The sequence below is a fragment of the Oncorhynchus mykiss genome, chromosome 21 (assembly GCF_057628025.1).
Source record: "Oncorhynchus mykiss isolate SJ-2025 chromosome 21, ASM5762802v1, whole genome shotgun sequence".
Classification (NCBI taxonomy): Eukaryota; Metazoa; Chordata; class Actinopteri; order Salmoniformes; family Salmonidae; genus Oncorhynchus; species Oncorhynchus mykiss.
This window is the reverse complement of record NC_143042.1, coordinates 35688071-35760159: the sequence shown is the minus strand read 5'-3', so window position 1 is coordinate 35760159 and position 72089 is coordinate 35688071. Positions and strand designations below refer to the sequence as shown.

At 43.1% G+C, this 72089-nt stretch overlaps 3 protein-coding genes, 1 long non-coding RNA gene and 1 pseudogene across 5 annotated transcripts in view; 4 read left to right on the top strand and 1 right to left on the bottom strand.

Moving 5' to 3' along the window:
• The window catches only part of LOC149973170 (uncharacterized), a 6175-nt gene extending 930 nt beyond the window's left edge, over window positions 1–5245 (top strand). The window contains exon 2 of the long non-coding RNA XR_016490291.1: window positions 1–5245. This exon is cut by the window's left edge and continues 140 nt beyond it. This is a non-coding gene — a long non-coding RNA (uncharacterized LOC149973170).
• An 8645-nt stretch (window positions 5246–13890) lies between these two features.
• LOC110500937 (SLAM family member 8-like) lies at window positions 13891–21537 on the bottom strand. The gene is made up of 7 exons (XM_021578441.3): window positions 21177–21537; window positions 17687–17989; window positions 17190–17459; window positions 16904–17011; window positions 16641–16699; window positions 16479–16556; window positions 13891–16349 (listed from the first exon to the last, which is right to left on the bottom strand). Exons 1-7 carry the CDS (start codon window positions 21247–21249, stop codon window positions 16275–16277), a joined length of 966 nt encoding a protein of 321 aa, XP_021434116.2. The 5' UTR covers window positions 21250–21537; the 3' UTR covers window positions 13891–16274.
• Window positions 21538–34370: 12833 nt separating this feature from the next.
• On the top strand, window positions 34371–45709 carry LOC149973169 (uncharacterized; annotated as a pseudogene).
• Window positions 45710–52921: 7212 nt separating this feature from the next.
• LOC110500841 (SLAM family member 8-like) lies at window positions 52922–59669 on the top strand. Of its 2 annotated transcripts, none has more exons than XM_090214527.1 (7): window positions 52922–53076; window positions 58028–58268; window positions 58508–58777; window positions 58942–59049; window positions 59246–59304; window positions 59388–59465; window positions 59595–59669. In XM_090214527.1, the coding sequence occupies exons 1-7, from the start codon at window positions 53005–53007 to the stop codon at window positions 59667–59669; spliced, it is 903 nt and encodes a 300-aa protein (XP_090070653.1). In that variant the 5' UTR covers window positions 52922–53004. The 2 variants fall into 2 exon arrangements, with proteins under 2 accessions (XP_090070653.1, XP_090070652.1); XM_090214526.1 differs by having other exon boundaries at window positions 52922–53077; window positions 58008–58268.
• Window positions 59670–66808: 7139 nt separating this feature from the next.
• LOC110500437 (CD48 antigen) lies at window positions 66809–70907 on the top strand. The gene is given in 8 exon segments (XM_021577814.3): window positions 66809–66995; window positions 68056–68180; window positions 68182–68365; window positions 68485–68754; window positions 69772–69879; window positions 70105–70163; window positions 70247–70324; window positions 70454–70907. Coding segments are annotated over 8 exon segments (972 nt in total). The 5' UTR covers window positions 66809–66922; the 3' UTR covers window positions 70529–70907.
• The last annotated feature ends 1182 nt before the right edge of the window (window positions 70908–72089 follow it).

Here is a 72089-nt window from a genome sequence, read left to right as displayed (position 1 = left end):
ATCCAAATGTTTCCTTCATCCCCTTCTTGTTTGACCTGACTGTGCCACAGGCCCCTGTGCTGTTGGAGAGCAGATGCTGGAAGAGTGTGGGACTCCTGTAACAATTGTCCACATACATAGTGTGTCCCTTGCTGAGATGAGGAGCCAGCATGGTCATCACCATGGACCCAGACACTCCAAGCCCCTCATACTCATCAATGCCATTGTGTTAGCGTGCTAAACGCTAATTCTCCTCAGCCTTTTCACTCCTGTTTTAGGATCCCCTTTAGTCACTGTGTTGCTAATTAAGCAGGGCCTTTCAGTATGCTATTGCAGTGTGCTAATATACTAACACAGCCAGGTTATGCAGGGTAGCTCCAAATGCTATTGTCAGGCTGGTAAGAACATTTCTTATTTCGTATAACGGGTCATTTAGGATGGCAGTAGCATTGTAGACGAAATGCAGGCATCGCAGCAGAACTAGGAAGCTGTCTTGGGAAAAGAGGGTGGCAAAGAAGGGAGTTTCAAACAGGATCTGTGCTCCAGTATTCTCTTAGGGAGTTCTTCTTTACTATCCCCATGAGAAGGACTGTCACCAGTAGGGTATACATTTCACTAATTGTGGTTGTCCTCCCCACTCCTGGCTCTCTCTTGTCCTGTAGCTCCATGGCATAGTGATTGGTCTCTACTATGTATACCCACCAGCTCCTCTGTCAGAAACAACTTGAAGAACTCTGCCTCAGATGGAAATGGCAAGGGGCGTTACACTCCAGACTGGGACTCATCAAAGCAAACAGCAGGGCCAGGAGGGGTGAAATGGCTGCCAGCCTTCCAGCTACCACAGAACTCCTGTACTTTATCCACTGTCGGTCTGCCTCCACCACCACCAGCATATTCAAAGGGACTTGGGACTTTGTCAGTGGACAAGATGTCCTCAGATTCAGGGTTCTCAATGGCTGGGGGGCAGCGCCTCACTGTCACTGTCAGAATCTGTTTGCTGACTTTCAGACTCAATGTCAGAACACAAAATCTCCAGAATTTCCTCATTTGTGAGTTGTTTCCTTTTGAAAGACATTGCTAATGTTACAGCTTAGCTCACTAGCTACATACATACCCCGATCAGAGACTATGTCCTCAGGCACCCCGTAGTGCCAGAAGACGTGAGTGAACAGGGCCTCCCGCAGTCTGTAGGGCCGTAGGGAGACCGGGCAGAGGGAGGAGACGGCAGGACTTAGAAAACCGATCCACAACGACCAGGATCGTGGTGTTTCCCTGTGAGGGAGGAAGATCCTTGAGGATGTCCACCGAAAGGTGCGACCACAGCCTTTGTGGATTGGGGACGGGTTCTAACTTCCCTCTGGGCAGGTGCCTGGGAGCATTGCACTGGGCGCACACCGAGCAGGAAGAAACATAAACCCTCACGTCCTTGGCCAAGGTGGGCCACCAGTATTTCTCACAAAGGCAACGCACCGTCCGGCCGATTATACCGGTGCCACCAGGCAAGAGGCCGTGTGGGCCCAATAGATTAAACGGTTGCAGACAGCAGACGGAACGTACAGATGCCCAGCTGGACACTGGGGAGGAGTGGGCTTTGTGCGTAACTTGTGTAGAGGAGTCAGGCGCAGGACAGCAGATATGAGTAAGTAAACGTAATTTACTCAAAAATAGGCAAATACAATACAAATAAGCAAGCCCATATAACGGACCAAATAACATACAAACAATCACTCACAAAAAAACATGGGGGAACAGAGGGTTAAATTATGAACAAGTAATTGGGGAAGTGAAACCAGGTGTGTAAAACGAAGACAAAACAAATGGAAAATGAAAAGTCGATCGGCGATAGCTAGAAGGCTGGTGACGTTGACCACCGAACGCCGCCCGAACAAGGAGAGGGACCGACCTCGGCGGAAGTCGTGACACCTGTGTACATAAGTGGACATTATAAAAGGTCATATTTATTTATGATAAAACAATAGGCAGTTTGGATTGCAGATGTATGTTTTTTTCTAAAAACAAACAGAATAGCCCGCAAATTTGTTGTGTTTTTTCAACATGGCCCCTGATTGAGTTTGATACCCCTGATGTAAAGCAACACTTTCTCACAAAATATCTATGCACCATACTGCTGTCAGTCTTCTGTAAACCACATTCAAAGCTTTTTGAACCCATAGAGAAGTGGTCCATGTCTGTACTAATATGATGACATAGATAGAGGGAGGAATAAGAGGGCAGACCAAGTAGACTGAGGAGTTATGTTGTTGCTATGTGACCAGTAACCATATTAGTTTCTACATTGTGATCCACAAGAATGTGAAGTAGTTACAGGCCTGTCCTGACGGGGGTGACAGCAAATCCAAGATGTTTACCTTAGTAATCCCAATAATAGTTAAGTGTGTAACTGATTTCCCCTGTAACCTTTCTCTCCCCATGTTGGTTTCTTCACACATGTTGTACATGTGTCCCACACTCTACGCTCTACAACAAGCCACTTAGACATATTTAGAGGTAAATAGTTGATAAAAATTGATTCATGATTTCCACGTGTTTGTGTATGAAGACTAATTACCAGATTTAATACGCCTTTGAGGGAAAAAGGAATAAGATATTCATGGAAATGTGTAGTGGTCTGGGTGTAGCTGGTGCAGAGGAGTCAGGCACAGAACAGAAGAGAGTAACACAATTCACTTTACTCAAATATTCCAATAACATGTCGTGCTAACTGAGCCCACAATAATGGACCGAACATACATAAAACAATCGAGCCCGAAAACCATGGGGAAAACAGAGGGTTAAATAATTGAATGTAATTGGGGAATTGAAACCAGGTGTGTAAAACAAAGACAAAACAAATGGAAAATGAAAACTGGATCAGCGATGGCTAGAAGGCCGGTGACGTCGACCGCCGAACGCCACGCGAACAAGGAGAGGGACCGACTTCAGCGGAAGTCGTGACAGGCAGTTTCATGCTTTACTTTTGTTTTTGGTGTTTTATCCCTTATTGACAAAACAGCGCAAAAGCTTAGAAAATGGCACTAAAAGGAAATTGTAGCACATATGGTCTGCAGATAGAATGTGGCCACACTACATTGATGTTGCATCTCTGTGAGAACCTGGGCTTGTATAGCCGATGCCATGCAGACCTGGTTCGTGTGGTGGTGTGCACTTAACCAGGTCATCACTCAGGAACTAATGATTGATTCTAACTCAGTAGTTGGATGTGTTGTATTATCAAGTTGTGATTATTGTAAATGGTTGAGGGTTCCTTCGCTACAGTTATAGTAAACTGTATTAAGAGATTAATGACGGGTGTTTTAGTGTTTTTGGTCTTTGTACTCTCTCTGTGTGCAGAACATGGGAAGTCAGTGGCCTTTTAAAGCTGCAGTCATCTCTTCAAACAACCACAAAAATAACACCCTTCCACTTGTTGTGGTATATGCGGCTGAGGGATGGGGCTAAGGATATTCATTCATCTACATTATTTACAATAATTGTCATAAAATAATCATATATTTTGGGTTATGATGGGATAAGACTTGAATTTCTATGATTTATTTAAAAGTGAAGAAATCAATGCAGAAATCTTAGATTGCACCTGTACAATAAAGTACAGGGTGGATTTAGTAATCAGAAACATGAATATGGCATGTTGTTTATTTCAAGTTTATATTGGTGCAATGTGAATTTCTGTGTTGTAGTGCTTAGTACACACATCTACTCTGGACACTCTGAAGACGATGGTGGTAGATATTTGTACACTTGATCAAGCCTTGATCTCATAATGCTTGTGTTTTGATCGTCTCAAAATAACATGTGTTAAGCAACTGAATCATGCTGGTTTTATTTTTTGCAGGACAGGCAATGGCTGTTCTGACCAAACACCCCAAATCCTCCCAGATATTCAGTGGAGAATCTGTCACTCTCAGATGTAACATACAGACTGGAAAAGTCACAGACTGAAAATACACATGGAGCAAGGATGATGTGGACTCAATCAGTAGGAAGCATGAATATGAGATCAGTGAGATTAAGACTTCAGACAATGGTGAAGCATTCTGAGTGGAGTGATGCAGTCAGACATACAGTGACATCATGCATTATTACATCATGTATTATTACATTTTAGCGCATTTATTATTGAGTAGGCTTTTAAGGACTTACAGTTGGCCTTTGATGTTATTCAAAGGCAGCATTCCAATTAAAACGTGTGCTTTATGAAAGGAAAACAAAGATGATGGTTTTCTCTTCCCTGAAAGTGAGGACGTGTAGTCACTTGCAGATTTGAACTTCAACAGGCCATAAAATTGATAGGGTCACCTCCTATAAGTATCTTGGGGTTTGGCTAGATGAAAAGTTTAATTTTAAACAGCACATTGATAACTTGACCAAGGAACTGAAGTTGAAATTGGGTTTCTATTTCAGGAACAAATCTTGCTCTTCAATGTTAGTCAGAAAATATCTTGTTCAAAATACTTTTTTAATCAATGCTGGATTATGGTGATATTGTCTATATGCAGGCCTCTGGCCACTGTGTATCATGGTGCTTTAAGATTAATTACAAATGCTCGACCACTTATCCATCACTGTGATTTGTATGCCATGGTGCAATGGACCTCTCTCTCCACTAGGAGGCTAAAGCATTGGTACACTTTAGTGTACACAGCATTGATGGGACAACTCCCTTTGTTCTTTACTGACCAGATCAGTCACTCAATATTGTCTTCATTCAAAGTCGCTGCTGTCCTTGTCTGTTCCTAAGGCCAAAACTGAGATGGGAAAAAATATTTTTCCCATACTGCCCCTTCTTGGAACATGCTTCAGAAGATTTTAAAGTTAGGGGAGTTAGTGTCCTTGTCTGTTTTAAAGACTCTGATCGACAACACTGTTTGTGACAACTGCAGTTGTTTCTAATCTTCAGTTGTTTCTTCAACTTGTGACGTTTTGTCTTATGTGTGTATTCTGTTTTTATCTGTAATGTTTAATGGAAACGCTGCTTTTTCCCAGTTTTGCCTTCTTGGCAGGTCGCCCTCGCAAAATAGGATTTTACTGGATTAAATAAAGGTAATTAAAAATAAATAAAAAATTCATCATCTTTTCACCTCCATGCCCATAACAACTTGACATTGGGCCCCATTTTAAGAAGGCTGCCTACCATTGCTGTTCAGATTCCTCCATTCTTTAAATCTCATTTCATGTAATAATTGAAGGTGACCAAATACTTATTTTCCACCATAATTTGTAAATAAATTCATAAAAAATCCTACAATGTGATTTTCTGGATTTGTTTTCTCATTTTGTCTGTCATAGTTGAAGTGTACCTATGATGAACAGGCCTCTCTCATCTTTCTAAGTGGGAGAACTTGCACAATTGGTGGCTGACTAAATACTTTTTTGCCCCACTGTAAGTCATGTTGAGCGGGACTGGGGGGGATCTACAGTGAAATAAAACAATAAGAACTAACGGAAACAGCAGTAGACAAGGCATATTGACATTAGAGAGAGGCATAAAGCAATCACAGGTGTTGGTCGGGAGATCTAAGATAACAACGGGTAAATTACGATGAATGGGCAGAGAGGGTCAGTTAGGTACACACAGGACCTGAGTTCAAGGCTGACAAACAAAATTAGGTACTGTGTTAATGAACAGTTCAGCAGGCATCAGCTGTGTAGCCGAGTGATCATAGGGTCAAATGAGCAGCAATAGGTGAGTCAGGGAGCTGTTCGGTAGCCGCTATTACGCTAGGTGAGCGGGAGACACGGCGTTCAGAAAGCTAGTGGGCCGGGGATAGCAGATGGGTCTTTTGCGACATGGCAATGGAAAAGCCTGTTGAAACCACATCGGCAGACACATTACCTCGGCAAACCAGTCGTGATGGATCGGCGGGGCTCTGTGTCAACAATAAAGGGTCAAATTGGCAAAAGAGGTTTTGTAGCCCAAGAATTAGCTGGTATACTCCGTCGGCTGGCCGGGAGATTGGCCTAGCTCGAGGCTAGCTCAAGGCTAACTGGTGTTTACTTCAGGACAGAGGCGTTAGCCAACAATGGCCACTCAGTTGCAGCTAGCTAGCTGCGATGATCCAGTGTAATGGTCCAGAGCTTGCGGCAGGAATCTGGTGATGTGGCGGAGAAAAGCGGTCCAATATGTTCTGGGTTGATAGCGCGCTTTGCAGACTGGCAGGTAATTGTCCGAGCTAAAGCTGGCTGGTGTCCGAGCTAAAGGTGAAGACCGCTAGCAGTGGCTAACAAAGACTAGTAGCTAGTTTGCTGGCTAGCTGCTGATGGAGGTTCCAGTTATAAAGGTATAAAAAATAGCAGATCCGTACCACATTGGGTGAGGCGGGATGCAGGAAAGTATATTTCATTTGTAGATGGAAAGTGAGATTAAAATATACATGAAAAAAAACAAAAAACAGACTATTTACAGACTATTCATTTCTTATGGACCCCTTCGCGCTCCAATCCCTTAAGCAGGATCGATTTGACAACACCCAGTGAAATAGCAGCGCGCCAAATTCAGAAACAGAAATACTCATAATAAGAATTCACAAAACATAGAATACATCAGTTTAAAGATGAATTTCTTGTTAATCCAGCTGCAGTGTTAGATTTCAAAAAGGCTTTACGGCGAAAGCAGGCCATGCGGTAATCTGAGGACAGCGGTTCCAACTCGCCCAACATGCCTACAAAGTATCTAATAAGTTACCTGTAAACTTAGTCCAAACATTTCAAACAACGTTCCTAATCCAAATGTATGTATCCTAAAACATAAATAATCTATCAAATTTAAGACGGGAAATACTGTGCTCAATACCAGACGAAAACAAAGTGAAGCACGTTCCAGGTTGCGCGCACCAAAACATTAGAGTGCACCTGGAGTGACACATGGAAATAACAGGGCTACTTCTTCATTTCTCAAAGGAAAAACATCAACTAATTTCTAAAGACTGTTGACATCTAGTGGAAGCCATAGGAACTGCAAGCATATTTCTATTAAAAAGGGATTGCCATAGAAACCTAATGGAAAACAGATTGAGCTCAAAAATGGTTTTCCCTGGATGGATTGTGCTCGGGGTTTTGCCTGTCAAATCAATTCTATTATACTCACAGACATTGTTCAAACAATCAGTTTTAGAAATTTCAGAGTGTTTTCTATCCAAATCTACAAATAAAATATGCATATCCTAGCTTTTGGGCCAGAGTAGCAGGCAGTTTACTTTTGGGCACGCTTTTCATCTGGACGTGAAAATACTGCCCCCTAGCCCAAAGAGGTTTTAACACGGGACAAGACAAACACACGTCTGACAGCTACACTATCTTGGAATAAGCCATCTCCATGTCTCTCTCCCAGGTGTAGGTAAGGTTGGGGTAGCAGGACACGTTGCACACCAGCCGTACCGTACAGGAGTGGTTGGCCAATAGCTTGATGTCTGTCTGGATAGCCACTGTGGATATAGGCTCTGGCCAACCAGGAGAGAGATAGAGACTTGTAATGAGTCTTCTAAATGAACACTACCATAGCCATACCACCAGGAGAAAGACGACTTGAAAATGTGATGGATATTTAACAACGCTTGGTGAGTAAGGTCAGTATGAAACCAAAAAATCTGTGTTATAATTTAAAGATCATCAGCCATGGTTATGGATATAAATAAGAATGATATCAAAATAGGATAAAAAAATGGTGATAACAGCCTGCCGTGGACCTTCAGAGTGATGGTCTTACTGCCAATCTGACCTTTGTCCCCTTCACCTGTAAGTAGAAAATCCCCAGAGTCTTGCAGTGTCAGCTCTCTGACTGTTAACTTGTTATGGCTGCAATCCCGATATTGGGATAAGTGTCATCAACAACCGCTGAATAGCATAGCGCTACATACAACAAATATTACTATAAATATTTATATTAATGAAATCACAAGTGCAATATAGGAAAACACAGCTTAGCCTTTTGTTAATACACCTGTCGTGTCAGATTTTGAAATTATGCTTTACTGCGAAAGCAATCCAAGCGTTTGTGTAAGTTTATCGATCGCATGATAAAGCATTAAGTACATTTACCATCAGGTAGCTCGGTCACGAAAATCAGAAAAGCAATCAAATTAATCGTTTACCTTGGATGATCTTCGGATGTTTTCACTCACGAGACTCCCATTTACACAACTAATGTTCCTTTTGTTCCATAAAGATTATTTTTATACCCAAAATACCTCATTTTGTTTGTCGCGTTATGTTCAGAAATCCACAGGAAAGAGCGGTCACGACAACGTAGACAAATTCCAAATATTTTCCATAATGTCCACAGAAACATGTCAAATGTTTTTTATAATCAATCCTCAGGTTGTTTTTCAAATATATAATCGAAAATATATCAACCGCAAATGTCTTTCACAGTAAGAGAGGGAAAAGCAATACCTATCCAAACTCTGTTGCGCGAGCAAAACTCATGTGACCACTTGACGCGATGTTATCGTTCTGGCTCATTTTTCAAAATAAAAGCCTGAAACTGTCTGAAGACTGTTGACACCTTGGGGAAGCGATAGGAAAAGGAATCTGGTTGATATCCTTTTAAATGGAGCAAAGGGAGGCTATGGAACATGGAGTCTTCAAAATAGAGGCCACTTCCTGTTTTGATTTTCCTCAGGGTTTCGCCTGCAATATCGGTTCTGTTGTACACACAGACAATATTTTGACAGTTTTGGAAACTTGAGTGTTTTCTATCCAATACTAATAATAATATGCATATATTAGCAACTGAGACTGAGGTGCTGGCCATTTACAATGGGCACCTTTTCATCCAAGCTACTCAATAATGCCCCTGCAGCCATAAAAAGTTAAACTGAAGTTTTTGGTGTTCATCTTTAGTCTCCCCACAAACTAGGATCCAGGTGAATATACAACTTTTTAAGTTGACTTCTGAAATATCCTTTCCTCTATACTTCCAATCCAATGATTTGAAATGTCCCGTCTCTAAGCCCGCCAGCAGCTCCACAGCTCCTCTAAGCCTGCCAGAGTCCCCCACTCTCTTGTTGATGAACAGAGGAATGTGAAACACACATATTCTGACATCAATTGTTGCAAGCTATATTACAATGATCTGATTACTGTGTAATTGTTCATATAAGTACGATTTAGCAAGTATCTGAGTGTGTGGGTCCTATTTTACGTCATTAAAGTCCACTCCTCCCTCACACTCAGCAAAACAGGATGAAATGACAGGAAAAGATGAGTGGGGGTGGATCTGATAATCCCTCCTCAGCACACAAGTACAAATACCACTGTGTTTACTGTGTAATGTGAGCGGACCAAGTAATTGGGCGTCACTCTAAAGCGGAAAGGTGGAATAAACAAGTCAGGAGTAGGTTTTCTTGATTGAACACAGTTCTCTATTGAGGGCATTTGGTCAACACAAACACTCCAACATAATCAATGAAAATCTCCCAAGGAAAAAACGTACATCTTCTTCTCCAAATCAAACAGGAACAATATACGATTATCTTTAAACTACAACGAAAGTCACGGGATTGTCACCGCCTTAGTGTTTCTTCATGGATAGCTCCTCTAATAAAACAAAGTGTGCAGCGTATCAACTTCATTTAACGGATTACAGTTTGAATCGGACAGCAGCCAATAAAATTGTGCCAGTTGAGAAAATGTTGTGCGTGGCAGTGCAGAGGAACGTCAGCGGATGAATTCAGATGGAGCCCTTGGAAAGATGATACCACCCCCCAAAAAAATGTGGATTTAAAGACGACGCTGTTTCAACAAAAAACGGATTGCAACTTGCAAAACAGATAATTACAGACAATTTCCAACTGTGTTCAACATTTGAAGCTGCACAAAGAACTGTAAGTCGTGGCTAAAATAGTCGACAGCTATATAATTTATAACTTTGCTTGTGTAGCATGTAGGCTAACCTAACGTTAAATCAATGAGCCTCCACACAGTCAGTCAGTGCGGGAACGTGATCATTGCACCCAGGATTGAGCTACAACTAGTTAAGCAGTTGGTAGCAGGACGTGCTACCTGTCCCAGACCTGCTGTTTTTAACTCTCTAGAGACAGCAGGAGTTGTAGCAATACTCTGAATGATCGGCTATGAAAAGCCAACTGACATTTACTCCTGAGGTGCATATTAAAAATATGAAATGGTATTACATTTGGTGAAGAGCACATTATGACTTGTTTAGGACTCAAAAATCAAAGTTTAGGACTTGAGACTTGACTTGATACTTCTCGGGTCTTGACTTGAGACTTGACTCGGACTTGCCTGTCTTGACTTGGGACTTGAGTGCTAAGACTTGAGACTTAGTTGTGACTTCTGAAACAATGACTTGGTCCCACCTCTGCATAACACCACAGCCAGTGTTGCCAATATGAGACCAATGCTCTATAGGTGTCACGCCTGCTCTCGCTTCCCCTCCCTGGAACTCGAATGTGCCAGGCTCCCCAGCATTACGCACTCCCGCCACCATCATTACACAACCTGCCTTTCCCCCATCACGTGCATCAGCAATTATTGGACTCAGCTGGACTCAATCACCTCCGTCATTACCTCCCCTGTATCTGTCTGGTTCCCCGCTCTATTCCCTGCTGCAGCATTGATTGTCATGTCCTTGTTTTCCCGTGTGCTGACGCTGTGCCTGTCTTGTTTCTTGTTCTTTGTTAAATGTCGAACTCCCCGTACCTGCTTCTCGACTCCAGCGTCAGTTGTTACAGAATGCTGCAGCCACCACACGAAGCATCGGGGAGTGCTGGCTTTCCGGTTGGTGGCGACGTCTGGTCCAGGGGCTGCCACCAATGGAACCGGGGATGCCTAAGCCTTGTGTATATTTTTGTTTTCAAGAGGACCACAATGGCGATACATTTTTAAACTTGTCTGTGTCATCCTCGTTGATGGTTGTATTGCGGTTTTATTGTGTTTAAAATGTTCAAATAAATAAAAATAGTTACACAACTTACCATACTGGAAGTTAGAGAATAGGATAAGTAGTATTCCCTGTCTTGAGAATCAGGAGAAGGGACCACCAGACATCTCTTTAAGGTGTTGTATGACAGTTTCCTCTTGCTGTATGTCATTATCTATCACTGTCACTGATAGCTAGCAGTTGACTATCCAAAACACACAGAGAAGAAAGAGTAGAGAAAGAGCAGAGACTTCATTTTGATGAGGGCTGCTGTTCTATAAAATAATTCCTGTATGTTAGTTGAAAAATAAGTCACTTTCTATTGTTGCTCTCTGAAAATACCCCTTCACTCAGCTTGAGAGTTAGACGATGAGACGTGGGTGTGTTTGGGGTCTGTCACTGTGTTGATCAGTCTGATGGTGGTGGTTTTGAAGCATGTGTTTCCTACTGCTGCTGGTTGTGTGGATAATGGTCATGGTGTTTCACAGATACCGGTAGCTTTGTTACTTTATGAGCTGACCACTCAATGTTGCAGAGAAAGAGAAAGTAGGTAGATAGAGGGCTCGGGGAAAGAGAGAGACAGAGTGAGACAGAGACAGAGCGAGAAAGTCATAGAGAAAGTCATAGAGAAATAGAAAGACAGAGAGAACAAAAGAGAACAAAAGAGAGGGGGGGTTAGAGAGAACGAGAGAGAGCAAAAATATCATAACAGTGTGTGTGTGTTTTCCTCTAGCCTTCATATAACTGCAGACGTGTTTGCATGACTTCTACTTCATGCTCATAAGTCAGTGGGGCTGAAGGACATGAAAAAACCTGTCAACTTTTTCGGAAGGTAGTAGGTCCCAGGTTACTGACAAAGGCCCCCCTTCTATGTTTCAGGTAACATCTTGTGGTGATGTCACTTCCTGTGACTTGTGGTCTCCCTCGCGACCTGTCTTATTTTATCAGGAGCAGTGACAATGACCTGGCTGCCGGTTGTCTGTCTGACCACATAAACATAAACACATACACACAGAAACCCTCTAACTGGAACAGTGACCTTCCAGACCATGCAGGGACACTGGAAATAGCAGTAAGAGTCACACACCACTAATGTCATTAATCGTCATGATCTGTCTGTAGGATGAGGAGGCAATATAGGAGAACTGGTTGCCATTCATACGTAGGTTACTAGATCCTCAGAACTCCTGCAGAGTATATGACATCATAAAACTGAGAAGAACTGTTATTTTCAGGCACACTTTTCCCAAAAAGTCATTCTGAAGATGGGGTACGGCATTTGAACTTTGCTCATGGGGCATTTATGTTATCAAATTCAAATGAACGTTTATTTGTCACGTGCGCTGAATACAACAGGTATAAACCTTACAGTGAAATGCTTACTTACAGGCTCTAACCAATAGTGCAAAGGTATTTGGTGAACAATAGGTAGGTAAAGAAATAAAACAACAGTAAAAAGACAGGCTATATACATTAGCGATGCTATAAAAGTAGCGAGGCTACATACAGACACCGGTTAGTCAGGTTGATTGAGGTAGCATGTACATGTAGATATGGTTAAAGTGACTATGCATATATGATGAACAGAGAGTAGCAGTAGCAGTAGCGTAAAAGAGGGGTCGGTGGGTGGTGGGTTGGACACAATGCAGATAGCCCGGTTAGCCAATGCGCGGGAGCACTGGTTGGTCGGCCCAAATGAGGTAGTATGTACATGAATGTATAGTTAAAGTGACTATGCATATATGATGAACAGAGAGCAGCAGCAGCGTTAAAAGATGGGTTGGGGGGACACTTGGGTTGGGGGGACATTTGAACCAGCGTGTCTGTAGTGACGCCTCTAGCACTGAGATGCTCTACGTTAGACCGCTGCACCACTTGAGAGTCATAAAGTCCGTGTGGCTTCAAAATACAGCCTAGTTGAGAACAGGTTCTCATTTACAACTGCGACCTGGCCAAGATAAAGCATAGCAGTGTGAACAGACAACAACACAGAGTTACACATGGAGTAAACAATAAACAAGTCAATAACACAGTAGAAAAAAAATAGTCTATATACATTGTGTGCAAAAGGCATGAGGAGGTAGGCGAATAATTACAAATACACACACAAATATATTATGCTACAGTATAAACGACATAACACAACAAACAGAAACTATTAAAATGTAATAAGGCACTTACTTTGATAGAAACGCACACTTTTCCAAAGTTATTATTGGTAACGAAAACACCAATGACTGGGATGCAGGCAACAGACGGGACATGTGGAACACCTGTGTGCAGGACGGGAGATGCGCAAATGTCTGCAGACTTGAACTGCACAAACAATTGGGAAGTTCTTGGGGAATTTTGGTCCGGGTCATGTAAAAATAAAAAAAGGGTCCTCAAAAGTAAAAATGACTTTTATGTGAATTAACAAGGAGGCGGAACACCCCTCAATTCAAACTGTTGTTAGAAAATACCAAAAATACAAAAATACAAATCATTTGAAATTGACAAGTTGAAAACAGCCTATAAATAAGAACAGGCTGCATGCCTTGGTTTGAGGGCAGCGTGGATTAAATGTACTGTTGCAATCAATCAATCAATTCACATTCTGGAATGGAGAGAATGTTCTAACATCACGTGCATAAAAAAACTCACACTGGGGAGACTGGAGATGTTTGGAACTCATGCATGAAAAGGTTAATCAACCAATCAAACTAATCCAATCTGTTAGTAGTTCGACTTATTTCACACATTACTGTTTTGGCTGATCCGGTTTATATGATTTAGGCAGTCTCAGTAATCAATCTTCCCTACACCAACAGTCATTCTGAATGCAGTTGTGTGTGATAAAAAGTTCAAATTGTTGGATATCCTAACTCTGGCTGGATTCCAATAGGAATTAAACATCACTTTGCAAGCCAACATAATGTGACTTGTAGGCTTGATGTGGCCTGTAAACCAGGAGTTTCAGACCAGTGTGTTAGGGTGTAACTAGGACCTCAAGGGATTTATGATACATGTAATGCGTTGTCATAATGAGTTTAATTTTTAAGATAACATATTCACTTAGACATTCACTTGGTGAAGGCTACAGTACTGAAAACCATTCAATACAACAATCATGTCTCTTTCGCTAACAAATACAGTCATGAGAGTTAATTACAATTCACTGTAAATGCAAGGCACTCAACGTATTCAAAAAGGTAAAAACATTTTTTATTCTGTGAACGGCATATTTTGGGAAATTACTTGAATTCCATCTGGTTATTGGGACAGACATGAATGCCATTTTGGACATGCGGACGAAAAAAATAAGAACAACTACAATCCACATGTAACAAAGGCTCTCCATCATATACTCTCTGATTACAACCTCATCAATGCCTGGCGAGCCCATAATCCCAATGCAACAGAGTACACTTTCTATTCACAGGCATAACTCAAACTCACTAATCAATGTCATGCTATTATCTACATATATTTTCTTTAATCTAGAAAATTGAAATCCGACATATGAGCTTGTGTGATCACAACACCTACTACTGCCTATGACAGATTTCAGAATCTCCTACAGTGCCTTGCGAAAGTAATCGGCCCCCTTGAACTTTGCGACCTTTTGCCACATTTCAGGCTTCAAACATAAAGATATAAAACTGTATTTTTTTGTGAAGAATCAACAACAAGTGGGACACAATCATGAAGTGGAACGACATTTATTGGATATTTCAAACTTTTTTAACAAATCAAAAACTGAAAAATTGGGCGTGCAAAATTATTCAGCCCCCTTAAGTTAATACTTTGTAGCGACACCTTTTGCTGCGATTACAGCTGTAAGTCGCTTGGGGTATGTCTCTATCAGTTTTGCACATTGAGAGACTGACATTTTTTCCCATTCCTCCTTGCAAAACAGCTCGAGCTCAGTGAGGTTGGATGGAGAGCATTTGTGAACAGCAGTTTTCAGTTCTTTCCACAGATTCTCGATTGGATTCAGGTCTGGACTTTGACTTGGCCATTCTAACACCTGGATATGTTTATTTTTGAACCATTCCATTGTAGATTTTGCTTTATGTTTTGGATCATTGTCTTGTTGGAAGACACATCTCCGTCCCAGTCTCAGGTCTTTTGCAGACTCCATCAGGTTTTCTTCCAGAATGGTCCTGTATTTGGCTCCATGCATCTTCCCATCAATTTTAACCATCTTCCCTGTCCCTGCTGAAGAAAAGCAGGCCCAAACCATGATGCTGCCACCACCATGTTTGACAGTGGGGATGGTGTGTTCAAGGTGATGAGCTGTGTTGCTTTTACGCCAAACATAACGTTTTGCATTGTTGCCAAAAAGTTCAATTTTGGTTTCATCTGACCAGAGCACCTTCTTCCACATGTTTGGTGTGTCTCCCAGGTGGCTTGTGGCAAACTTTAAACAACACTTTTTATGGATATCTTTAAGAAATGGCTTTCTTCTTGCCACTCTTCCATAAAGGCCAGATTTGTGCAATATACGACTGATTGTTGTCCTATGGACAGAGTCTCCCACCTCAGCTGTAGATCTCTGCAGTTCATCCAGAGTGATCATGGGCCTCTTGGCTGCATCTCTGATCAGTCTTCTCCTTGTATGAGCTGAAAGTTTAGAGGGACGGCCAGGTCTTGGTAGATTTGCAGTGGTCTGATACTCCTTCCATTTCAATATTATCGCTTGCACAGTGCTCCTTGGGATGTTTAAAGCTTGGGAAATCTTTTTGTATCCAAATCCGGCTTTAAACTTCTTCACAACAGTATCTCGGACCTGCCTGGTGTGTTCCTTGTTCTTCATGATGCTCTCTGCGCTTTTAACGGACCTCTGAGACTATCACAGTGCAGGTGCATTTATACGGAGACTTGATTACACACAGGTGGATTGTATTTATCATCATTAGTCATTTAGGTCAACATTGGATCATTCAGAGATCCTCACTGAACTTCTGGAGAGAGTTTGCTGCACTGAAAGTAAAGGGGCTGAATAATTTTGCACGCCCAATTTTTCAGTTTTTGATTTGTTAAAAAAGTTTGAAATATCCAATAAATGTCGTTCCACTTCATGATTGTGCACCACTTGTTGTTGATTCTTCACAAAAAAATACAGTTTTATATCTTTATGTTTGAAGCCTGAAATGTGGCAAAAGGTCGCAAAGTTCAAGGGGGACAAATACTTTCGCAATGCACTGTAATTGTAACTAGGCCTTCAAAGAAAGGCATAAGGCCTTATGACATACTGTATATATGAGAATCATCAAAAGGAGAAAGAAGTTAAAGTAAGCAAATAGACAGTAAAGTCTAGGCCTATCTACAGAAAGTACACGTGTAAGATGCAGAGCATGCAGAGGGTTCCATATCTATGGGAGGCCCAACCTATGACCACATCCTGTTCAGCTCACAGTACATTCTGGTAGGGAGACTGGGGTCCTTCTGGGCGTCCAAACGCGATCTTATCATACAGAGTCTGCGGCTACATGTGACAGATAATCAAGAAGAAACTATTTCAGCATCAAGAAAGGTAGTGACTATTCTCAAAGTAGACTACATAGTCTTCCATTCAACCACATACATTTTACCATTATGACCATTTATATCTTACCTTGTTCAATCTTGGGATAACCAGATCATTGACAGTTTCATAGAAGGATATTGGGTTTACATGACTGTTTGATCTTGTCTGGAATCAAAATACAGCCCATTACAATACAGTACATACAGCTTTAACACATTCAGATACATAATAATGACAATGCATACTTACATCTCTACTTCTTGTGTTGATCATAACATCAGCATATATTGTGTTGTCAGGTAGATCTGCTGTGTTTCATAAGAACAAAATGTCAACCAATCAGACACATTTTATACAGGATATCAACAAACATACCCAGGAATTAATGAGGGGTCTCACTCTTTTTCTAATTTCTAGCAAATCCCCCCAAAAATCTGATCAGCTGAAGAATAATTCTAGAACCACCTGAAATGTCACTTTAAGTATAGCTGAGGGCCCTAAGCTGTACATACCTGTGTTACTTCGTCCCCTGCAATACCACACCGCCACAGCTACAGTGAGGATCAGCACCACAGCGCCTCCTACTGATATTCCGATGTAGATGGTATACCATGTCAGTCCTGTCACATATTGTACAACACACATGATTAGACAATACAATATGATAAAGTCTAAATGGCTCTATATCATATACATCCAATGTAATCACATGCATTACATAATGTATTTGACAACATAAGCATATAAGCACACTGAAAAGTGTATAGAAGGGAAGGGATTATTATGATATCTAGGTACCTGGGGTGGTTGTGTCATTACTACACTTTGCCATCTCAAAAGCAGTTTTCCAACTGACTAGGTTGGAGGCGTTGCACTTTACACTGATGTCTCTCTCTTCTGGTGAGAGAGAGAAGTGAATCTGCTGGGCGTCCCCGTAGATCTCATTGTCTCTCTCCCAGGTGTAGGTAATGTTGGGGTCGGAGGACACGTTGCACACCAGCCGTACCGTACAGGAGTGGTTGGCCAATAGCTTGATGTCTGTGTGGATCACCACCTTGGATATAGACTCTGACCAACCAGGAGAGAGATAGAGACTCATAATCAGTCTTCTAAATGAACCCTACCATAGCCATACCACCAGGAGATAGACGACTTGAAAATGTGATGGATATTTAACAAAGCACGGTGAGTTAGGTCAGTATAAAACCACAAAATCTGTGTTATAGTTTAAAGATCATAAATAAGAATTATATCAAAATGCAATAATGGATGCAATAATGGTATTAAAAGCCTACCGTGGACCTTCAGAGTGATGGTCTTACTGCCAATCTGACCTTTGTCCTCTTCACCTGTAAGTAGAAAATCACCTGAGTCTTGCAGTGTCAGTTCTCTGACTGTTAAACTGTAGTTTTTGGCGTTCATCTTTAGTCTCCCCTCAAACTGGGATGCAGGTGAATATACAACCTCTGAATTGAATTCTGCAATATCCTTTCCCATAAACTTCCACACCAAGGATTTTATATGTTCTGTCTCTAAGCCTGCCAGCAGCTCCACGGAGTCCCCCACTCTCTTGTTGATGATCAGAGGAACACCCACAACTGAAACACACAAATACACATGCTATTTTGACATCAATCAATGGTTGCACACTATATTACAATGATCTTATTACTGTGTAATTATTAATGTAGTACAATGTAGCAAGTGTTGTAATTACTCATTGTTACACTCTAATACTTGTTACAGTGTGCCTACATGAATATTTACACAATAATATCCTGCAATGCAACGTCCTACCAAATCAATAATAGATAATAATGGATTAGATTTATATAGGCCATTTCCAGGTTTCATTTATACTGTACATGATACTTTGCATATTTTCACTTGATATATTTACGTATCTGAGTGCTTGGGTCCTATTTTACTTCATTAAAGTGAACTCCTCCCCCAAATTCAGTAGAACAGGATGAAATTATAGGAAAAGAGAAGTGGGGGGTGGATCTGATAACCCCTCCTCAGCACACAAGTACAACTCCCACTGTGTTAAATGTTTAATAATTCACCTGAAATGTGTCATATACAACGCTGGCGGCATTATAAATACATGTCAGTCTGAAGTTATGAAATATAAACCCTTACACGAAAAAACATCTGTCATGAATTAAGGCAAAATAAAGTTACAACTCAATGAGGTGGGATATTTAGGGCATAACTGCAGTTATCCTAGTCTGGCAATGTCTCATATTATGTAATAGAAACAATTGATACAGTCCCATATCGCTTTAATTTTAATGAATGGCAGCCATTAGGCACAGGGTCTTAAGATCTGTTGCGATCTAGAAGCACTTGTTAGGTTCTTAGACACGGGAGAAGCTTAAACAAGTTGAATTCTTCCCAAAGGGTCAACACAGCTGTAGTCAGACAAAGACATGTTCCCACCATCACAAGTATATATACTGCATCACAAGTTTATATACTCCATCATAAGTATATATACTCCATCACAAGTATATATACTCCATCACAAGTACATATACTCCATCACAAGTATATATACTCCATCACAAGTATATATACTCCATCACAAGTACATATACTCCATCACAAGTATATATACTCCATCACAAGTACATATACTCCATCACAAGTATATATACTCCATCACAAGTATATATACTCCATCACAAGTATATATACTCCATCACAAGTATATATACTCCATCACAAGTACATATACTCCATCACAAGTACATATACTCCATCACAAGTATATATACTCCATCACAAGTACATATACTCCATCACAAGTATATATACTCCATCACAAGTATATATACTCCATCACAAGTACATATACTCCATCACAAGTATATATACTCCATCACAAGTATATATACTCCATCACAAGTATATATACTCCATCACAAGTACATATACTCCATCACAAGTATATATACTCCATCACAAGTACATATACTCCATCACAAGTACATATACTCCATCACAAGTATATATACTCCATCACAAGTATATATACTCCACAAGTATATATATAGTCCTCCTTCTCTCCAATCCTTACATCTTATGGTTCGACAGGAAAAGGGTAATAGGATAATAAACCATTATTTCTCCCTTCAGGGGATCTGACCTGACCTCCTGACCTCAACCCCTCCTTCACCTAATGCACAGATGTCCATCCCCTTCCCCTATAGCAATCATGTGACCTCCTCCTGTCCACCCAACACATTCCAAAGCCATCTGTCCTTCTACAGAGACCCATTACCTTCTGACATAAAACCCAGTCTCTTTCACTCCTCTATACACTATGCGTGTCTTTCGTATCTCAATTTTCAAAGTTTACCCCAAAACCAACCCAATGCTACCACACCATTGGCACTCATTCAAAACTGCAGAATCACTTGTCAGGAAAATAACCTCACACTCAATGTCAACAAAACTAAGGGGATGATTTTGTGGACTTCAGGAAACAGCAGAGGGAGCACCCCCCCTATCCACATCGATGGGACAGTAGTGGAGAGGGTAGTAAGTTTTAAGTTCCTTGGCGTACACATCACAGACAAACTGAATTGGTCCACCCACACAGACAGCGTTGTGAAGAAGGCGCAGCAGTGCCTCTTCAACCTCAGGAGGCTGAAGAAATTCGGCTTGTCACCAAAAGCACTCACAAACTTCTACAGATGCACAATCGAGAGCATCCTGTCGGGCTGTATCACCGCCTGGTATGGCAACTGCTCCGCCCACAACCGTAAGGCTCTCCAGGGGGTAGTGAGGTCTGCACAACGCATCACCGGGGGCAAACTACCTGCCCTCCAGGACACCTACACCACCCGATGTCACAGGAAGGCCATAAAGATCATCAAGGACAACAACCACCCGAGCCACTGCCTGTTCACTCCGCTATCATCCAGAAGGCGAGGTCAGTACAGGTGCATCAAAGCAGGGACCGAGAGACTGAAAAACTGCTTCTATCTCAAGGCCATCAGACTGTTAAACAGCCACCACTAACATTGAGTGGCTGCTGCCAACACACTGACTCAAATCCAGCCACTTTAATAATGGGAATTGATGGAAACTGATGTAAAATATATCACTAGCCACTTTAAACAATGCTACTTACTATAATGTTTGCATACCCTACATTACTCATCTCATATGTATATGTATATATTGTACTCTATATCATCTACTGCATCTTTATGTAATACATGTATCACTAGCCACTTTAAACTATGCCACTTTGTTTACATACCCTACATTACTCATCTCATATGTATATACTGTACTCGATACTGTACTCGATACCATCTACTGCATCTTGCCTATGCCGTTCGGTATCATCACTCATTCATATATCTTTATGTACATATTCTTTATCCCTTTACACTTGTGTGTATAAGGTACTAGTTTTGGAATTGTTAGGTTAGATTACTCGTTGGTTATTACTGCATTGTCGGAACTAGAAGCACACGCATTTCGCTACACTCACATTAACATCTGCTGACCATGTGTATGTGACAAATACATTTGATTTGATTTGATCGTGATATGTTCCTGAATATAGGTATTATGTAGGTGTTATCAAACAGTAATAAAGCAAAATATTCGAAATAAATTCTACATTCAATACACACCGTTGCAAAGACCAACAAGGTAGTTAGAGAAAGCTAACGGTTTTACTAACTTCATAATTCAAGAAAGCACATGAAATAGATATACAAAGCATGAACAGGATACAATTTTTTTTTTTTTTACAGAACTTACCATAGTGGAGGTTGGAGAGTAGGAGAAGCAGTATTCCCTGTTTGGAGAAGGAGGAGAAGGGACCACCAGACATCTCTTTAAGGCTTTGACTGTTTCCTCTGGCTGTATGTACTTATCTATCACTGTCACTGGTAGCTAGCGGTTGACTAACCGATACACACAGAGAAGGAATAGTAGTGTAGAGAAAGAGCAGAGACGTCCTTTTGATGACGGCTGCTGTTCTATAAAATTATGATTGTATGTTAGCTGAAAAGGAAGTCACATTCTCTAGTTGCTCTCTGAAAATACCCCTTCACTCAGCTTGAGAGTTAGACGATGAGACGTGGGTGTGTTTGGGGTCTGTCACTGTGTTGATCAGTCTGATGGTGCTGGTTTTGGAGCATGTGTTTCCTAGCTGCTGCTGGTTGTGTGGTTAATGGTCGTGGTCCTGGTGTTTCACAGATACCGGTAACTTGTTACTTTATGAGCAAACCACTCAAAGTTGCAGAGAAAGATAGGGGGCTCGGGGGAAGAGAGAGAGAGTGAGACAGAGACAGAGAGAGAAAGAGAGAAAATGATAGAGAAATAGATACAGAGAAAGAGAGAGAGAGAGAGAGAGAGAGAGAACAAAAGAGAACAAAAGAGAGAGAATGGGGGGGTTAGATAGAGTGAGTGAGAGAGAGCAAAAATATCAAAGCAGTTTGTGTGCATTTTCATCTAGGCTTCGTATGTCTGCAGACGTGTTTGCATGACTTCTTCTGCATGCTCATAGGTCAGGGTGACTGGGGGACATGAAACACCCGCCAACTTTTTCTGAAGGTACTGGGTCCCAGGTTACTGACAAAGGCCCCCCTTCTATGTTTCAGGCAACATCTTGTGGTGATGTCACTTCCTGTGACTTGTGGTCTCCGTGGCGACCTGTTTTATTTTATCAGGAGCAGTGACAATGACCTGGCTGCCGGCTGTCTGTCTGATCACATACACATAAACACATAGACACAGGAACCCCCTAACTGGAACAGTGATCTTCCAGACCATGCAGGGACACTGGAAATAGCAGTCAGAGTCATACACCACTAATGTCATCATTTGTCGGGACATGTCACACATTGTGGAGCATAAGATCTCTACTAGGCTGAAAGGAGTTTTGACCAAATTAGGTTTTATGGAAAAGTTGATGACGATGACAATATCCATTTACTGTAAGGAAGCACTCATACCATCTGGTGGATAAAAAAATTGCTTATTAAAAAAGCACAACGCAAAGATATTGTAAAAGTACAGGCCATTAGAAGAAAGCGTGAATAATTATTCTAATATTTAGGAAATTCATATACAAATATGTTAGTCTATCATCTGAATTACAGATATAATAAATCAAAGACAGTAGGTTTTAATAAAGTTACACAAAAAAAACATAACAATGCAATACACAATACATGTAAGGCGTGCGTACTGGTGGCAGAGAAGTCAGGCGAAGGAGAGCAAAAACTGTGTTTACAATGGCACAGTTTAAAAATAAAAACCACCGGAAACAGAACAATATATCAATGGGTACAAAACCCGTCGCACACCAGAATAACGTGCACAAGCACTTACAATAAACAATTCCGGACAAGGACATGGGGGGAACAGAGGGTTAAATACACAACATGTAATGATGGAAATGAAACCAGGTGTGTGGGAAGACAATATAAGACAAATGGAAAATTAAAAGTGGATCGATGATGGCTAGAAGACCGGCGACGCCGACCGCCAAACGTCGCCCGAACTAGGAGAGAAACCAACTTCGGCGGAATTCATGACAATACAAAGCAGACACAATTACTGTAGCTGCAGATAAGATCCATCTTCATTACACCTTATAATAAAAAAATCTGTTACAGTGAAACACAATTAAACCATGCTTAAGTATAATATACAGTGGGGCAAAAAAGTATTTAGTCAGCCACCAATTGTGCAAGTTCTCCCACTTAAAAAGATGAGAAAGGCCTGTAATTTTTATCATTGGTACACTTCAACTATGACAGACAAAATGATAAAGAAAATCCAGAAAATCACATTGTAGGATTTTTAATGAATTTATTTGCAAATGATGGTAGAAAATAAGTACCTACAAACCTACAAACAAGCAAGATTTCTGGCTCTCACAGACCTGTAACTTCTTCTTTAAGAGGCTCCTCTGTCCTACACTCGTTACCTGTATTAATGGCACCTGTTTGAACTTGTTATCAGTATAAAAGACACCTGTCCACAACCTCAAACAGTCACACTCCAAACTCCATCCACTATGGCCAAGACCAAAGAGCTGTCAAAGCTGTCACATCATTATATGTTGAAAACATTAATACATTTTAAAAAATGATTTACCTCTAAACATATCTAAGTGGTTTGTTGTAGAGTTTGAGACACTGTGTGACGAAACAAGGTAAACATCTGGGGTTTGTTATCGACCCCTTCAGTTCAGGCCTGTAACTACACCACATTCTTATGGATCACAATATAGAAACATATAATATATGTTTATGTAATATAATAATATGGTGATTGGTCCATAGCAACAACATAACCTCTCAGTCTACTGGGTTTGCCCTCTTATTCCTTCCTCTCTCTATGTCATCATATTAGTTCAAACATGGACCACTTCTGTATGGGTTCATATCAATAGAAGTCAAATCTGGATGTGGTTTACAGAAGACTGACAGCAATATTTTCCAAGCAATACAATGATGATAGATGCAACAGTGTAGCGGCTCAGGTTGGGCTGAAATCTCTGCCCAGCCTCCCTCATACTCAATCCATGGTTGAGCACATGGTCAACCAATGTGGCCCTGATCTCATCTGAGACAACTGTCCTTCCTCGTTTTCTCTCACTATTCTGTCTCTTTCTATTGCAATCCCATAAAAACAGACTTACATGACATTAATTGTAGAGCATTACTTGTCTGGGTGTGTTTTAAGCCATTTCTTTTCTGAAGACCTTCACAGGTATATAGACAATTCATTGCAGGACTGATTCTGTACTCAGGCTCTGTTTTGGAGTAGACTGACTTCCCACTGTTATAAAAAATAATACTCAATCTCTTCTCCCCCCTGTATGTCACATCTGAGAGTGACAGTCTCTCCACTGAATATCTGGGGCCTGTTGGGTTGGAGGGTCAGAACAGCCACAGGTCTCTCTGCACAAACAAATATTATCACATTAGGTAACCTAGTGGTTAGAGTGTTGGGCCAGAAACTGGGAGGTTTCTGGATCGAATCCCATAGCTGAAAAAGTACAAATATGTCACTCTGAGCATTTAACCCAATGTTCCCCCTGTGCCAAAGCTGAGAAATTAATTTTGGGTTCGTCTTGTCCTTATCAACTGACACTGGTACTGACCAGCCTGATCAGAGAGAGAGATGGTGGTGGTTTTACTGGTCTGACTGGAAAGCCATTCTTTATTTATTAACCAGTGGTATGTCCAGTCTGTGTAGTCTGATAGTTCACACTGCAGCTTGACTGTGTCTCCGGAGTACAGTGTCTCCTGGGTAGTGACTATCTTCACAGACGCTGTAGGCAGAGCTGTGGAAACAGTTCAATGAAGACAAATGCAGTTAGTGCACCAATCAGTTAAAAGTATGATCTTAGTACCATGCACCATATTTCTTCAATTATTACATGAAATGAGATTGAATTAATGGAGGAATCTGAACAGCAATGGTAGGCAGACCTTGAAATAGCCTTCTTAAAATGGGGCCCAATGTCAAGTTATTATGGGCATGGAGGCATTGATGTGAGTGAGAGATAAGATGATATACCTGTCACCGTCAGTCTGACTGCATCACTCCAGTAGAATGCTTCTTCTGATCAATATGTGTACCCAGACAACTGTAGTCACCATTGTCTGAAATCTTAATCTCACTGATCTCATATTCATGCTTCCTACTGAGGAAGTCTACATCATCCTTGCTCCATGTGTATTTCCAGTCTGTGACTTCTCCCCTCTATATGTTATATCTGAGAGTGACAGACTCTCCACTGAATATCTGGGAGGATTTGGGTTGTATGGTCAGAACACCCATTGCCTGTCCTGCACAAAATAAAACCAGCAATTGCTTCATTCGGGATCGGTGACCCTTCCACGGGACGGTTGAGCTAATGCAGGCTAATGCAATTAGCATGAGGATGTAAGTAACAAGAATATTTCCCAGGACATAGACATACAGTGGGGGGAACAAATATTTTATACACTACCGATTTTGCAGGTTTTCCTACTTACAAAGCATGTCTGTCATTTTTTTCATAGGTACACTTCAACTGTGAGAGACGGAATCTAAAACAAAAATCCAGAAAATCACATGGTATGATTTTTAAGTCATTAATTTGCATTTTATTGCATGACATAAGTATTTGATCACCTACCAACCAGTAAGAATTCCGTCTCTCACAGACCTGTTAGTTTTTCTTTAAGAAGCCCTCCTCTTCTCCACTCATTACCTCTATTAACTGCACCTGTTTGAACTCGTTACCTGTATAAAAGACACCTGTCCACACACTCAATCAAACAGACTCCAACCTCTCCACAATGGCCAAGGCCAGAGAGCTGCGTAAGGACATCAGGGATAAAATTTTAGACCTGCACAAGGCTGGGATGGGCTACAGGACAATAGGAAAGCAGCTTGGTGAGAAGGCAACAACTGTTGGCGCAATTATTAGAAAATGAAAGAAGTTCAAGACGACGGTCAATCACCCTCGGTCTGGGGCTCCATGCAAGATCTCACCTCATGGGGCATCAATGATCATGAGAATTCCATGCTATTTCTTGAGGAGAGTGCACAATTTTTAACATGAAAAGTTATTAATAAACAAATTAGGCACATTTAGGTTGACTTGATACAACATTTTGAACAGAAATGCAATGGTTAATTGGATCAGTCTAAAACTTTGCACATACACTGCTGACATCTAGTGGCCACAATCTAAATTGCACCTGAGCTGTAATAATACATTATGGCCTTTCTCTTGTGTTACAATAATGATAGTACAAAAAAATACAAAGTAACAGTTGTATTTTTCTTTGTATGATCTTTTACCAGATCTATTGTGTTATATTCTCCTACATTCCTTTCACATTTCCCACAAACTTCAAATTGTTTCCTTTCAAATGGTACCAAGGATAATCATATCCTTGCTTCAGGGCCTGAGGTACGGGCAGTTAGATTTGGTTATGTCATTTTAGGTGAAATTTTGGGGGAAACGGGCGGATCCTTAAGAAAAAAAGGGGCGGATCCTTTTGAGTCACTCAAAACACAAAACATGTCTATCCAAAAGCAGCTTTAAAAATAACAAATAAAACATTTGATGAAGCATTAAGAGATGGAGGCTTGATCAAGTGTACAAATATCTACCACCATCGTCTTCAGAGTGTCCAGAGTAGGTGTGTACTCAGCACTACAACAAAGAAATTCACATTGCACCAATATAAACTTGAAATAAATAACAACATGCCATATTCATGATACTGTTATTAGTCACATGCGCCAAATACAATTGGTGTAGACCTTACAGTGAAATGCTTACTTACGAGCCACTAACCGACAGTGCAGTTTCAAAAAACATGGATAAGAATAAGAGATAAAAGTAACAAGCAGCAGTAAGTAACAAGCGGCAGTAAAAAATAACAATCTATACAGGGGGGTGCTGGTACAGAGTCTAGGGTGGGTGGAGTCACCCTACCACTGAGTTAGCCTCAATCTTTAGTTCCTGAGTGATGACCTGGTTTTAAATGCACACCACCACACTAACCAGGTCTGCATGGCATCGACTATACAAGCTCAGGTTTTCACAGAGATACAACATCAATGTAGAGTGTTCACATTCTTACTTCATATCTCCACCATATTTGCTGCCATTTCCTTTGAGTGCCATTTACTAAGCTTTTGCACTGTTTTCTCAATAAGGGCACACCAAAAACACCAAAAACAAAGCTAAAGCATGAAACTGACTTCATTTCCATTAATGTCTTATTCGTTTTTCTCTTAAAGGCTTATTAAATTAGGTAATTATTATTCATACACAAACACATGTTGAAATCATGAATCCATTTGTATCAACAATTTACCTCTAAAAATAACTAGGTGGTTTGTTCTAGAGTGTAGAGTGTGAGACACATGTACAACATGTGTGAAGAAACCAACATGGGGAGAGACAGGTTACAGGGGAAATCAGTTAAAAGCATAACTATTATTGTGTTTACTAAGGAAAACATCAGGGGTTTCTTATCACTCGATTCAGGACTGTATATACTCCACATTCTTGTGGAGTAGAAACTAATATGGTCACTGGTCACATAGCAACAACATAACCCCTCAGTCTACTGGGTCTGCATCTTTGGTCCGACAGACGATTACATCAAACCCAGAATGCATTGTGTGTCAACAAACACGGCTCCACATATAGCTGGAATTTGCTTAGCTCATCATGATCAATACAACTTTCAAAAAAGTAACAATATGCGCCCATTACAATCTATTTATGACTCAGGATGTGTGATTTATCCCCGGGACTTGAAAACATGTTAATAAAATTACTACACAAAACACTTCCTGATAGTGATTTATTGATACAAGTAGCACGTGCCGGCAGTCAATCACGTAACCTCTTACTCACACTCTGGGCCAACCTGTAACGGTTTTCTTCTGGTGAAAGAGAGGCGGACCAAAATGCAGCGTGGTTAGTTTTGTACATCTTTAATAAAGATGAAAATACAACACTCTACAAAACAATAAACGTGAAAAAAACGAAACAGTCCTATCTGGTGACACAAACACAAAGACAGGAACATACAAAGCAAACTATGGTCAGGGTGTGACAGTACCCCCCCCCCCCCCCCCCCCCCCAAGGTGCGGACTCTGGCCGCAAAACCTGAACCTATTGGGGAGGGTATGGGTGGGCATCTGTCCGCGGTGGCGGCTCTGTTGCTGGACGTGGCCCCCACTTCACCATAGTCTTAGTCCACCACCTTGTCCGCTTCCGTGGCCTCCTAACCACGGCGACCCTACTAAATGACCCCACTGGACTGAGGGGCAGCTCGGGACAGAGGGGCGGCAGCTCGGGACAGAGGGGCGGCAGCTCGGGACAGAGGGGCGACAGCTCGGGACAGAGGGGCGGCAGCTCGGGACAGAGGGGCGGCAGCTCGGGACAGAGGGGCTACAGCTCTGGGCTGAGGGGCTCTGGCGGCTCTGGGCTGAGGGGCTCTGGCGCCTCTGGGCTGACTGGCGGCACTGGCAGATCCTGGCTGACTGGCGGCACTGGCGACTCCTGGCTGACTGGCGGCTCCTGGCTGACTGGCGGCACTGGCGGCTCCTGGCTGAATGGCGGCACTGGCGGCTCCTGGCTGACTGGCGGCACTGGCGGCTCCTGGCTGACTGGCGGCACTGGCAGCTCCTTGCAGACTGGCGGCACTGGCGGCTCCTTGCAGACTGGCGGAATTGGCGGCTCCTTGCAGACTGGCGGCACTGGCGGCTCCTTGCAGACTGGCGGCACTGGCGGCACTGAGCAGACTGGCGACTTTGATGGCGCTGGGCAGACGGGTAGCTCAGACGGCGCTGGGCAGACGGGAAGCTCCGGCAACGCTGGAGAGGAAGGCTCTGGCAGCGCTGGACTGAGGAGCTCTGGTGCCTCTGGACTGAGGGGCGGAAACTCCGGTAGCGCCGGACAGGCGGGAGCACCTGTGTTGATGGGACGGAGAGACAGTCTGGTGCGGAGTGCCGGCACTGGTGGTACCGGGCTGGGGACACACACCTCAGGGCGAATGCCTTGCATACTATGCCAAACCAACAGCCTTCTCGCTACTCTGTCCAATACATCCTCAACACTCTCAGACTCAGCACTCAGCTTCGCCGACAGCTCCAATTCCATCCATGGCTCCTTACGGTAAACAGGGGGAGTTGGCTCAGGTCTGACTCCTGACTCTGCCACACTCTCCCTGTGCATCCCCCAATACATTTTTGGGGCTGCCTCTCGGGCTTCCAGCCGCTCTCCCGTGCTAGCTCCTCCTGCTGCTGCTTTTGCTGCTGCTGCTGCTGTTGCTCCTGCTGCACCTGTTGCTTCTCCTGCTGCTGCTGTTGTTGCTGCCTCTGTTTACCACGCCGCTTGGTCCTTGGTTGGTGGGTGATTCTGTAACGGTTTTCTTCTGGTGAAAGAGAGGCGGACCAAAATGCAGCGTGGTTAGTTTTGTACATCTTTAATAAAGATGAAAATACAACACTCTACAAAACAAGAAACGTGAAAAAAACGAAACAGTCTTATCTGGTGACACAAACACAAAGACGGGAACATACAAAGCAAACTATGGTCAGGGTGTGACACAACCACTGTCGGTTAGGGGCTCGTAAGTAAAGGCCTTTTGGTTTTCAACTAGCGATTGAGTTGTGAGACTCCGCGGGAGAGCTCATCACTCCCCGCAACTGGGAGGGGTCAATAGGTCACATGGCAACAACTTAAACCCTCAGTCTACAGGATCTGCCCTCTTATTCCTTCCTCTCTCAATGTTATCATATTAGTACAGACATGGACCACATCTCTATGGGTTCGTATAAGTCAACTTAGAATGCGGTTTACAGAAGACTGAGAGCACTATGGTGCATAGAGATGTTGTTAGAAAGTGTTGCTTTACACAATAAGAAGTGTTTAGGAATGTTCAAGATGTAAAAGCATTGTTTCAACTCAGCAATACAGACCGTAAAAAGGAATATGTCCTTGAATTAAATTCAATTTTAAAGAAATACAATGATGTGGGGATTCATCGCTTTCTATTTGACATATGTGAATTAATACAGTATAGAAAATACAACAGACACCCCATATACAGTACCAGTCAAAGGTTTGGACACATCTACTCATTCCAGGTTTTTTTGTTTTTTTAAACTATTTTCTACATAGTATAATAGTGAAGACATCTGTACTATGAAAAAAACACATATGGAATCATGTAGTAACCAAAAAAAGTGTTAAAAAAAATCAAAATGTATTTCATATTTTAGATGCTTCAAAGTAGCCACTCTTTGCCTTGATGACAGCTTTGCACACTATTGGCATTCTCTCAACAAGCTTCATAAGAAATGCTTTTCCAACATTCTTGAAGGAGTTCCAACACATGCTGAGCACTTGTAGGCAGCTTTTCCTTCACTCTGCGGTTCAACTTATCCCAAACCATCTCAACTGGGTTGAGGTCGGATGATTGTGGAGGCAAGTACATCTGAAGCAGCACTCCATCACTCTCCTTCTTGGTCAAATAGCCCTTACACAGCCTGGAGGTGTGACTTGGGTTATTGTCCCACTAAGAACAAACCAGATGGGATGGCGTATCGCTGCAGAATGCTGTGGTAGCCGTGCTGGTCAAGTGTGCCTTGAAATCTAAGTAAATCACTGACAGCGTCACCAGCAAATCAACCCCACACCATCACACCTCCTCCTCCATGCTTCACGGTGGGGACCACATATGCGGAGATCATCCATTCACCTACTTTGTGTCTCATAAAAGACACGGCTGTTGGACCAAAAATCTGAAGTTTGGACTCATCGGACTAAAGGACAGATTTCCACTGGTCTAATGTCCATTGCTCGTGTTTCTTGGCCCAAGCAAGTCTCTTCTTCGTATCGGTGTTCTTTAGTCGAGGTTTCTTTGCAGCAATTCGACCATGAAGGCCTGAGTCACTTTGATTCTTCTGAACAGTTGATGTTGAGATGTGTTTGTTACTTGAACTCTGTGAAGCATTTATTTGCAGCAGAGGTAACTTCCTTTCCTGTGGCGGTCCTCACAAGAAGCAGTTTCATCATAGCGCTTGTTGGCTTTTGCGACTGCACTTAAAGAAACTTTTAAAGTTCTTGAAATTTTCCGGATTGACTGACCTTCATGTCTTAACCTCTCTTGAGTAGGGGGCATTATTTTCAAGTCCGGATGAAAAGCGTGCCCAAAGTAAACTGACTGTTACTCAGGCCCAGAATCTAGGATATGCATATAATTGGTAGATTCAGATAGAAAACACTGTAAAGTTTCTAAAACTGTTAAAATAATGTCTGTGAGTATAACAGAACTGATATGGCAGGCGAAACCCCGTGGACAAACCATCCCACAAAAAATAGATTCAGCCTACCACTATTTTCAATGGCTGTCACTTTTATTATAAAGTGAAGTCATCCCAGATTGCAGTTCCTAGGGCTTCCACTAGATGTCAACAGTCTTTAGAAAGAGTTTCAGGCTAGTTTTTGGAAAAATGAGCCAGAAATTGTAGTTTTTCTAGGTGGCCCATTTTGGCTGCAGTGTTTCCAAGCGCGTGAATGAGAGCGCGTTCTGTGGTATTTTTCTCCGGTAAAGACAATAACGATTCTCCGTCTTAAATTTTATCGTTTATTTACATATTAGGGTATCTAAGGTTTGATTATAAACGTTGTTTGACTTGTTTGGAAAAGTTTATTAGTAACGTTTGGGATTCATTTTGTATGCATTTTGATGGAGGGAAACTGGGTGGATTATTGACTGAAGTGCGCAAGCTAAACTGAGTTTTTATGGACATAAAGAATAACATTATAAAACAAAAGGACCATTTGTGATGTAACTGGGACCTTATGGAGTGCCAACAGAAGAAGATAATCAAAGGTAAGGCATTTATTATAGCGCTATTTCTGACTTTCGTGTCGCACCTGCCTGGTTGAAATATGTTTTTCATGGTTTTGAATGTGGGGCGCTGTCCTCAGATATTCGCATGGTGTGCTTTTGCCGTAAAGCCTTTTAAAAATATGACACAGCGGCTGGATTAACAAGCAGTTAAGCTTTAATTTGATGTATTACACTTGTGATTTTATGAAAGTAAAACATTTATAATTCTGTAGTTTGAATTTCACGCTCTGCAATTTCACCGGATGTTGGCCAGGTGGGACGGTAGCGCCCATAAGAAGTTAAAGTATTGATGAACTGTCTTTTCTCTTTGCTTATTTGAGTTGTTCTTGCCATAATATGGACTTGGTCTTTTACCAAATAGGGCTATCTTCTGTATACCACCCCTACCTTGTCACAACACAACAGATTGTCTCAAACACATTAAGAAGGACAGTAATTCTACAAGATAACTTTTAACAATGCTCGCCTGTTACTTGAAATGCATTCCAAGTGACTACTTCAGGAAGCTGGTTGAGAGAATGCCAAGAGTGTGCAATGCTTTCATCTCAAATATAAAATATATTTAGATTTGTTTAACACATTTTGGGTTACTACATGATTCCATATGTGTTATTTCATAGTTTTGAAGGCTTAACTGTTATTCAACATTGTAGAAAATAGCAAAAGTAAAGAACCCTTGAATGAGTAGGTGTGTCCTAACTTTTGACTGGTGCTGCGTATAAAACATAGCAAAATCTGGTTTTTACCGTACAAGAGTGGTTGGCCAATAGTTTGATGTCTGTCTGGATCGCCACCGTGGATATAGGCTCTGACCAACCAGGAGAGAGATAGAGACTCATAATCAGTCTTCTAAATGAACCCTACCATAGCCATACCACCAGGAGATAGACGACTTGAAAATGGGATGGATATTTAACAACGCTTGGTGAGTTAGGTCAGTATGAAACCACAAAATCTATGTTATAGTTTAAAGATCATCAGCCATGGTTATGGATATACATAACAATGACATGAAAATAGGATGCAAAAATGGTATTAACAGCCTACCGTGGACCTTCAGAGTGATGGTCTTACTGCCAATCTGACCTTTGTCCCCTTCACCTGTCATAGTTTAGATCCCCTGAATCTTGTCAGTTCTCTGACTGTTAAACTGAAGTGTGGTGTTCATATTTAGTCTCCCCTCGAACTGGGATCCAGGTGAATATACAACTTCTGAGTTGAATTCTGCAATATCATTTCACACATTATAAAGGCTAAATATATATTTTTTTAATAATTCTGACATCAATCGATGGTTGCACACTGTATTACAATGATCTTATTACTGTATAATGAATTATTCATGTAGTACAATGTAGCAAGTGTTGTAATTACCTATTGTTACACTCTAATACTTGTTACAGTGTGACTGTAATACTTGTTACAGTGTGCCTGTAATACTTTTTGCAGTGTGCCTACATGAAAAATGACACAATAATAAACTGTAAGCAAAGTCCTATCTATTCAATAATAGATTATAATGGATTGGATTTATATAGCGCATTTCCAGGTTTCGTTTATGCTGTTCGTGGCACTTTGCATATTTTCACTTTATATCTTTACGTATCTGAGTGTGTGAGTCCTTTTTAACTTCATTAAAGTCCACTCCTCCCCCACATTCAGTAGAACAGGATGAGATGACAGGAAAAGAGAAGTGGGGGTGGATCTGATTACCCCTCCTCAGCTCACAAGTACAAATACCAATGTGTTTAATGTGTAATTATTCACCAGAAATGCATCATATACTGCATGGGCAACATTATAATTACATATCAGTCTGAAGTAATGTTTTATAAACCCTTACAACAACAAAAAAGTCAATGTATTAAGAAAGAAACACTGTTAGAGTTCATTGAAGTATTAAAGACATAACTGCAGTTATCCTAGTCTGGCAATGTATCATATTATGTAATAGAAACAATCATTTTAATGGATGACAGCCATTAGGCACAGGGTCATAAGATCTGTTGCGTTCTAGAAGCACTGCAACAGCTACTGACCCAACCACACCATTGGCACTCATTCATAACTGCAGAATACACACATCATGATATGTTCCTGAATATAGGTATTATGTAGGTGTTATCAAACAGTAATAAATCAATTGTTTTGAGTTATCCAACCAATCACTGATGACTAGGCATTCTACAGTCAACACACACCATGTAAAGACCAGCAATGAAGTTAGAGAAAGCTGACGGTTTTCCTTACTTTATCATTCAAGCAAGCTCATGCAGTAGATCCTGTTTGGGGATGATTCTACCCTCTTGGTTTCACATTAGAATAAGGAGACCATTGAAAAGACCCTAAGCAGCCAACTGACTAAAGTCAGTAAGTGGTTATCCATTTAGGCAAGACAGAATGTATCCTGTTTGGCAAGAAAGCACATTCAATACAAAGCATGAGCAGGAGAAAGTTTTTTTTTTTTACAACTTCTCGGTCAAGTTTAATGGTGTAGTGGTGAATTAAAAATGCTCTGTTACATACATTGGGGTGTGAACTGGACCAAGACATGACATGCAAACTTGAGGCTCTGAAGGCCATTGGGAATTTTCACTCCAGGACAAAGATCCTGGCAAGGGTAGCCAAGTTCCTGGATATAGAGACTATGAAGACCCAGGCAACATCTCTGATACAGTGCCAGCATGACTAATCTTGTATCTCATGGTTCAGTGGCATAACAACAAATCTGAAGGACAAACTTCAAACGTCCCAAAACAAACTAATGAGAATTATGCTAAAACTAAGCCATATTTTCAACTACCTCAGAGTCTGATGGTGATTTGTTGTTCTCTCTCCAGGCGTAACTCCTGGACCCTCTACATCAGTCCTAGTAGGAGTGGTTGTGGGCCTGGTTGTTGCTGGTGTTCTACTGGCCTTTCTCCTAGTACTGCTGTGTCTATATAAAAAAGCCGAAGGTGAGACTTTTATCAATTCTAATTTATATTTTTGGTTAATGTTTAAGAGAAAAAGGTCTAATTACAAAAGTTTAAAACAGTAACGACTTGATACAGTTTAATAGTATGCATTTCTCATTACAGATTCATGTTGCAACATAATGTTCTCGTGAGTACACCTGCCTTTCAACTACGTTCCTTTTCATACAGTAAAATATAATCTGTGTGTTTCATGACTCTCTCTCTCCCTGTAGGCCCACCCAGCCCCAGAGCACCAACCTGGACCTCCAACAGGACCAAGGATCTACCCAGGGCCAGGCTCCTGATGCTGGGTATAATAATCTGCAGCATGGTCAGTCTCTCATCCCAGACCACTGTCACTCTCCTCTCTGTAACTTCACGTACTGACTTTTCACCATTCACTATATTTACATGTTACCGTACTCTATGTCCCTAGGCAAGCTGATGGAAAACCAACCTATTAATCTTTCTCTCTTCTTTGGCCAACAGGTGGCGTCTAACATCTATGATACAATCACACCCTCAGACAGTAATGACAATGGTACTGGGAAAGGGGGATAACTAGTCAGTCGTACAACTGAATGCCTTCAAATTACATACGTATTCCGCATTTAACCCAACCCCTCTGAATCAGAGAGATGCGGTTGGCTACCTTAATCGACATCCACGTCTTCGGAGCCTGGGGAACAGTGGGTTAACTGCCTTGCTCAGGGGCAGAATGACAGATTTTTACCTTGTCAACTCAGGGATTCGATCCAGCAAACTTTTGGTTACTGGCCCAGCAACCTTTTGGTTACTAAGCACTAGGCTACCTGTATGTTCAATTTGGCATGAATACAGTGTAGAGTTGTTGCAGGTGTTCTTCATATGCATACTAACAGTAAGTAGAGATATTAGTGTATGACCTGTATGTTTCAGATGCTGGTGCTGCTACTGCTGGACCAAGTGATGTGATGTACAGATTCAACACAGAAAGTTGGACAAGAAAAAGAAAAGTAACTCAACTGTTACGAATTCATACAAAATGTAGCAGTGTTTTTTACTCATCCAATGTGATAAAAACAAACAAATTCTCTCCCCCTCCTTCTTTTGGACAGCTGATCCAAAAGAAAATCCAGTCTATTCTGAGGTCAAGACAGGGAAGACCACAGGTATAAGACCCATTCTACAGGTTGGCAGTCAGTGAAATCTAAATGTGTGATTTTGGAGTTTTGAAAAAGATGTAGAATATTCAATAAGCTAATTCCTTAATTTGTTGACTGGAAATGTCAATTTTCAGCAGCAACTGGACTTGTTGATGTGACCTATGCTGAGGTTGACCTTAAACAGAAGGCCAAAGCCAAGAAGAAGAAGGGTAAGACTGGACATCCCTCCTTCCATATTCCCTCTATCATAACCTCACACCTCTGACCCCATATTGACTAGCTGCATAATATTCTGTATATAACTGTTATATTATTCTGATGTTTTATCCTCACCCCTGACAGAAACATCAACCCCACCAGAGGCAGATTCAGTCTATTCTCAATTGAAGCCAGGTACAGCCTCAGGTAAGACTAATAGCCATGTGCTATTGATACTTAATATGATACTAATATGGAACTAATGCTCTGATATCAAAGTATAATGTAGCTATTTAAAGTATGTTTCTTTGTTTAATTCTTAAGAGTTTGTTTGACTGCATGTCCTAAACAACTTTGTGTGGTGAAATGTTGCAGGTACTTGAGGGGGCAGGGATGGAGGGATTGAGCAATGGAGGGATGAAAGGATGGAGGGATGGAAGAACACACCAGAGGAGGAACCTGTAATATGGCTTTTGTACGCTCAAAACACACATACACAAACACACACGCAATAACACCTTGTACATTAAGGAGTTCTTACCTATTTTATTTACTTATTTTGTTGTATTTAAGCATGGTTTAATTGTGTTTTATTGTAACAGCTTTTTATTATTATAAGGTGTAATGATGTTGGATCTTATCTGCAGCTACAGTAATTGTATCTGCTTTGTATTGTGTATTGAATTGTGATGTTGATTTCTATCTGTCATTCAGATGATAGAATAAAATATCTGTACATGAATTTCCAAAAAGTATTATTCACGTTTTCTTCTAATGGCCTGTACTTTTACAATATCTTTGCGTTGAGCTTTATTAATAAACTATTTTTTTCCACCAGATGGCATGAGTGCTTTCTTACAGTAAATGGATATTGTCGCTCTCTCTAATCCCCCCTCTCACACTCTCTCTCCCCCCTCACATCATCAACTTTTCCATAAAACCTCATTTGATCATACCTCCTTTCAGCCTAGTATAGATCTCAGACTCCACAATGTGTGAGTTAAAGGGACAATCTGAAAATTTCTGCATCCATTTTTGGACTTAATTACATCTACCCATTGAATCTTGAAGAATACAACATAAATGCCCCAAGAGCAAAGGTCAAATGCTGCACCCCATCAACTGAAGACCCTTTGAGATTTTCAGAATTACTTTTTGGGGAAGAGTGTGCCTGAAAAAAATAGTTCCTCTCTGTTGTATTATGTCATATAATAGGGGTTCTGAGAATCTAGTAACCTACGTATGAATGACTACCATTTCTCCCATATTGCCTCCTCATCCTACAGACAGGTCATGACGATTAATGACATTAGTGGTGTATGACTCTGACTGCTATTTTCAGTGTCCCTGCATGGTCTGGAAGGTCACTGTTCCAGTTAGAGGGTTTCTGTGTCTATGTGTTTATGTTTGTGGTCAGACAGACAGCCGGCAGCCAGGTCATTGTCACTGCTCCTGAGAAACATTCACAGGAAGTGGCATCACCACAAGATGTTACCTGAAACGTAGAAGGGGGGCCTCTATCAGTAACCTGAGACCTACTGCCTTCCGATAAAGTTGGTAGGTGTTTCATGTCCCTCAGCCACACTGACCAATGAGCATGCAGAAGAAGTCATGCAAACACTTCTGCAGGCATATGACGCCAAGAGGAAACTGCACCGACACTTATGACATTCTTGCTCTCTCTAATCCCTCCTCTCACACTCTCTCTCCCCCCTCGCTCTTAGTCTTTCTTTCTCTATCTCGCTCTCTCTCTTCGCCTGAGCCCTCTATCTACCTACTTGCTCTTTCTCTGCAACATTGAGTGGTCTGCTCATAAAGTAACAAAGCTACCGGTATCTGTGAAACACCATGGCCGTTAACCACACAACCAGCAGCAGTAGGAAACACATGCTCCAAAACCACCCCCATCATACTGATCAACACAGTGACAGACCCCAAACACACCCACGCTTCATCTTCTAACTCTCAAGCTGAGTGAAGGGGTATTTTCAGAGAGCAACTATAGAATGTGACTTCTTTTTCAGCTAACATACAGGAATTATTTTATAGAACAGCAGCCCTCATCAAAATGAAGTCTCTGCTCTTTCTCTACTCTTTCTTCTCTGTGTGTTTTGGATAGTCAACTGCTAGCTATCAGTGAAAGTGATAGATAATGACATAAAGCAAGAGGAAACTGTCATACAACACCTTAAAGAGATGTCTGGTGGTCCCTTCTCCTGCTTCTCCAACCTGGGAATACTACTTCTCCTACTCAATAACCTCTAACTATGTTAAGTTTTGTACCTATTTTTTATTTTATTTAACATTTTAAACACAATAAAACCACAATACATCCATCAACGAGGATGACACAAACAAGTTTAAATACATCCCCATTGTGGTCCTCTTGAAAACACAAATATACACAAGATAACATGTGTCGTGTGTTTGATATGATCAAAGTTGAAGACTGATATTTTATCAAATCAATTCTCTGTAATTATTATTACGTCATTACAGTAATCATGTCAATTTAATTAACTAAGAAGTCGGGGCACCACGGAAAATCTTCCTTTTGGGAAGGAAGGCTAAGGAACGTTGGTCTTTAACGGACCTGGGAAGCTATTCTCACATAAATACATACTGTATGCCACAAACAATCGCTCAATCGGAAAACTAATGCACTCTATTTACTTGAAGCTGGTGGTGTGATGCTCTGGTTTTCCCTGTCCTTTGTGGTATCTTCCAGGTCGTCTTATGGTCACGTGGTCTGAGAGGTTCATCTCACTCTGGAGAGTCGCCTGTTCAGGGGCAGAACGACAGATTTGTACCTTGTCAGCTCTGGGTTTTGAACTTGCAACCTTCCGGTTACTAGTCCAACGCTCTAACCACTAGGCTACCCTGCCGTGGATATTACTGTAGTCCGGTGTCCTGTCCCACCTTGGCTAATGATGTGAGGGTTTATGTTTCCTAATGTTCAGTGTAAGGCTCCTAGACACCTGCCTAGAGGGAAGTTACAGCCCCTCCCCGTTCCACAGCGGCCTTGGTCACACCTTTCTGTAGACTTTCTTACCGATCTTCCTCCGTCACAGGGGAACACTACGATCCTGGTCGTTGTGGATCGGTTCTCTAAGTCCTGCCGTCTCCTCCCTTTGCCCGATCTTACTACGGCCCTACAGACTGCGGAGGATATAGTGTCTGATCGGGGTCCCCAGTTCACTTCCCGGGTTTGGAAGGCGTTCATGGAGCGTCTGGGGGTCTCGATCAGCCTGACCTCTGGTTTTCAACCCAAGAGTAATGGGCAGGTGGAGAGAGTGAACCAGGATGTGGGCAGGTTTCTGTGGACGTATTGCCAGGACCGACCTGGAGAGTGGGCGAGGTTCGTCCCATGGGCCAAGATGGCTCAGAATTCACTTAGCCACTCCTCCACGGACTTGTCGCCGTTTCAGTGCATGTTGGGCTATCAGCCGGTCCTGAGAGAGAATAAAGTAGACGGGACGCGTCAAAATGTTGATTTATGACCCTATGTCCGGATGACGCGTACATGCCCAAATATGGGCATCCGGACAGGACATCCTGTTCCTGTTGTCATGTGTTAGAGGGTGTGTTATTTTATATCTATACTGCATCTATTCCTTTGAAGTTGTTATGATGATTGATGTGTGGGGACCTGGTTGAACTGGGGGGGGGGGGGTGTGTTTGAACATTTCAAAGAGGGTGACCCCACACCCACCCTATTTTTTTGCCCTTAGGGTTGTTGTCTTCTATGAAGTAGGAATGTCCGGGGGGGGGGGGGGGGGGGGGTTGTATTTGCGGCAGAGGCATTACAAATAAATCCCAGAACAAGACATGCGGCCCCAGAACACTAGCAGGTATATTTCGTAAGCTCTTTAGGATGGTTTTACCATTTATGAAGAGAGGCCTCAGCATAGCCAAACCACATTTAAAATCAGCTGCTAAAAATATAGTAAGTGAGGTTGTAGCCAATGCTATGACCAGAAGGGCGTCACCAGATGCCGAGCATCAAGAAGGCTTGGGGCTTATGATGTTGTCTCGAAGACCACAAAAGAGACCTCCGGGTATAAGGCGCAGGCTTACCCCTAAAAAGCGGAGGTTAACAGTTAAAAGAAACTCAGGAAGTCAAAGACGTGGTAAAGTGAGGAGGTCTGGACCAAAAACGACAAAAAGTATACTCTGCTGTATTCTCTAAAAGAACAAGCAACATGGCTCTTATACACCGCATGTCCTCTGAAGCTATAAAGACAGCTCAATCTTTTCACGGCCCCCTTAACCCCTTAATAAATGGCTCCATATCCATCGGATGTGTACCAAACTCACTAAAAGTGGCAGTGATAAAGCCTCTCTCGAAAAAGCCAAATCTTGATCCGGAAAATGTAAAAAAACGATCAGCCTATATCGAGTCTCCCATTCCACTCAAACATTTTAGGAAAAGCTTAACCTTATTGAAGGAATATAAAATATACGAAATGTTTCAGTTTGGTTTTAGACCCCATCATAGCACTGAGACTGCACTCGTGAAGGTGGTAAATGACATTTTAATGGTGTCAGACCAAGGCTCTGCATCTGTGCTCGTGCTCCTAGATCTTAGTGCTGCTTTTGACATCGTGGATCACCAAATTATTTTGGAGAGATTGGAAACCCTAATTGGTCTACACCAGTGGTTCCCAAACTTTTTATAGTCGCGTACCCCCTCGAGCACCAGGTTCAGCGCACTCTCAAATGTTGTTTTTTGCCATCATTGTAAGCCTGCCACACACACACTATACGACACATTTATTAAACATAATAATGACTGTGAGTTTTTGTCACAACCCTGCTCGTGAGAGGTGGCAAAGATCTCTTATAGGACCCCGGGCACAAATAATAATTGTCTGACCTTAGTTCCTTTTGTATGTCTTTATTTTAGTTGGTCAGGGCGTGAGTTGTGGTGGGCATTCTATGTTGTTTTTCTATGTTTTGTTCTGTTGTTATATTTCTATGTGTTTGGCCTAGTATGGTTCTCAATCAGAGGCAGGTGTCAGTCGTTGTCTCTGATTGGGAGACATATTTAGGTAGCTTGTTTTCTATTGTGTTTTGTGGGTGGTTGTATCTTGTGCTAGTGTTTTCACCATACGGGACTGTGTCAGATGTTTGTTTGTACTTTTTGTTATTTTGTTCAGTGTTCTGTTGATTTTATTAAATATATCATTATGGACACTTACCACGCTGCACATTGGTCTGATCCTTGCTACTCCTCCTCTGAAGAAGAATTCCGTTACAGAACCACCCACCACTCAAGGACCAAGCAGCGTGGTAACGGGCAGCAGCAAAAATCTTGGGACTCATGGACATGGGAGGAGATTCTGGACGGCAAGGGACCCTGGGCACAGGCTGGGGAATATCGCTGGCCCAAGGCAGAGCTGGAGGCAGCGAAAGCTGAGTGGCGGCAATATGAGGAGGCAGCACGGCAGCGCAGCTGGGACGAGAGGCAGCCCCAAAAATGTATTGGAGGGGGCACACGGGGAGTGTGGCTAAGTCAGGTAGGAGACCTGCACCAACTCCCCGTGCTTACCGTGGAGAGAGGTGGACTGGGCAGGCACTGTGTTATGCCGTGAGGCGCACGGTGTCCCCGGTGTGCAGGCATAGCCCGGTGTGTTACAGCGCAGCGCCTCGTATCGGCCGTGCTAGAGTAGGCATCGAGCCAGGTGCCATGAAGCCGACTCAGCGCATCTGGTCTCCTCGGGCCGGGGTACATGGCACCAGCCCTATGCATGGTGTCCCCTCGCCGCACTGGCCTGGCTACGGGGAGTATCCAACCAGGTGGAGTTGTGCAGGCTCGGTGCTCGATACCTCCAGCGTGCTTCATTGGTCTGGTCTATCCGGTGCCTCCTCCACGCACCAGCCCTCCGGTGGCAGCCCCCCACACCAGGCTGTCTCTCCGGGGCTAGGGTCCCCAATCCGGGGTCGGTGGCGAGGGTCGCCACTACTAAGGTGCCACATAAGTGGGCCGAGACTATGGCGGAGTGGGGTCCACGTCCCGCTCCAGCGCCACCACCGTGGTAAATGCCCACCCAGACCCTCCTCTATAGGTTCAGGTTTTGCGGCTGGGGTCCGCACCTTTGGGGGGGGGGGGGGGGGGGGGGTACACTGTCACGTTCTGAGCTTAGTTCCTTTTTTGTCTTTATTTTAGTTGGTCAGGGTGTGAGTTGGGGTGGGCATTCTATGTTGCTTTTCTATGTTTTGTTCTGTTATATTTCTATGTGTTTGGCCTAGTATGGTTCTCAATCAGAGGCAGGTGTCTGTCGTCTCTGATTGGGAGACATATTTAGGTAGCTTGTTTTCTATTGTGTTTTGTGGGTGGTTGTATCCTGTGTCAGTGTTTTCACCATACGGGACTGTTTCAGATGTTTGTTTGTACTTTTTGTTATTTTGTTCAGTGTTCTGTTGATTTTATTAAATATGTCATTATGGACACCTACCACGCTGCACATTGGTCTGATCCTTGCTACTCCTCTGAAGAAGAGGAATTCCGTTACAATAATACAAATCAATCATTTTGCACCTTATTCAACCATCTTACATATAAAACCTTATTTGTTCATTGCAAGTTGTGAATAACTCAAACAGGTTTATGAAAGGGGTGTGCTTGAAAGGATGCACATAGCTCTGGCCATATACTCTTATAACATCCACCTGGCACAGCCAGAGGAGGACTGGCCACCCCTCAGAGCCTGGTTCCTCTATCTATTTTTACATTTCTCTATACAATTGACCATGTTAGGTAAGTCTGTTTTTGTGGGATTGCAAGAAAAAGCAGACAGTGAGATCAATAATAAAACAAAACTATAGTTTGATTTTGGGATAAGGTACAATAACAAAATGGGTAAACATTTTAAAGACTAAACATTTGATTTGTGTAATTTCCTTCATAACAGATAAACCCCAAGCTGTCCTAAGTGTCTCTCCTCAGTGGCTGAACCCTGGAGACTCAGTTACTCTGAGCTGTGGGGTTAAAGAGTAATCTACAGGCTGGAGGTTCTTCTTGTACCAAGCTGTTTCCTACACGGCTTGGTTACTCTCCCTTTTGGACAGGTCCTATTCTGTAGATCCTCTATCTGGCAGTGGGACTACTGAAGACTCCTACACTCTGATCCCTGCTGGTCCTAGTCACACAGGAGGATATGTGTGTAGAGCTGGGAGAGGAGACCCAGTCTATGACACACTCTACAGTGAACTTCAGTTTTTCTGGTCAGGAGGTAGCTAACTGCATTGAAACTGCATTTAGTCATATTTAAGTCACCCTTGTGTGTATATATAACCACTGTAAACGTTTGACTTGTTTCAGATGCGCAACCTTCAGTATCTCTCAAAATAAGACCTAACAGAACTCAACACTTTACCTCAAAGTCTCTCTCACTAAGCTGTGGGGAGAAGGGGAACTCTACTGAATGGAGACTGAAGAGATACAGAGAGAAAGCAGTGGAGTCAGAGTGTGGCTCTAACTGGGGATCAATAGCAGAGTCCACATGTACCATCAGATTCACACGTAAAAAGGACAGTGGAGTTTACTGGTGTGAGTCTGGATCAGCAGAGTACAGTAATGCTGTCAACATCACAGTGGATGGTACATCTGTTGTACAACAGTGACTAACCTTTTTTACTTTTCAATGTATGATAATGATGTTCAATTCTGAAACTGAATGAACGTATCTTATATAAAATGCAAGCTCATAAGAGGTTAATATATTGTGAGTGATTACTCAAGATTTACAGTTTAATGTATATATTATTTTACACAGTTGGCCCTCTGATTCTGGAGAGCCCTGCCTATCCCATGACTGAGGGAGACTCAGCTGAGCTGTACAAATAGATATCAGGAAACAAACCCGAACCCCAAGGTTAATTTCTACAAAGATGGAGTACTCATCAGGAATGAGACCAATGGAGAGAGAACCATCCCTGCAGTGTCCAAGTCAGATGAAGGCTTCTATAAGTGTAAATCTAATGAAGGAGAATCACCAGAGAGCTGGGTGACAGTGAGAGGTGAGAAAATGGTCATGATCACATTACCTTTTCATAATATCTGTGGTCATCAGTCATTTGTTGTGTTAAAAAGCATACTGTAGGTATGGTTACAAGCTCAGACTGGTCATCTGATCTCAAATCAGTTGTCAAATATATATTCCCTTTGTCCACTACTATTTATTTTCTACAACTACCTCAGAACCTGATGGTGATTTGCTGTTCCCTCTCCAGGTGTAACTCCTGGACCCTCTACATCAGTCCTAGTAGGAGTGGTTGTGGGCCTGGTTGTTGCTGGTGTTCTACTGGCCTTTATCCTGGTACTGCTGTGTCGACATAAAAACGTCAAAACTGTAAAGACCTGATATAATCGAATACAATTCTCATTGCAGGTTCTTGTTGTAACAGGACATTCTCGTGAGTACACCTGTTTCAACTATGTTCATTTTCATACAGTAAAATATAAGCTGTGTGTTTCATGACTATCTCTCTCCATGTAGGAACCCTCAGCTCCAGAGGACCAACCTGGACCCCAAACAGGACCAAGGATTTACCCAGGGCCAGGCTCCTGATGCTGGGTATACATGTCTGCAGCATGGTCAGTCTCTTAGTCCAGACCACTGTCACTCTCCTCTCTGTAACTTCACATTCTGACTTTTCACCATCCACTTTGTATACAACATGTTACCGTACTCTATGTCCCTAGGCAAGCTGAGGGAAAACCAACCAACTCATCTTTCTCTCTCTTCTTTGACCAACAGGTGGCGCTAACATCTACGATACAATCACTCCCTCAGACAGTAATGACAGTGGAACTGTACACTGTACGTTATGTTTAGCATGAATACAGTATAGAGTTGTTGTTACAGTTGTTCTTCATATGTTTAATATTACTAGCATACTAACAGTAAGTGTATATATTAGTGTATTACCTGTATATTGCAGATGCTGGTGCTGCTACTGCTGAATCAAGTGAGGTGACGTACACACAGATTCACCTCAAAAAGTTGGAAGAGAAAAAGAAAAGTAATTCTCAACTGTTACATAAATTAATACTAAATGTAGCAGTGTTAATTTCTCATCAAATTTGATAAAAACTTACAAATTCTCTCTTCCTCCTCATCCTCCTCCTCCTCCTCCTCCTCCTCCTCAGAAATGCCAGCTGCTCCAAAATAAAAGCCAGTCTATTCTGAGGTCAAGACAGGGAAGGCCACAGGTGAGACCCATTCTATAGGTTGGCAATCAGTGAAATCTAAATGTGCGATTTTTTAGTTTCAAAGAAGATGTAGAATATGCAATAGGCTAATTCCTTCATTTGTTGACTGGAAATGTCAATTTTCAGCAGCAACTGGACCTGTTGATGTGACCTATGCTGAGGTTGACCTTAAACAGAAGGCCAAAGCCAAGAAGAAGAAAGGTAAGACTGGACATCCCTCCTTCCATATTCCCTCTATCGTAACCTCACACCTCTTTGACCCCATATTAACTAGCTGTATAATATTCACCCTTATTCACCCTGATAATATACACACCCTGATCTGTTTCACCTGTCTTTGTGATTGAATCCACCCCCCTCCAGATGTCACCCATCTTTCCCATTATCACTTGTGTATTTATACCTGTGTTCTCTGTTTGTCTGTTGCCAGTTCGTTTTGTTTCTACAAGACTACCAGCGGTTTTCCCTCTGCTCCTGTCTCTCGATTGTTCCTGTTTCCTTGTTTTCCCAGTGTTGACCATTTTGCCTGCCCTGACCCTGAGCCTGCCTGCCGCCCTGTACCTTTGCCCCACCTATCTGGATTACTGACCCCTGCCTGCTCTTGACCTGTCATTTGCCTGCCTCTGTTGGATTAATAAACTGTTGTTACTTCGACGTTGTCTGCATCTGGGTCTTACCTGAAACGTTATACTATGAACTGGCCAAGACTGACGCAGCAGACCCGGGGCCAGCTGCCCAACGCCATCTTCTCCCAAGGAGCCACCATCAGCACACAAGGATTTGCTTCATGGCCCAATGAAGGGGGTCCAAACGTTGGCTGAACCCCATGATCGTGTATTGGACATTTTGCCTGAGCAATTCCGCAATTCCGCTGGGAAACAGCCTACCATGGTGGAAACCTCACAGCCCCTCAGTAACTCAGCTGTTAACCTCTCTGGCGCAGGCGTTCCGCTAGCAACCCACCTCGACAACACCGGGTGAAATTGCAGAGCGCCAAATTCAAAATACAGAAATACTCATAATAAACATTCATAAAAGATACAAGTGTTATACATCGGCTTAAAGATGAACTTCTTGTTAATCCAGCCGCTGTGTCAGATTTCAAAAAGGCTTTACGGTGAAAGCATACAATGCGATTATCTGAGGACAGCGCCCCACTTACAAAAGCATACAAACATTTTCAAGCCAAGTAGAGGAGTCACGAAAGTCAGAAATAGTGATAAAATTAATCACTTACCTTTAATGATCTTTATCTAGTTGCAGTCACAAGAGTCTCTGTTACACAATAAATGTTTGTTTTGTTCGATAAAGTTCCTCTTTATGTCCCAAAAACTCAGTTTTGTTGTTCAATAATCCACTGGCTCAATGGTGGTCACATGCAGGCGAATACATCCTAATAGTACCGGTAAAGTTCTTCGAAACGTGTCAAACGATGTTTAGAATTAATCCTCAGATTGTCTATTGTCTAAATAATCGATAATATTTCAACCGGACAATAGCGTATTAAATGGAAAGGAAAAAGAACGTAGGGCGCGCAATCGGTCACGCGCGCAAACCAACTCTGCTTTACTCTACAGTCCACTTACAAAATGTCTCATTCTTCCTCATTTTTCAGAAAACAAGACTGAAACAATGTCTAAAGACTGTTGTCATCTAGCGGAAGCCATAGGAACTGCAATCTGGGTCTTAACCGATTACATACTGTGTAGGAATTCAATTGAAAACAACACACATCAAAAATTTCCCACTTCCTGGTTGGATTTTCCTCAGGTTTTCACCTGCCATATCAGTTATGTTAAACTCACAGACATTATTGTAACAGTTTTGGAAACTTTAGAGTGCTTTCTATCCAAATCTACCAATTATATGCATATCCTAGCTTCTGGGCCAAAGTAACAGGCAGTTTACTTTGGGTGCGCTTCTCATCCAGATGTCGAAATACTGTCCCCAAACCATAACAAGTTTTTAAAGTGTCATCTCATTGGTCACTCCACCTTCTCGGGAGCCCCGCTTACCTCCCCCGTAAGCTTCAATGGAGAGCCGAGCACCTGTCGGGTGTTTCTAACTTAGCGTGCCCTCATCTTCGAGCTTCAGCCCTCCTCCTTCCCCTCGGATTGCTCCAAGATTGCCTACCTCATTACGCTGATGTCCGTGAGTGCTCTCACCTGGGCTACCGCTGTATGGGAACAACAGCCGGCCATATGCGTTAGTCTGGAGGGGTTCGTGGGAGAGGTGAATAGGTGGGTTTTGATGCCCGTTCTCCGGGAGAGAAGCTGCTCGGAAGAAAATCCAGCTTCGGCAGGACTCCCTTCAGTGTGGCAGACTATATGGTGGATTTACGCATGTTGGCAGCGGAGAGCGCTTCGAACCAGAAGCGCTGTTCTATATGTTCCTGCACGGTGTCTCGGAGGAGGTCAAGGACGAGCTTGCTGCTCGGGAGTTACCTACGGATCTCAATTATCTCATCGCTTTGACCATCCGAATCAACAGGCAATTACAGGAACGACGGAGGGAGAGGAAATTCGATTTCACTCACACGTCCAGGGATTCCACCTTGCCTCCGAGTCATCCCGGAAGTCCCCGACGGTCCCGTTGCTGATAGAACCCGAGGCTTCCCGACCTCCCCGGAGAGTCACCGAAGACGGCTGAGTCACCGCTTTCCGAGCCTATGCAACTAGGCAGAGCTGGGCTGTCGCCAGCAGAATGGCAATACAGGATCAACACTAAGAGTTGTCTGTATTGCGGGACACTTGGTCATTTTGTGTCTTCTTGTCCTTTAAAAAGACTAGGTTTACCGGTAGGGGCAAGTACTCCGGTGGAGCATATGGAGAACTTTTCTGCTTTCCTTGCTCGTAAGCCTTTTCATGACATTCTGCTGTGGGGAAATCAGTCTAAATCTCTCCGGGTCCTCATTGACTGGGGTCGCTGAGAGCTTTTTGGACGCTACCCTGGCTTCCGAGCTGAACATCCCCACTCAGCCCCTCTCCATTCCCATGGATGTTAGAGCACTGGACGTGCGCTCCATTGGCCGGGTCACTTATAATACCACTCCTTGTGTCAGGGATCACAGTGAGACTATTACATCTCTGCTCACCCAGTCTCCTCAGATTCTTGTGGTTTTGGGATTCTCCTGGCTCTGGTAAATGATGTTCTCCGCGACATGTTGAACCAGATCGTCTTCATTTACATTGATAACATCCTCGTCTTCTGCCACTCCCCCGAAGAACACGTGCTCCACATCCGACAGGTTCTTCAACGCCTGCTGGAGAATCAGCTGTTAGCTGTTCTGGCAGAGAAGTGTGAGTTGCATCGCGCCACCATCCCCTTTCTGGGGTACATCATCTCCGCTGGGAGTGTCAAGATGGATCCCGGGAAGGTGAGAGCGGTAATGGATTGGCCCCAGCCTGGGGTTCGCCAACTTTTATCGTCACTACATCCGGGGTTACAGCACCCTGGCTTCCCCCCCGTCAGCACTCATCTCCCCCAAGTTTCCATTCACGTGGTCCCCTGCTGCATTCTGGGACCTCAAACATCGCTTCACCACTGCTCCCCACCCATTCAACCACCGCCTAAACGCCACGGAGAAAAATTACGATGTGGGGAATCGTGAGCTTCTCGAAGTAAAGATGGCTTTGGAGGAATTTTTCCAAGTACAAGCTGTTATTTACAAAAAACACCCCCCACCCCCCCACCCCTTGTCTTACCAGGTAGCATCTCTGTTCTGCCGGTGCATGGAAAATCCCGCCAGCTCTATATTGTCTGTTTCTTCATTCAGCCACGTCTCGGGGAAACATAAGATGTTATAGTTTTTCATGTCCCATTGGTAGGATAATCTTCATAGTTGGTCATCAATTTTATTGCACGTTAGCAAGAAGAATGGAAGGCATTGGGAGTTTATTTGCTCGCCTACGGATTCTCAGAAGGATCCTCGATCTGCGTCCCTTTTCCGACGTCTTTTCTTCACCCAAAAAGCATGGATCTGGGCCTGTCCAGTGAAAGCAGGATATCCTTCTCGTCAGACTCGTTAACCTCTAGCGTCGAGCAAACCCATATCCGGGAGCATAATCATAGCCTCAAGCTCATTACCATAACGCAACGTTAACTATTCATGAAAATCGCAAATGAAACGAAAGAAATATATTCACTCACAAGCTTAGCCTTTTGTTAACAACACTATCATCTCAGATTTTCAAAATATGCTTTTCAAACAAAGCTACACAAGCATTTGTGTAAGATTATTGATAGCCTAGCATAGCATTAAGCCTAGCATTCAGCAGGCAACATTTTCACAAAATCAAGAAAAGCATTCAAATAAAATTGTTTACCTTTGAAGAACTTCGGATGTTTTCAATGAGGAGACTCTCAGTTAGATAGCAAATGTTCATTTTTTCAAAAAATATTATTTGTGTAGAAGAAATCGCTCCGTTTTGTTCATCACGTTTGGCAAAAAAAAAAATCTGAAAATGCAGTCTCTACAACGCCAAACTTTTTACCAAATTACCTCCATAATATCGACAGAAACATGGCAAACGTTGTTTAGAATCAATCCTCAAGGTGTTTTTCACATATCTATTCGATGATAAATCATTCGTGGCAGTTGGGTTTCTCCTCGGAAGCAAGCGGAAAAATACACGCAGCTGGAGATTACGCAATAATTGCGACGGAGCACACCAAGCGAGCACCTGGTAGATGTAGTGTAAAATGGTCAATCTTCCAATGATATGCCTACAAATACGTCACAATGCTGTCGACATTATGGGGAAACGACAGAAAGTCTAAGCTCATTCGTGACCCATTCACAGCCATATAAGGACTCATTGGAACACAGCGCCTTCAAAATCTGGGGCACTTCCTGTTTGAAATGTGATCTTGGTTTCGCCTGTAGCATCAGTTCTGTGGCACTCACAGACAATATCTTTGCAGTTTTGGAAACGTCAGAGTGTTTTCTTTCCAAAGCTGTCAATTATATGCATAGTCGAGCATCTTTTCGTGACAAAATATCGCGCTTTAAACGGGAGCGTTTTTTTTATCCAATAATGAAATACAGAGTTCCAAGAAGTTAAAACCTCTTGAGTGTAGGGGGCAGTATTTTGATGTTTGGATGAAAAACGTACCCATATTAAACTGCCTATTTCTCAGGCCCAGAATGTAGAATATACATATAATTGTCAGATTAGGATAGAAAACTGTCAAAATATTGTCTAACAGAACTGATATTGCAGGCGAAAACATGAGGAAAATCAAACCAGGAAGTGGCTTCTATTTTGAAAGCTCCATGTTCCATAGCCTGCCTTCGCTCCTTTTAAAGGGATATCAACCAGATTCCTTTTCCTACGGTTTCCCCATGGTGTGAACAGTCTTTAGGCATAGTTTCAGGCTTTTATTTAGAAAAATGAGCGAGAAAGATCACATCACGTCATTGTATGGCTGGGTGCCAGCAGCATTTTGTATGCGCAACAGCATGGAGCATCCATTTTCTCTCTCTCTCTCTGAAGAAGCTACATTCCCAGTTGATATATTATCGATAATATATTGCAAAGACAACCTGAGGATTGATTATAAAAAACGTTTGACATCCTCGATCATTACGGATACTATTTTGAATTTTCATCTGAAATGTCGTGACCGCTCGAGCCTGTTGATTTCTGAACATATCGCGCCAAACAAATGGAGGTATTTTGGATATAAAAATAATCTTTATGGAACAAAAGCAACATTTATTGTGTAACTGGGAGTCTCGTGAGTGCAAACATCTGAAGATCATCAAAGGTAAGCGATTTAATTTATTGCTTTTCTGACTTTCGTGACCAATCTACTTGGCTGCTAGCTGTTTGTAATATTTTGCCTACCGAGAGAGATGTGCTTACATAAACGCTTGGTATGCTTTCGCCGAAAAGCTTCATTGAAATCTGCCATGCCAGGTGGATGAACAACAAGCTAAGCTGTGTTTTGCTATATTGCACTTGTGATTTCATGAAAATTAAATATTTTTAGTAATTTAATTTGAATTTGGCGCTCTGCAATTCAGCGGTGGTTGACGAAAATGATCCCGCTAACGGGATGGGTGCATCAAGAAGTTAAAGGAAAAAGATTCTTCCAGTCCGTGGTGAGTAATCACTTTTCTGATGTCCAGAAGTTATTTTCGGTCATAAGAGGCGGAAACAGAAACATTATGTACACAATAAGATAAAAAAGAAATTGCAAAAAAATGTAACAAAATTCCACAATTGGTTGGGAGATTGTAAAACGTCAGCCATGTTCTTCGGCGCCATCATTAATTGCCTTTTAAACAGAGTATCTCCTCACCACGAAACGCCTCAACTCCAGGCAAGCTAGATGGGCCCTGCTGTTCACACGGTTCAACTTCTCCATCTCATATCGGCCGGGATCCAAGAATGTCAGGCCGGATGTGCTGTCTCACCGCTATAGCCCCATGGCTATTACCCAGGAGCCCGAGACCATCCTTCCCAACTCGTGCCTGGTGAAGGCACTCAGCTGGAAGCAGGTCAGGGAGGCGCAGTGATCCCAGCCAAGGGGGAGGGGTCAAGATAACTGAATGTTTGTGCCTGAATCATCCAGACTGGCCTGCCACCTGGGCTCCCGTTGAACCCTGGCTTTTGTGCGACAACGCTTCTAGTGGCCTACCATGGTCCCTGACGTCTCCGCATTCGTCGCCGCTTGCGCGGCTTATGCACAAAACAAGCCTCTTCGACAAGCTCCGGCTGGTCTCCACCAACATCTTCCTGTCCCTCACCGTCCCTGGTCTCATATCTCCCTGGACTTGGTCACGGGTCTTCCCCCATCTGATGGCACACCGCCATCCTGACTGTGGTGGATCGGTTTTCTAAAGCCGCCCACTTCATTCCTCTCCCCAAATTTCCCTCTGCCAAAGAGACGGCCCAGCTTATGGTGCAGCACGTCTTCCGGATCCATGGACTACCAGTCGGCATGGTCTCTGACTGGGGCCCTCAGTTCTCGTCCCGGTTCTGGAAGGCGTTCTGCACCCTCATTGGGTCGTCGGTCAGTCTGTCCTCCGGGTGGAATCCCGCAAACTCTTCCCCCCCGGTTAATCGGCCCGTTTCCCATTTCCAAAATCATTAGCCACTCTGCTGTTCGTCTTCTGTTGCCCTGGACCCTTCGTATGCATCCTAACTTTCATGTGTCCAGAGTTAAACCCATGTCTCACAGCCCTTTGTCTCCTGCCTACCCTGACCCTGAGCCTGCCTGCCATCTTGTACCTTTGCCGTACCTTTCTGGAATACTTACCCCTGCCTGCCCTTGACCTGTCTTTTGCCTGCCCCTGTTAGATTAATAAACTGTTGTTACTTCGACGTTGTCTGCATCTGGATTTTACCTGAAACGTGATAATTCTGTAAATAACTGGTAATATTATTCTGATATTTTATCTTCACCCCTTATAGAAACAACAACCCCACCTGAGGCAGATTCAGTCTCTTCTGAAGTGAAGCCAGGCACACCTGAGTGAAGGGGTAGAATGTGACCTATTTTTCAGCTAACATAAAATTATTATTTCATAGAACAGCAGGCCTCATCAAAAGGAAGTTTCTGCTCTTTATTCTCTGTGTTTTGGTTAGTCAACCGCTAGCTATCAGTGACAGTGAAAGACAAGGACATACAGCCAGAGGAAACAGCCAAAGCCTTAAAGAGATGTCTGGTGGTCCCTTCTCCTGCTTCTCCAAACAGGGAATACTACTTGTCCTACTCTCTAACCTCCACTATGATAAGTTCTGTCACTATTTTTATTTATTTCAACATTTTAAACAAAGTAGAACCATCAACGAGGATGACACAAACAAGTTTAAAAACGTATCCCCATTGTGGTCCTCTTGAAAATACAATAAAAGAAAAATACAGTAAACACAAGATAACATGAAAACAAAACACATCTCATCATTAGAGAGGAACCCGTAAAAGGAATAAAATAGATTACCAAGTAACGTTCATTGAAACAATTATACTTGCACAGTTTTAAAGCATTTTGCACATAAACCCTTTCTTAAGGTTTATCTTAAAACTCCCTAGTGTATTGATCGATTTTATATGGTTTGGTACACCATTCCATTCCTCTGCACCAGTGTTAAGGAAAGAGCTTTTTGCAGCCATGCTCCTATAGAGCAGCGGTCTCATATTGGCAACACTGGCTCTGGTGTGATGGCTATGAGAGTCTCTAATGAAATTAAAATAACCAGACAGGTAACTGGGGGAAAGGTCATGTATCACTTTAAAAAACATCAACAGTTTCATCTGCACCACCACCAGATCGCCTGGAAACTGGCGAAACTGTTTTGGGCCATTGGAAGTTTGTCCTTCTGTCACGGTCGTCCTCCTCTTCGTCTGAAGAGGAGAGGCGAGATGGATCTGAGGACCAATACGCGGCGTGGTAAGTGTCCATGGTGAATCTTTAATAAAGAAAGACTGAACACTATGCAAAAGAGTAACGAAAACAATAAACCAAATACGACCGTGAAGCTACAAAATGAGACCTGTGCTGACACAAGCCACTAACATAGACAATCACCCACAAACAAACAGTGCAACCCAGGCTACCTAAGTATGATTCTCAATCAGAGACAACTAATGACACCTGCCTCTGATTGAGAACCATACTAGGCCGAAAACATAGAAATGCCCCAAAACATAGAAAAACAAACATAGACTGCCCACCCAACTCACGCCCTGACCATACTAAATAAATACAAAACAACGGAAATAAAGGTCAGAACGTGACAGTACCCCCCCCCAAAGGTGCGGACTCCGGCCGCAAAACCTTGACCTATAGGGGAGGGTCTGGGTGGGCGTCTGTCCGCGGTGGCGGCTCTGGCGCGGGACGCGGACCCCACCTCATCATTGTCTTAGTCCGCCTTATTGTCCGCCTCCGTGGCTTTCTCAGCATGACCACCCCTCTCAATGACCCCACTGGACAGAGGGGCAGCTCGGGACAGAGGGACAGCTGCTCGGGACAGAGAGACAGCTGCTCGGGACAGAGAGACAGCTGCTCGGGACAGAGAGACAGCTGCTCGGGACAGAGAGGCAGCTGCTCGGGACAGAGGGGCTCCGGCAGAGGCGCCGGACAGGCGGGAGGCTCCGGCAGAGGCGCCGGACAGGCGGGAGGCTCCGGCAGAGGCGCCGGACAGGCGGGAGGCTCCGGCAGAGGCGCCGGACAGGCGGGAGGCTCCGGCAGAGGCGCCGGACAGGCGGGAGGCTCCGGCAGAGGCGCCGGACAGGCGGGAGGCTCCGGCAGAGGCGCCGGACAGGCGGGAGGCTCCGGCAGAGGCGCCGGACAGGCGGGAGGCTCCGGCAGAGGCGCCGGACAGGCGGGAGACTCCGGCAGAGGCGCCGGACAGGCGGGAGACTCCGGCAGAGGCGCCGGACAGGCGGGAGACTCCGGCAGAGGCGCCGGACAGGCGGGAGACTCCGGCAGAGGCGCCGGACAGGCGGGAGACTCCGGCAGCGGCGCCGGACAGACAGGACCACCTGCAGGGAGGAGACAGAGAGACAGCCTGGTGCGTGGGGCTGCCACAGGAACCACCAGGCTGGGAAGACCTTCAGGAGGCTTGGGGTTAAGAGGAGGCACCTGAAAGACCGGGCTGTGGGGGAGCACTGGAGCTCTGGTGCGCAACCTTGGCACCACTTCCCCAGGCTGGATAACCACTCTAGCCCGGACCGTCCAGAGTGCAGGCACAGGTTGAACCGGGCTGTGGGTAAGCACGGGAGATCTAGTGCTTACTACACGCACCTCTCCCTTCGGCTCCATTCCCACATTCGCCCGGCACGAGCGGAGCGCGGGCAGAGGACGCACTGCACCCTCCCAGCGCCCCGGAGACACAGCACGCAGAGCCGGCGCAGGATACCCTGGGCCAAAACTGCGTACCGGCGACCAGACCCGCTGAGCAGGCACCATACGCCCTGGCCCGATGCCCGCACTCGCATGACACTCTCGGGGGGCTGTCCTATAGCGCACCGGGCTATGGACACGTACTGGCGACACAGTGCGCTTAACCGCATAACACGGTGCCTGCCCAGTATCGCGCTGCTTATAATAAGCACGAGGGGTGAGCGCAGGTCTGCTACCTGGCTTAGCTCCACCCCTCGTGTGCCCCCCCCCCCAAAAAATTTGGGGCTGTCTCTCGTACCTGTCGCACTGCCGTGCTGCCTCCTCATATCGCCGCCGCTCAGCTTTCGCTGCCTCCAGCTCTGCTTTGGGGCGGCGATATTCCCCAGCCTGTGCCCAGGGTCCCTCTCCGTTCAGTATCTCCTCCCATGTCCAGGAGTCCTGTGATACCGGCCGCTGTTGTTGTTGCTGCTGCTGCTGCTGTCGTCGCTGTTTTCTACCACGCCGCTTGGTCCTTGGTTGGTGGGTGATTCTGTCACGGTCGTCCTCCTCTTCGTCTGAAGAGGAGAGGCGAGATGGATCTGAGGACCAATACGCGGCGTGGTAAGTGTCCATGGTGAATCTTTAATAAAGAAAGACTGAACACTATGCAAAAGAGTAACGAAAACAATAAACCAAATACGACCGTGAAGCTACAAAATGAGACCTGTGCTGACACAAGCCACTAACATAGACAATCACCCACAAACAAACAGTGCAACCCAGGCTACCTAAGTATGATTCTCAATCAGAGACAACTAATGACACCTGCCTCTGATTGAGAACCATACTAGGCCGAAAACATAGAAATGCCCCAAAACATAGAAAAACAAACATAGACTGCCCACCCAACTCACGCCCTGACCATACTAAATAAATACAAAACAACGGAAATAAAGGTCAGAACGTGACAGTACCCCCGCCCCAAAGGTGCGGGGGGGGGGTGGGTGATTCTGTCACGGTCGTCCTCCTCTTCGTCTGAAGAGGAGAGGCGAGATGGATCTGAGGACCAATACGCGGCGTGGTAAGTGTCCATGGTGAATCTTTAATAAAGAAAGACTGAACACTATGCAAAAGAGTAACGAAAACAATAAACCAAATACGACCGTGAAGCTACAAAATGAGACCTGTGCTGACACAAGCCACTAACATAGACAATCACCCACAAACAAACAGTGCAACCCAGGCTACCTAAGTATGATTCTCAATCAGAGACAACTAATGACACCTGCCTCTGATTGAGAACCATACTAGGCCGAAAACATAGAAATGCCCCAAAACATAGAAAAACAAACATAGACTGCCCACCCAACTCACGCCCTGACCATACTAAATAAATACAAAACAACGGAAATAAAGGTCAGAACGTGACACCTTCAGATTTTTTGTTATGCCACTGAACCATGAGATACAAGCATAGTCATAGTGGCACTGTATCAGAGATGTTGCCAGGGTCCTCTTGCCGGGAAATGTGTTCTGGAGTGAACATTCCCAATGGCCTTCAGAGCCACAAGTTCACATGTCATGTGTTGGTCCAGTTCACATCCCAATGAATGTAACAGAGCATTTTCCTTCACCGCTACACTATTAAACTTGACCAAGAAGTTGGAAGAGTTGTTCACTTTGTGTTTGGAACCAAACAGAATACATTATGTCTTGCCTAAATGGATAACCACTTACTGACTTTAGTCAGTTGTCTGCTTAGGGTCTTTTCAATGGTCTCCTTATTCTAATGTGAAACCAAGAGGATAGAATCATCCCCAAACAGGATCTATTGCATGAGCTTGCTTGCATGATGAAGTGAGGAAAACCGTCAGCTTTCTCTAACTTCCTTGTTGGTTTTTACATGGTGTGTGTTGCCTGTAAGCATGCCCAATCATCAGTGATTGGTTGGATAACTCAAAACAATTGATTTATTACTGTTTGATAACACCTACATAATACCTATATTCAGGAACATATCATGATGTGTGTATTCTGCAGTTTTGAATGAGTGCTGATTGTGTGGTTGGGTCAGCAGCTGTTGCAGTGCTTCTAGAACGCAACAGATCTTATGACCCTGTGCCTAATGGCTGTCATTCACTACATTTAAGGGGATATGGGACTGTATCAAATTATTGTTTCTATTAAATAATATGATACATTGTCTGACTGGGATAGCTGCAGTTATGTCTTAAATTCTTAAATGAACTGTAACTGTGTTTTTTTCTTAATTCAAGACAGAGGATTTTTCGTGTAAGGGTTTATAATTCTTTACTTCAGACTGATATGTAATTATAACGTTGCTCATGCAGTATATGATGCATTTCTGCTGAACAAATACACAGTAAACACAGAGGTATTTGTACTTGTGAACTGAGGAGGGGTTATCAGATCCACCCCCACTTCTCTTTTCCTGTCATCTCATCCTGTTCTACTGAATGTGGGGGAGGAGTGGACTTTAAAGAAGTTAAAAAGGACACACACTCAGATACGTAAAGATATAAAGTGAAAATATACAAAGTGCCACGTAAAGCATAAATGAAACCTGGAAATGCGATATATAAATCCAATCCATTATTATCTATTATTGATTATGTAGGACTTTGCATTGTAGTGTATTATTGTGTAATTATTCATGTAGGCACATTTTAACAAGTATTACAGTCACTCTGTAACAAGTATTGCAGTGTAACAATGAGTAATTACATCACATGCTACATCGTACTTACATGAATAATTATACAGTAATAAGATCATTGTAATATAGTGTGCAACCATTGATTGATGTCAGAATAACGTGTGTATTTGTGTGTTTCAGGTGTGGGTGTTCCTCTGATCATCAACAAGAGAGTGGGGGACTCCGTGGAGCTGCTGGCAGGCTTAGAGATGGGACATTTCAAATCCTTGGTGTGGAAGTATATGGGAAAGGATATTGCAGAATTCAACACCGAAGTTGTATATTCACCTGGATCCCAGTTTGTGGGGAGACTAAAGATGAACACCAAAAACTTCAGGGGATTTTCTACTTACAGTAAGACCATCACTCTGAAGGTCCACGGTAGGCTGTTATCACCATTTTTTTAATCCTATTTTGATATAACTCTTATTTATATCCATAACCATGGCTGATGATCTTTAAACTATAACACAGGTTTTGTGGTTTTATACTGACCTAACTCACGTGCTTTGTTAAATATCCATCCCATTTTCAAGTCGTCTTTCTCCTGGTGGTATGGCTATGGTAGGGTTCATTTAGAAGACTGATTACGAGTCTTTATCTCTCTCCTGGTTGGTCAGAGCCTATATCCAAGGTGGCGATCCAGACAGACATCAAGCTATTGGCCAACCACTCCTGTACGGTACGGCTGGTGTGCAACGTGTCCTCCTACCCCAACATTACCTACACCTGGGAGAGAGACAATGAGATCTACGGGGACGCCCAGCAGATTCACTTCTCTCTCTCACCAGCAGAGAGAGACATCAGTGTAAAGTGCAACGCCTCCAACCTAGTCAGTTGGAAAACTGCTTTTGAGATGGCAAAGTGTAGTAATGACACAACCACCCCAGGTACCTAGATATCATAATAATCCCTTCCATACACTTTTTAGTGTGCTTATACGATAATGTTGAACGCAATGTGATTACATTGGATGTACTGTACATGATATAGAGACATTCAGTCTTTATCATATTGTATAGTCTAATCGTGTGTGTTGTACAATATGTGACAGGACTGGCGTGGTATACCATCTACATCGGAATATCAGTGGGAGGCGCTGTGGTGCTGATCCTCACTGTAGCTGTGGCAGTCTGCTACTGCAGGGGCCAAAGTAACACAGGTATGTACAGCTTAGGGGCCTCAGCTATACTTAAGGTGACATTTCAGGTGGTTCTAGAAGTATTCTTCAGCTACTATGATTTTGGGGGGGATTTGCTAGAAATGAGAAAAACCCCTAATTAATTCATGGGTATGTTTGTTGATATCCCGTATAAAATGTTTCTGATTGGTTGATATTTTGTTCTTATAAAACACAGAAGATCTAATTGACAACACAATATATGCTGATGTTATGGACAACATAATAATTAGAGATGTAAGTATACATTGCCTTATTATGTATCTGAATGTGTTAAAGCTGTATGTACTGTATTGTAATGGGCTGTATTTTGATTCCAGACAAGATCAAACAGTCATCTAAACCCAGTATCCATCTATGAAACTGTCAATGATCTGGTTATCCCAAGATTGAACAAGGTAAGATATAAATGGTCATAATGGTAAAATGTCTGTGGTTGAATGGAAGACTATGTAGTCTACTTTGAGAATAGTCAGTACCTTTCTTGATGCTGAAATAGTTTCTTCTTGATTATCTGTCACATGTAGCTGCAGACTCTGTATGACAAGATCACATTTGGACGCCCAGAAGGCCCCCCTTTTCCCTACCAGGAAGTACTGTGAGCTGAACAGGATGAGGTCATAAGCTGGGCCTTCCATAGATGTGGAACCCTCTCCATCTTACAAGTGTATATTCTGTAGATAGGCCTAGATGTTGCTGTTTAATTTCATCACAAACTACACTATTTGCTTTCTTTTTCACCATTGTAATCTTCTCCCTTTATTATTTCTCATATCTACAGAATATCATAAGGCCTTATGCCTTTCTTTGAAGGTCTAGTTACAATTAGGAGATTCTGAAATGTCACTACATCTCTGAGCATGAGGACTTCCACTGACCGGCGCCGACAGAGATGGCCGCCTCGCTTCGCGTTCCTAGGAAACTATGCAGTATTTAGTTTTTTTACATTGGTACCCCAGGTCATCTTAGGTTTCATTACATACAGTCGGGAGGAACTACTGAATATAAGGGAAACGTCAACTCACCATCAGTACGACCAGGAATATGATTTTCCCGAAGGGGATCCTGTGTTCTGCCTTCCACCCAGGACAATGGATTGGATCACAGCCGACGACCCAAACAACGACGTCGTAAAAGAGACAAAAGAAGCGGTCTTCTGGTCAGGCTCAGGAAACGGGCACATCGCGCACCACTCCCTAGCATACTACTCGCCAATGTCCATCTCTTGACAATAAGGTTGATGAAATCCGAGCAAGGGTAGCCTTCCAGAGAGACATCAGAGACTGTAACGTTCTTTGCTTCACGGGAACATGGCTCACTCGAGAGAGAGAGACGCTAACGGAGTCGGTGCAGCCAGCTGGTTTCTTCACGCATCGCGCCGACAGAAACAACCATCTTTCTGGTAAGAAGAGGGGCGGGGGGGTATGCCTTATGATTAACGAGACGTGTTGTGATCATAACAACATACAGGAACTCAAGTCCTTCTGTTCACCTGACTTAGAATTCCTCACAATCAAATGTTGACTCCATTATCTACCAAGGGAATTCTCTTCAATTATAATCACAGACGTATATATTCCCCCCCAAGCAGACACATCGATGGCCCTGAACAAACTTTATTTGACTCTATGCAAACTGGAAACCATAGTTGCATTCATTGTAGCTGGGGATTTTAACAAGGCTAATCTGAAAACAAGACTCCCTAAACTGTATCAGCATATCGATTGTGCTACCAGGGCTGGTAAAAGCCTGGATCATTGCTATTCTAACTTCTGCGACGCATACAAGGCCTCCCCCGCCCTCCTTTCAGAAAAGCTGACCACGACTCCATTTTGTTGCTTCCAGCCTACAAACAGAAACTAAAACAAGAAACTCCCGTGCTCAGGTCTGTTCAACGCTGGTCCGACCAATCTGATTCCACGCTTCAAGACTGCTTCGATCACGTGGATTGGGATATATTCTGAATTGCGTCAAACAACAACATTGATGAATACGCTGATTCAGTGAGCGAGTTCATTAGACAGTGCATTGATGATGTCGTACCCATAGCAACGATTAAAATATTCCCAAACCAGAAACCGCGGATTGATGGCAGCATTCTCGTGAAACTGAAAGCGCGAACCACTGCTTTTAACCAGGGCAAGGTGACAGAAAACATGACCGAATACAAACAGTGTAGCTATTCCCTCCGCAAGGCAATCAAACAAGCTAAGCGTCAGTATAGAGACAAAGTAGAGTTGCAATTCAACGGCTCAGACACAAGAGGTATGTGGCAGGGTCTACAGTCAATCACGGATTACAAAAAGAAAACCAGCCCCGTCGTGGACCAGGATGTCTTGCTCCCAGACAGACTAAATAACTTTTTTGCCCGCTTTGAGGACAATACAGTGCCACTGACACGGCCCGCTACCAAAACCTGCGGACTCTCCTTCACTGCAGCCGACGTGAGTAAAACATTTAAGCGTGTTAACCCTCGCAAGGCTGCAGGCCCAGATGGCATCCCCAGCCGCATCCTCAGAGCATGCACAGACCAGCTGGCTGGTGTGTTTACGGACATATTCAATCAATCCTTATCCCAGTCTGTTGTTCCCACATGCTTCAAGAGGGCCACCATTGTCCCTGTTCCAAAGAAAGCTAAGGTAACTGAGCTAAAGGACTACCGCCCCGTAGCACTCACTTCCGTCATCATGAAGTGCTTTGAGAGACTAGTCAAGGACCATATCACCTCCACCCTAAGTTTGACTTTTTGTGTATGAAATTAAAAGTCTGAGAAACTTCACATTAGGTCACCTGTTTGTCATAGTTGAGGGGTCATGGTTTGCTCTCTTCCTCTTTAGCAGTGTGGGTTTGTGAAGGAAGGCGCTGTGTGATGCTGATCAGAGAGAGTCAAATAGAGAAATGGTTGTAGTCATATGCAAAAACCTGCAAAAACCTAGTTGTTGGGCTGATGAGTACACATGAAAAGTTGTGCATGGATTTATGTCCTTTTCAGAGAGAAGAATGACAATGTTCTGGCAGCATCTATTATCTGTAGTTCACTTATTAATTTATCTTTTACATTCAATCTATCACTGTGATCACTACTTTCCTGGGTTAATACTTTGAACAGTTGACAGACTGTAACTCAAGAACATCTACATGCAGTTGACCTCCAAATAGCTACAACATAAACCAAATGATAAACATGCCATGACCTCAAACCTTTGACACCTCTCTTAGTGACATTAAAGATTGTACTGAAAATGTTCAAAATTATTGGCATCCTTGATTAAAGTACCATTAAGAAATTGACAAAATAAAAATATTGTCTGTGAGTATAACAGAACTGATATTGCAGGCGAAAGCCTGAGAAAAATCCAATCAGGAAGGGACTCTTATTTAGAAAGCTCTGGGTTCCTATGCGTCCCTGTTAAGCAGTCAAAATCAAATCAAATCAAATCAAATTTATTTATATAGCCCTTCGTACATCAGCTGATATCTCAAAGTGCTGTACAGAAACCCAGCCTAAAACCCCAAACAGCAAGCAATGCAGGTGTAGAAGCACGGTGGCTAGGAAAAACTCCCTAGAACGGCCAAAACCTAGGAAGAAACCTAGAGAGGAACCAGGCTATGTGGGGTGGCCAGTCCTCTTCTGGCTGTGCCGGGTGGAGATTATAACAAAACATGGTCAAGATGTTCAAATGTTCATAAATGACCAGCATGGTCGAATAATAATAAGGCAGAACAGTTGAAACTGGAGCAGCAGCACAGTCAGGTGGACTGGGGACAGCAAGGAGTCATCATGTCAGGTATTCCTGGGGCATGGTCCTAGGGCTAAGGTCCTCCGAGAGAGAGAAAGAGAGAAGGAGAGAATTAGAGAACGCACACCTAGATTCACACAGGACACCGAATAGGACAGGAGAAGTACTCCAGATATAACAAACTGACCCTAGCCCCCCGACACATAAACTACTACTGCAGCATAAATACTGGAGGCTGAGACAGGAGGGGTCAGGAGACACTGTGGCCCATTCCGAGGACACCCCCGGACAGGGCCAAACAGGAAGGATATAACCCCACCCACTTTGCCAAAGCACAGCCCCCACACCACTAGAGGTATATCTTCAACCACCAACTTACCATCCTGAGACAAGGCTGAGTATAGCCCACAAAGACCTCCGCCACGGCACAACCCAGACAGGATGACCACATCAGTGACTCAACCCACCCCCTCCAGGGACGGCATGAGAGAGCCCCAGTAAGCCAGTGACTCAGCCCCTGTAATAGGGTTAGAGGCAGAGAATCCCAGTGGAAAGAGGGGAACCGGCCAGGCAGAGACAGCAAGGGCGGTTCGTTGCTCCAGAGCCTTTCCGTTCACCCTCCCACTCCTGGGCCAGACTACACTCAATCATATGACCCATTGAAGAGATGAGTCTTCAGTAGAGACTTAAAGGTTGAGACCGAGTTTGCGTCTCTGACATGGGTAGGCAGACCGTTCCATAAAAATGGAGCTCTATAGGAGAAAGCCCTGCCTCCAGCTGTTTGCTTAGAAATTCTAGGGACAATTAGGAGGCCTGCGTCTTGTGACCGTAGCGTACGTGTAGGTATGTACGGCAGGACCAAATCAGAGAGATAGGTAGGAGCAAGCCCAGTGAATGAGATATCAACCAGATTCCTTTTTCTATGGCTTCCCTAATGTGTCTAGTGTCACAATACATAGTTTCAGGCTTTTATTTTGAAAAATTAGCCTGAACGTCAACATTGCGTCAGTGGTCAGCTGGAGTCTCTCAGAGTGTTTTGTGCGTAAGAGACAAATACGGCCATTGTTTCTCTCTTTCCTACTAAGAAGCCACCTGTCCCGGTTGATATATTATCGAATAGATATTTGAAAAACACCTTGAGGATTGATTATAAACAACGTTTGCCATGTTTCTGTCGATATTATGCAGCAAATTTTGAATACTTTTCGGCGTTGTCATGACCGCAATTTCCGGTCTATTTCTCAGCCAAACGTGAAGAACTAACGGAGTTATTTCGGCTACAAAAATAATATTTTTGGAAAAAAGGAACATTTGCTATCTAACTGGGAGTCTTGTGAGTGAAAACATCCGAAGCTCATCAAAGGTAAACAATTTAATTTGATTGCTTTTCTGATTTTCGTGACCAGGTTGCCTGCTGCTAGCTAGGCATAATGCTATGCTATCGATAAACTTACACAAATGCTTGTCTTGCTTTGGCTGTAAAGCATATTTTCAAAATCTGACATGACAGGGTGATTAACAAAAGGCTAAGCTGTGTTTCAATATATTTCACTTGTGATTTCATGAATATGAATCTTTTCTAGTTATATTTTTGTCCGTTGCGTTATGCTAATTAGTGTCAGTTGATGACAACGATCCCGGATCCGGGATGGGTAGTTACAAGAGGTCTGATGGCCTTTTTTCAGTCTCTCGGTCCCAGCTTTGATGCACCTGTACTGACCTTGCCATCTGGATGGTATCGGGGTGAACAGGCAGTGGCTCGGGCAGTTGTTGTCCTTGATAATCTTTTTGGCCTTCCTGTGACATCGGGTGCTGTAGGTGTCCTGGAGGGCAGGAACTTTGCCCCCGGTGATCTGTTGTGCAGACCGTACCACCGTCTCGAGAGCCCTGCTGTTGTGGGCGGTGCAGTTACCGTACCAGGCGGTGATACAGCCCGACAGGATGTTCTTAATTGTGCATCTGTAAAAGTTTGTTAGGGTTTCAGGTGACAAGCGAAATTTCTTCCACCTCCTGAGGTTGAAGAGGCGCTGTTGGGCCTTCTTCACCACATTGCCTGTGTGGGTGGACCATTTCAGTTTGTCAGTGATGTGTATGCCGAGGAACTTAAAACTTTCCACCTTCTCCACTGCTGTCCCGTCAATGTGGATAGGGAGGTGCTCCCTCTGCTGTTTCCTGAAGTCCACGATCATCTCCTTTGTTTTGTTGACGTTGAGAGGTTGTTTTCCTGACACCACACTCCGAGTGCCTTCACCTCCTCCGAGTGCCCTCACCTCCTCCCAAACTGCAGACAGTGAGATCAATGATGAATCAAAACTATAGTTTGATTTTGGGGTAAGGTACAATACCATACAGTGTTTCAGAGGCACGACTCTCAACCTTCGCCTCTCCCGAGTCCGTACGGGAGTGATGGGACCAAACTGTAACTAGGGTGGAGGGATGGAAGGGTGGAGGGATGGAGAGGTGGAGGAATGGAGAGATGGAGGAATGGAGGGATTTAGGGATGGAAGAATGGAGGGATGGAGGGACACATCTTCAGAGGAGGAGCAGAAGGAACCTGGGAACATGGATTATGCACGCTCAACGCGCACGCACAAACACACCAACACACTCACGCACAAACACACACACACACACAAAACACACACACAAGCACAAACACACACACACACAATAGCACCTTGTACATGAAGGATTTTTTTTCATATTTTATTTACCAACAGATATATTATACTTTAGCATGGTTTAATTGTGTTTCACTGTAACAGATTTTTTAATTATAAGGTGTAATGATGATGGATCTTATCTGCAGCTACAGTAATTGTGTCTGCTTTGTATTGTGTATTGAGTTTTGTTGTAAATTCATTCAAATGCATTATCTTTGATTTATGATGTCTGTCATTCAGATCTGTTTGATGTCTGTCATTCAGATGATAGAATTACATATGTGTACATGAATTTCCAAAATATTACAAGTATTATTCACGTTTTCTTCTAATGGCCTGTACTTTTACATTATCTTTGCATTGTGCTTTTTAAAAAAAGCTATATTTTATCCACCAGATGGTATGAGTGCTTTCATACAGTACATGGATATTGTCATCGTCAACTTTTCCAGAAAACCTAATTTGGTCAAACCTCCTTTCAGCCTAGTATAGATCTTATGCTCCACAATGTGTGATTTAAAGGGGCAATCTGCTATTTCTACATCAAATTTTGGACTTAATTACATCTACCCATTGAATCTTGAAGAATATAACATAAATGCCCCATTAGCAAAGTTAAAATGCCATACCCCATCAGCTGAAGACCCGTTGATATTTTCAGAATGATTTTTTGGGGAAGGGTGTGCCTGAAAATAAAAGTTATTCTCAATTTTATGATGTTATATACTCTGCAGGAGTTCCTTTTTAATATTGAAATGTGGACATGCACATCTATGATGGCAAAGCGGTCTTCCAAGTAAGCAAAGGTTAGACTCATGAGCCAAGGTGTGGTATTTACACAGAAACAATATTGAATATTTCCATTACTGTGTTGAATTCCAAGTAGAAGAGGGGCCTTTGTCAGTAACCAGGGAACCACTACTTTCCGAGAAAGTTAGCAGGTGTTTCATTTCCCTCAGCCACACTGACCTATGAGCATGCAGAAGAAGTCATGCAAACACTTCTGCAGGTATATGAAGCCAAGATGAAAACGCACACACACTGTTATGATATTTTTGCTCTCTCTCACTCGCTCTCTCTAAACCCCCCTCTCGTCCTCTTTCTGTATCCCTCCTTTTGACTTTCTGCAACTTTGATTGGTCAGCTCCTAAAATAACACAGCTACCGGTATGTATCGGAGTAATACCATGACCATTAACCACACAACCAGCAGCAGCTAGGAAACACATGCTGCAAAACCACCACCATCAGACTGATCAACACAGTGCCAAACCCCAAATAGTGCCAAAGCCCACGCCTCATACGGGAATTATTTTTTTTAAACAGCAGCCCTCCTCAAAAGGAGGTCTCTACTCTTTCTTCTCTGTGTGTTTTGGTTAGTCAACTGCTAGCTACCAGTGACAGTGATAGATAAGTACATACAGCCAGAGGAAGCAGTCAAGCCTTAAAGAGATGTTTGGTTGTCCCTTCTCCTCCTTCTCAAAACAGGGAATACTACTTATCCTACTCTCTAACCTCCACTATGGTAAGTTTTGTAAAAAAAAAAGTTTTTTAAATAACTTCCTCCTGTTCATGCTTTGTATCTATTGCATGGGCTTTCTTGTATTATAAAGTTAGTAAAACCGTTCTCTAACTTCCTTGTTGGTCTTTGCAACGGTGTGTGTTGACTGTAGATTGCCTAGTAATCAGTGATTGGTTGGGTATTTAGGATCTTTTGCTTTATTACTGTGTGATAACACCTACATAATACCTATATTCAGGAACATATCGTGATGAAGTGATTCAGCAGTTTAGAATGAGTGCCGATGGTGTGGCTGGGTCGGCAGCTGTTGCAGTGCTTCTAGAACGCAACAAATCTTACGATGTGAAACGCATGTCATTCATTAAATGTAAGGCAATACGGGACTGTATCAAATTATTGTTTTTATTACATAATGAGATACACCGCAGGACTAGGATAACTGTAGGTATGCCCTAAATATCCCCCCTCTTGGAGTTGTTACTTTATTTTGTCTTAATTCATGACAGATGATTTTTTGTGTAAGGGTTTATAATTTGTTACTTCAGACCGACATGTATTTATAATGCCTCCAGCGTTGTATAGGACACATTTCTGGTGAATAATTAAACATTAAACACAGTGTGGTTTGTACTTGTGAGCTGAGGAGGGGTTATCAGATTCACCCTCACTTCTCTTTTCCTGTCATCTCATCCTGTTCTACTGAATGTGTGGGAGGAGTGGACTTTAATGAAGTTAAAAAGGACCCACACACTCAGATACGTAAATATATAAAGTGAAAATATGCAAAGTGCCACGTAAAGCATAAATGAAACCTGGAAATGCGATATATAAATCCAATCCATTATTATCTATTATTGATTAGGTAAGACTTTGCATTGCAGTGTATTATTGTGTAATTATTCATGCAGGCACACTGTAACAAGTATTACAGTGTAACAATGAGTAATTACAACACTTGCTATACAGTACGTACATGAATAATTATACAGTAGTAAGTGCACTGTAATATAAAGAGTAACCTTTGATTGGTGTCAGAATGCTAATGTACATGTTTGTGTTTCAGGTGTGGGTGTTTCTTCATACTCGCCGTTCCACAAGACAGTAGGGGACTCCGTGGAGATCCCTGCAGGCTTAGAGGGGCAAAATGTCACCATAATGCAGTGGAAGTACAGAGGAAAGGATATTTAATGTAGAATTCAACTCAGAAGTTGTATATTCACGAGGATCCCAGTTTGATGGGAGACTAGAGTTGAATGTCATTAACTTCAGTTTAACAATTAGGAAACTGACTCTGCAAGACTCAGGGGAATTTCTTGTTACTGCTGAAACAGACAAGCAGATTCCCACTAAGGCTGTCACTCTTCAGGTTCACGGTAGGCAGCTATCAGCATTTTTACATAGTTTGTTTCCTTTTCTATGACTATAGTGTTAATGACATCTTCCATCCATTGTCTTGCACTCTGGTATCATCTCGTTGACGTCTCTCTCTCAGAGCCTATATCGAAGATGGTGATCCAGACAGACATCAAGCTATTGGGCAACCACTCCTGTACGGTACGGCTGGTGTGCAACGTGTCCTGCTACCCCAACATTATCTACACGTGGGAGAGAGACAATGAGATCTACGGTGACGCCCAGCAGATTCACTTCTCTCTCTCACCAGCAGAGGGAGACATCAATGTAAAGTGCAACGCCTCCAACCTAGTCAGTTGGAAAACTGCCTCTACGACAGTAAAGTGTAGTAATGACACAACCACCCCAGGTACCTAGATATCATAATAATCCCTTCTATAGACTTTTCAGTGTTCTTATAGGCTTATGTTGTCAAGTAGAATATGTCATACTTTTGATTACATTTACATCATTTAGCAGACACTTTTATCCGGCTCGGGGGTTCAAATGGTGTGTGAAAAACGCTGACTCAGATACCACTCCAGAATCCCCCATAAGTGTTCAATTGGGATGAGACCTGGTGACTGAGACACACACACCCTTTAAGCCCCCTATAATCCATTGATACCCCTCTTTCAAAGTCATTGACATCTCTTCTTCTAGTCATGGTAGACAAAATAATGGACAACTGGGCTTTTTTTTAAACCCCTTTTCCTCCCCAATTTCGTGGTATCCAATTGGTAGTTTCAGTCTTGTCCCATCGCTGCAACTCCCGTACAGACTCAGGAGAGCCAAAGGTCGAGAGCCGTGCGTCCTCCGAAACACAGCCCAGGCAAGCTGCACTGCTTCTTGACACAATGCCCGCTTAACACGGAAGCTAGCCACACTAATGTGTCGGAGGAAACACCGTACAATTGGCGACGGTGTCAGTGTGCATTGCGCCCGGCCCACCACAGGAGTCGCTAGAGTGCAATGGGACAAGAACATCCCTGCCGGCCAAACCCTCCCCTAACCAGGACGATGCTGGGCCAATTGTGCGCCGTCCAATGGGTCTCCCGGTCGCGGCCTGCTTCGACAAAGCCTGGACCCGAATCAGGATCTCTGGTGGCACAGCTAGCACTGCAATGCAGTGCCTTAGACCACTGTGCCACTCGGGAGGCCCGCAACTGGGCATTTTTATTTATGACCCCAAGCATGACGGGATGTTAATTGCTTAATTAACTCAGGAACCACAACTGTGTGGAAGCACCTGGTTTCATTTTACTTTGTATCTGTCATTTACTCAAGGGTTTCCTTTATTTTGGCAGTAACCTGTATAAGACATAGAGCCCTGTAGTCGTTATCATACTGTATAGTCTAATCATGTGTGGTGTACAATATGTGACAGGACAGGCATGGTATTCCATCTACATCGGAGTATCAGTAGGAGGCGCTGTGGTGCTGATCCTCACTGTAGCTGTGGCAGTGTGCTACTGCAGGAAACACCGTAACAAAGGTATGTACAGCTTAGGGCCCTCAGCTGTACTTAAAGTGACATTTCAGGTGGTTCTAGAATCATTCTTCAGCTGATATGATTTTGTTTTCAATTTGGGGATTTACTAAAAATTGGTAAAAGAGTGAAACCCGTTATGAGTGTTGTTTATTTATTCCTGGGTATGTTTGTTGATATCCTGTTTGAAATGTTTCTGATTGGTTGATATTTTGTTCATATTAAACACAGCAGATCTAACTGACAACACAATATATGCTGATGTTATGGACAACACAAGAAGTAGAGATGTAAGTATACAATGCCTTATTATGTATCTGAATGTGTTAAAGTTGTATGTACTGTATTGTAATGGGCTGTATTTTGATTCCAGACAAGATCAAACAGTCATCTAAACCCAGTATCCATCTATGAAACTGTCAATGATCTGGTTATCCCAAGATTGAACAAGGTAAGATATAAATGGTCATAATGGTAAAATGTATGTGGTTGAATGGAAGACTATGTAGTCTACTTTGAGAATAGTCACTACCTTTCTTGATGTTGAAACAGTTTCTTCTTGATTATCTGTCACATGCAGCCGCAGACTCTGTATGACAAGATCACGTTTGGACGCCGGGAAGCCCACCCTTCTCCTTTCCAGGAAGTATTGTGAGCTGAACAGGATAGATATAGAACCCTCTGCATCCTCTGCATCTTACACATGTACATTCTGAAGATAGGCCTAGATGTTACTGTTTAATTTCACGCTCTACACTATTTGTTTACTTTTTCATGATTGTAATCTTCCCCCTTTGTTGATCTCATATATACATTGTATATATTTACAAGTATGTGGACACCTATTCAAATTTGTGGATTCAGCTATTTCAGCCAATCTCCACAGACAAACATTGGCAGTAGAATGGCAGCACTGAAGAGCTCAGTGACTTTAATCATGGCACCGTCATGTTTTGTTTTTCATGGTTCCCGCTAGGCCCCTAAGTTTCAGTGAAGGGAAATCTTAACACTACAGAATACAATGACATGCTAGATGATTCTATACTTCCAACTTTGTGGAAACAGTTTGGGGAAGGCCCTTTCCTGTTTCAGCATGACCATGCCGTCGTGCACAAAGGGAGGTGCATACAGAAATGGCTTGTTGAGATCGGTGTGGAAGAACTTGCCTGGCCTATACAGAGCCCTGACCTCAACCCCAGTGAACACCGTTGGGATGAATTGGAACGCTGACTGCGAGCCAGGCCTAATTGCCCAACATCAGTGCCCAACCTCATTAATGCTCGTGGCTGAATGGTAGCAAGTCACCAGCAGGTGTCCACATACCTTTGGCCATCTCAAATGTATACAGTACCAGTCATAGTTTGGACACATCTACTCATTCCAGGGTTTTTCTCTATTTTTACTATTTTCTACATTGTAGAATACTAGTGAAGACATCAAAACTATGAAATAACATATATGGAATCAAGTATTAACCAAAAAGGTGTTAAACAAATGAAAAAAATATTTTTGACTTTAGATTGTTCAAAGTAGCCACCCTTTGCCTTGATGACAGGTTTGCACACTCTTGGCATTCTCTCAATCAGCTTAATGAAGAATGCTTTTCCAACAGTTCCCACATATGAAGGAGTTCCCACATATGCTAAGCGCTTGTTGGCTGCTTTTCCTTCACTCTGTGGTCCAACTCATCCCAAACCATCTCAAATGGGTTGAGGTGTGGTGATTGTGGAGGCCAGGTCATCTGATGCAGCACTCTCCTTCTTGGTCAAATAGCCGGTATTCAGCCTGGATGTGTGTTTTGGGTAATTGTCCTGTTGAAAACCAAAACATAGTCCCACTAAGCGCAAACCAGATGGGATGGCGTATCGCTCCAGAATGCTGTGGTAGCCATGCTGGTTAAGTGTGCCTTCAATTCTAAATAAATCACTGACGGTGTCACCAGCAACACACCCCCACAACTCCTCCATGTTTCACGGTGGGAACCACACATGCAGAGATCATCCGTTCATCTATTCTGCGTCTCACAAAGACACAGTGTTTGGAACCAAAAATCTCTCCTTTGGACTCATCAGACCAAAGGACAGATTTCCACTGTCTATTGCTCGTGTTTCTTGGCCCAAGCAAGTCTCTTCTTCTTATTGGTGTCCTTTTAGTAGTGGTTTCTTTGCAGCAATTTGACCATGAAGGCCTGATTCACGCAGTCTCCTCTGAACAGT

Excerpts from the sequence above, each read along its gene's own strand:
- LOC110500937 (XM_021578441.3), bottom strand. The coding sequence starts at position 21,249 with ATGTCTGGTGGTCCCTTCTCCTCCTTCTCCAAACAGGGAATACTGCTT. Across the intron at positions 17,460-17,686 it reads CATCACTCTGAAGGTCCACG|AGTCTATATCCAAGGTGGTG; the intron begins GTAGGCTTTTAA and ends CTGGTTGGTCAG. Across the intron at positions 16,350-16,478 it reads TTATCCCAAGATTGAACAAG|CCGCAGACTCTGTATGATAA; the intron begins GTAAGATATAAA and ends TGTCACATGTAG.
- LOC110500841 (XM_090214526.1), top strand. The coding sequence starts at position 53,005 with ATGTCTGGTGGTCCCTTCTCCTGCTTCTCCAAACAGGGAATACTACTT. Across the intron at positions 53,078-58,007 it reads ACTCTCTAACCTCCACTATG|GTGTGTATTTGTGTGTTTCA; the intron begins ATAAGTTCTGTC and ends TGTCAGAATAAC. Across the intron at positions 58,778-58,941 it reads TAATGACACAACCACCCCAG|GACTGGCGTGGTATACCATC; the intron begins GTACCTAGATAT and ends AATATGTGACAG.